This window comes from Gracilinanus agilis, chromosome 1 (genome assembly GCF_016433145.1).
Source record: "Gracilinanus agilis isolate LMUSP501 chromosome 1, AgileGrace, whole genome shotgun sequence".
Taxonomy (NCBI): domain Eukaryota; kingdom Metazoa; phylum Chordata; class Mammalia; order Didelphimorphia; family Didelphidae; genus Gracilinanus; species Gracilinanus agilis.
Genome location: NC_058130.1, coordinates 276,042,967 through 276,115,055, shown reverse-complemented (window position 1 = coordinate 276,115,055; position 72,089 = coordinate 276,042,967). Strand labels below are relative to the sequence as shown.

Sequence of the window (72,089 nt, the reverse complement as noted above, 5' to 3'; positions counted from 1 at the left end):
CTGCAGGAGGGGAAACATATAAGAAAAACAACTGCTTGAATGCATGGGATGAGGTGGACATGATTGGGGATGTAGACTCGAAACTACCACACCAATGCAACTATCAACCATTTGGAAATAGGTCTTGGTCAATGACACATGTTAAAACCAGTGGAAATGTGCATCGGTGATAGGTGGGGGTAGAGCGGGGGTTGAAAAGGAAAGTAGGAGCATGAATCATGTAACCATGTTAAAATGAATATTAACAAATGTTTAAAAAATTAAAAAATTATTAAACATTAATTTCAACTTAATGGAGAGCTAAATGTTTTATGACATTAACAAATAAAATGTAAATTTTTAAAAATAACATTGTGTTTATCTTTTTCATGAGATAAAAGGATAACCTTTTAAACTTTGACTTTGTGCATATTTTATAATGTAAATATACAGTATACTTTATATATATATATATATTTTTCTAGAGTTAGGCTAGTCATAGCACCCCTCAAGTCTCCAGAATGTTTTGGTAGATTTGTTCTGTAAGGGGAAATGGGAAGGTAACAAGCATTTTCCAAGTGCCTACTATATGTCAAAAATTTCTCTAAGCACTTTACATTTTTATTTTATCTTATTTGAAATGTCATTGGCATTGTCTATAGTCCTCTCACTTTTAGATACCAGTAAATAGTGAAATTAGCTTTTAGAAAGGGATATTTACTTTGAAAGTATAACAATATTAAAAGTAAAATTATTTTCCTCAATATTTTAGGAGGGTATAATTTCTATCTCATCTTGATTTCTGTGGAGAATGGATTCAAATTTAGTTCATTTCCCATATAGCATTGATTGCCCAAATGCTCATCCACATGTAGTATCACCATTGAATGAATTTTGCCTTTTTTTAGCTATCATTGGATGGCATCCTGAAGGTCAATTCTTGAAGTAACTCGTCATTCATTTGGACATCTAAGCTGAGCTGACTCTAAAATCTAGAAACTAGGAATCTGGGATACTGATGGGATCAAGATACCCTTGATCTCAAATGAAAAAAAAGTGAATGTTGAACTAGGTAATGAAGGCAGGTCTATATTCAGAGTGGATTTCATCTGGTAGAATGGGGAGTTACTGGAGATTATAAATCTAGGAGAGAAAGGAAAATGATGAGTTGAATCACCTGAGATTCCTTCTTAAAACATGCAGGATCAGACATGAGCTCTCTTATATCTACCCTCCATCCTCTCCAATCAAAAAGATGAAAGAAGGGGTGCCAAGGGGTCAGGGTTATAGAGTTGATTTCATTTTGCAAAATGACAGTTATTTGGAGATCAAGAAATTCAAAAGCCCTTGTTCAGGTAAATCACGTTAAGTAGAACTTATGTATATATGCATGTATATATAAACAAATCGACACATATTCACATACACATACACATAAACATATATTTGTGTGTATATATACATATATATACACACACACACACACACACATATATATATATATATATATATATATCTTGTTATTCAGTTGTCTCTGTCATGTCCAAACTCTTCATGACCCTATTTTGGTTTTTCTTAGCAAAGATATTGGAATGGTTTGCCATTTCTTTTTCTAGTTAATTTTACAGATGAGGAAACTAAGGCAAACAGGGTTAAATGACTTGCCCAGGATCACACAGTTAGGAAATGTCTTTAGTTTTAAACTCAGAACTTCTAGACTCCAAGCCCAGCACTCTATTGTGCCACCTGGAGTGGAGAGGGCTGGAGTCAGAAGACCTGAGTTCAAATTTGACCTCAGACACTTATTAGTTGTGTGATCCTAGGCAAGACCCTAGCCTTGTCTGACTTAGTTTCCTCATTTGTAAAATGAGTTGGGAAGCAAATGACAAATCACTACAGTATCTTTGTCAAGAAAACCCCAAATGAGGTCATAAAGAGTCAGACATGACTTAAAGACTAAACAACAATAATAAGTATCATGTTCTTTAAAGGAGTCTAGCAATTCTCAGAGGTAGATGGTAAGGTAGTAATAAATTCTGGGCATAGAGGATATTCTTTGCAATGGCAAGGAGAGTGCAGATAAGGTTTGATGTATGAAACAGTAATTTTAACATTATGCCATTTCATGAAAGTTATGCATCTATTTCTGACATATTCCTCAAAGGATAATAAATTTAGAGGTATGAGGGACATTAGTAGTCATTTAATTTATCCTCCATATTTGATAGATAAAGGAATTTGGCTCATAGTAGGTTTTTGAGTATTGAATGACTCATAGAATTTAATTTTCTTTTACAAGGTCAGAGAATTAGGATTTTAATCTTGCTTTACTCATGTGTATGTTTGTGTATGTGTGCGTGTGTGTTTTTTCCAGAGCCAGGGCTCTTTGCATCATACAATCCCTTATTCTTTTCTTGTTTCCAATAGAGTTTCAGTTTTTTATGATGTCCTTATTTTTTCACAAGCTGCAATGAGATTATTTTAGGTTGTAATCTTCTGAACACTGTTCTCACTATTGCACTTGATACACATATTTATTTCTAGATATACATCCCTATGTAGATGGGATATGTATTCTCTCTCTCTTTTTTTTAAACCCTTGTACTTTCGGTGTATTGTCTCATAGGTGGAAGAGTGGTAAGGGTGGGCAATGGGGGTCAAGCCCAGGGTCACACAGCTGGGAAGTGGCTGAGGCTGGGTTTGAACCTAGGACCTCCTGTCTCTAGGCCTGACTCTCACTCCACTGAGCTACCCAGCTGCCCCTATGTATTCTCTTTTGAATTTGTCCTTTTAAAATCTGAGCTTACCTGTGATATGTGCAATCAAAATTGCTTACTTATATATCTCCTCCTTTTCTTTACACTTAATATTTACAATTATATTATTAGAAATTCAGTTTTGTAAACCTTCCACCAATACCACCTTGAGCTATTTTTCCTGTTTTGGTCTTTGATTATGGGATCCCACATATCTTTTCTCTAAACTTCTTGAAATCTAGGTTCCTAAAATCGGGTCAATCCCTAACTCTGCTCCATTTTCCCTTCTTTCACTATAAAACATTTGAAAACAGATGTTGGTTTAAGAGAAAGGAGGGCAGAGCTGAGCGGTTTTAGACACCTGTGTTTATGCTAATAAACAACACTTAAATCATCAGCTCCCATATCCATATGTTTCTAAGAATCCTCCATAAATCTACTGGTGCTCTCATTTTCCTAGATCAAGAAATCTAGATTATGCAGCTGAGGCACAAATCAATTTTAAAGACTTTGTTCGGAATTAGAACTACAGTTAAAAATAATTTGGGATTGAGGGCAAGTTGCATGAAATAGTCCCTGGAGTGAACAGCACTATACATACTGTTTAGTGTGTTTATTTGTGGGTGGAGGGACACCTAGACATTAGTCCTGTAAAAGACAAGATGAGGCTGTGTGTGTGTGTGTGTGTGTGTGTGTGTGTTTGCGTGTGTGCGTGTGTGTGTGACAAGTAGGGATAAACACCATAAAGAAGCCATTATTGGGGAAAAAGGGTTTAATTAAGAAAGTAAGCAATATACAAAATATGAAACTAAATGAGTAAATACTGGCTCACTTTCTCTTTAAAGAAGAGCAAGATGGCACCAGACCAGAGAAGAAGAATTTTCTTCCTAGAGGTGTCACGCTTTTGAGAGAAAGGAATAAAAAAAAAGAAGGAAGAATACATAGTTTCTATGCTGTAAATCCAGAATCTTAAAAATAATTTTTAACTTTTGTCCCCACTACATTTGTGTGTCCTAGGCAAATCTCTGATAGTTCTACCTTAGTTATATCTCTATAACTATAATTAGCTAAATAGAAAGTATTTCAATATTCTAAACTTGTATTTTCTCACCAGAGATTTGTGAAAATATATTTCACTGTGTATGCTTCTAAATTCAGCACATTGTCCTGAAAGTTCAGACACATCCGTTCAGCTAAGTGACTTAAAGTTGAATTTAATGAGGTCTATATTTTGGTGTGAAGTAGAGTATTTGTTAGAATCTCTATGAAGATAATTAAATCATTAATTTCTCAACTTCTTTTAAACTTTGATTTTTTAAAAAAATTTCAAAAGTCCCCATATTGGCTATTAAGTCCTTATTAGATGAATATTTAATACCATGGTAAAAAATTGCAGAAGTAATACAGAATGTAATGCAGAAGTAATCTCTTCATGATCTTTTTACCAAACACCAAACTAAACTATAAACCCCTTAATTTTGACATTGTATCCTTTGTAAATGTTAAGAAACTCTGAATTAGCAGTATTTTTGTCTTAATATTTACATTTGACTTTCTATCTTTTTGAAGGAAGAGGTTTGTATCCCATAATGCAGAAAGCATGAAATACGAAAGGCAGTTTAATTTCTAGGTATGATGCCTATAATGTTCTATTATGGTGGGTGGGTAGGTGGAACAACTGTAAAGACATTTATGTAACATTAAGAATTGTATTAATGGGATATGGAATTTTTTTAAAATGTTTTTTAAACAATGAATCAACAACCAAGCATTCATTAAGAACATAATGATCCAGGCTCTAGGGATACATATATAAAAGTTAGATAGCTCCTACCCTCAAAGAATTTTCATTCTACTGAGAGAGATATGTTCTCCAATAAGATATGTTCTCCAATAGAATCAAAATATATAGAAAAATAAATGTCATTTGGTTTTTGAGGATACTAAGTAGAAGCATCATAAAAGGACTCTATTTTGAAGGAGATGCCATTTTAACTGAGCTTTGAGTTTTCAATTTGTGGAGATGATTCCATAGCATTTCACACATGGCGGGTATCTTGTGAAAAGTCAGCCAGCCATTAAGCATTTATTAACTAGCTATTATTTGCCATACAAAGAGGTAGGGGAGGGAGATAGAATGACAAGTGCAAAGACCAGGAAGTTAGTTTACCATAAGAAGGATTGATATGGCACCAACATAAACAGATTTGCCTGTAGCAAGGTTGTGAAGGGTTTTACATTGTAAACAAAGGAGTTTATAGATTATGATAATTACAATGGAAAACCATAGAAACTTCTACAGTAGAAGAGTGGCAATTTTATACATTAGGGAGAAGACTTTGTTAGATCGAGAAGGGTGGATTAGAAAGAAATGCAATTGTTTGTAGAGTGAATGAATTAGAAAACTGTAATAATGGACCAGACCAGAAATTATGAGAGCCTGAACTAGGGTGTTTCCTGTGAGTGGAGAGAAGGGGATTTATTTGAGAAATATTAAGGAGATCCTACAAGATTTTGCAACTAGGCAGTGGTTATGAGTGAAAGTGAAAAGGAAAAAATGATTCCTAGGTTGCCAATTTACATGAATGGAAAAAACAAGGGTGGCCCCACCACTGGAGTGAAAGCTATTGAATTTGGTTTTGAACACATGGAAGGAATTTGAGATGTCTAGAAGACCATCTGGAGTTCAGAAGAAAAATGAGGACTAAGTTAGATTGAGATGAGTTAGATTTGGGTGTCATCAGCATGGAGAAGACAGTTGAATCTTAGGGATCTCATGAGATCATTAAAAGAGGATATAGAGGAGGGCAATTAGGGGAAAATGGTGGAGTATAATATGAGATTGCCTTGCTTTCCAACTTCTCCACAAACAATCAGAAATACCTTAATAGAATCAGTGCTAAAAGCAGGAAAAACATAAAAGAATTGGGAGTGAAGCAGAGCAACAGAGGCAACTTGGGAGAGGGATCTCTGAAAAGCATACTAAAGCAAAAACGGAGGAATCAACAAACCACAAGCCATGGGAGCAACTCAGACAGCTTGTCTTTGTCTGCTTGACCTAGGAGTATATATGCCAGTGAAAGATACTATAGATTACAGTTTTGGCTCCAGAGGTCCCTTACTTACCCACAACTAGGGGTTGACCATTGGGCAGTGAGGGACTTCAGAAACCCAAGTGAGATCACTAGACAATGGCTCTATCCCAGGCCGCAGCTTTAGAAAAAGGAGAACTGAGAAGGGAGCACACAGTGGTGAGTGTGATGGATGAAGGGCTTGGAACTGTGTTGACTAGGGCCACCCACAGGATAATGAAGTCCCTGGCTCCTTTCCCAGTGGGAGAGGTGAGTTGCCTGCTTATAGAGGTAGAATTGCCAGCACTGTTTAATTGGAGCACCTGAGGTCAGTAACAGAGTGGGGTTTGAGTCAGAGGAGTAGGATTATAGCTTGCCCCAGATTATAAAAATTGTGAGAACTGAGTAGGTTCCAAGATAATAACAAACATGAAAAGTCCTCAAACCTGAGTTATCACTCCCACACCCTTGGAACAGAGTCTGACTCAAGCATAAAAATAGCAATTAAGCATTAAGAATTTGCTGCTAAAATTTTTAAAAAGTAAGTCAAAGAAAAAGAACCCCACTTTAGTTATTCTGAGGACAGAAAAAACCTGAATTCATATTTGGGGACAACAAAGTTAAAACTCCAACTTGTAAAATAGCAAAGAAAAACAGCAAATGATCACCAGACCAAGAAGAGTTTTTGGAAGAGATTTTAAAAGTTCCAAAAACCAGATGACAGGGCTTAGGAAAAAAACTGGAAAAATAAAGAAGGGCAATGTAAGAAAATCAAGAAAATTACAAAAAAAAGGTCACCCAATTGAAAAAAGATATCCAATAATTCACAGAAGAAAAGAATTCTTTGAGAATTAAAATTGGGCAAGGAGAAGATAATGACTTCCTAAGGCAACATTAAATAACAAAACAAAATCAAAATAATGAAGGGAATATAAAAATCTTATTATAAAAATAACTGGCCTGGAAAATCAGTCAAGGAGAGACAATATAGTGATTGTTGGACTCCTGGAAACTTAACAGGAAAAAAAGAGTTAAGACACCATACTCCAAAAAATCATTAAGGAAAATTGCCTGGAATTTCTACAAGCAGAGGGTGAAATAGAAATTAAAATAATTTCCAATCACCATTGCAGAGACCTCAAGATGAAAATACACAGGAATATCATTGCTAAATTCCATCAATCCCAAATTACGGAGAAAATACTTGAAGTAACAAGAAAAATAAGTTAAATACTATGGAGCTATAGTTAGAATAAAAAAGACCTAGAAGTTTCAATATTAAAAGAATGAAGGGCATAGAACACAATATTTTGAAGAGCAAAGGAGCTTGGTCTACAATAAATAATAACATATCCATCAAAGCTGAGCCTAGTTAGATAAGGGGGGAAATAGGTATTTAATGAAATAAATGAGTTTCAACTATTCTTGAGAAAAAATAAAACTCAGTAGAAAATATAATCTATAAAAATCATAAAAATATAAAAGAGCAATTATAAGGGACCTGAAAAGATCAAATTGTTTACTTTTTATATGGGAGAATGTTATCTATAATCCTTAAGAATGACATCATTACTTGGGTAGTTTGAAAAAAGCAAACAAGAAGAATTGAAGTCAAGTTGAATTTAATGGAGTGAAATAAAAATGACAATAAAATAGAGTGGAAAGAGATAAAATGGAAGAAGTATCCCATATAAAAGCAGCATAAGTGGAAGAACTGTTACAAAGAAGGCGAGGAAGGCATGGAGGACTGAAAGTACTAAAATCCTCATACTCAACAAATCTGGGTGAAAGAGAGAACAATATCTACAGCTAGAAGGTTAAAGTCTCTTTAATTGTATAGAGAAATAGGACAGTGAAGGAAGAGGATAAAGGAGGAACTGAGTCCCTTAATGGGACCAAGAGAAGTAAGTGTAGATTAAGAGAAAAGAGGGAAAGGGGATTAGAAAAGAGAGAGATTGTTAGAAGGGAGTACTTATCAAGAAATAGAAGGGCAGAGTGAGTGGTCTGGTAGGGTCTTTCAAGACAGGATAAAATGTGGATTTTTAGAAGAGAATTCATATCAAGAAATAAAAGAGAAAGAGGGATAAAGGGGAGATCTTTGGAAGAGTTATAGAATAAGAACTAGGATTTAAGGGGGGAAAGAAAAGGCAGGGACCCTTAGAAGAGTGGGTTAATTTACAACTAGGAGGGCAAAAAGAAGGGGATAAGGGAGAGATTCTAAGAAGAGTTGTAAATTGAAGAGTTAGTGGACAGAAGAAATTGAATCTCTAAGGTTTAACTCAAAGGGAAAGAAGATCACCATTATCCAATGCTATGCACCCACCAATGTGGCAGAGGAAGGGGAAAAAGAAGAGTTTTACAGCTCCCTACAGGCACTACTTGACGGTGCACCAAGAAGAGACCTGAAGATCGTCATGGGAGACTTGAATGCAAAGGTAGGAGAAGATAATACAGGAAAGGAACTCATCATGGGCAGGCATGGAGTTGGCACCTGTAACGAAAATGGAGAGCTCTTTACGGATTTCTGCGCCTTCAATGATCTTGTTATTGGGGGCACTATATTCCCACACAAGAAAATTCATAAGTCAACCTGGACTTCGCCTGATGGAAGGACGGAAAATCAGATAGATCACATCACAGTTTCCCGCAAGTGGAGAAGAAGCCTTCTAGATGTTAGAGCAAGATGTGGTGCAGATGTGGCCTCGGACCACCAACTCCTGGTGGCAACTTTTAGAACCAAGTTGAAATCATTCAACGACCTTTCAGGCAGATTATACCACAAGTTCAACGTGCAAGATCTAAAGACCAGAGAGAAGAAAGAAGCATTCAATTGCGAAATCAAGAACAGGTTCGCGGCCTTGACAGGACTCACGGGAGAGACAGTTGAAGACCACTGGACCAAACTCCAGCAGACCTGGAAGACCACCTGCGCAGAAGTCCTGAGAAAGAGAGAGAGAAAGCGCAAGGAATGGTTAACACAAGAGACTTGGGCCAAGATACAACAGAGAAGAGATTTGAAACAGAAGATCAGCCAGTGCCAAGATCAACAGGAGAAAGAAGAACTTCGAACACAGTACTGGGAAATTAACTGTCAGGTCAAGAAGAGCACAAGATATGACAAGAGGCGGTTCGTTTACGATATGACCGAAGAAGCCGAAACAGCAGCTGGACAGGGGAACATGAAGAGGCTATACGAAACAACAAGAATTCTATCAGGAAAGAATTACAACCCTAGCAAGCCAGTGAAGGATAAGACTGGCAAGACAATAACAAGCGATGCAAGGCAGAGAGCCCGATGGGCAGAACATTTCGAGGAGATCCTGAACTGACCACCTCCACCAACTGTTCCGGACATACCATCAGCCACCAAACTGCTTCAGGTGAACACGGGCCCACCTACCAAAGTTGAGATCATCAAAGCCATCAAGACCATGAAAAACGGCAAGGCTGCAGGTCCAGATGGCATCCCCCCTGAGGCACTCAAGGCAGACCCAGAAATGTCAGTGGAGATGCTACAGCCCCTCCTACAGAAGATCTGGGAACAGGAAAAAGTCCCGACAGACTGGAAGCGAGGCTACCTGGTGAAGCTACCCAAGAAAGGTGACCCATCCCAATGCAGCATTTGGCGAGGAATCATGCTTCTATCCGCTCCCAGCAAAATCCTGACCAGAGTAATCTTAGAAAGACTGAAGGAGGCCTTGGACAAGAAGCTGAGAATAGAACAAGCAGGGTTTCGTCAGCACAGATTGTGCACCGACCATATTGTCACCCTAAGAATCATTATCGAACAGTCCATTGAGTGGCAGTCCCCCCTCTACATGACTTTCGTGGATTTCGAGAAGGCATTTGACAGCGTAGGCAGGAACATCATCTGGAGATTGATGCAGCATTACGGGATTCCCCCAAAGCTCATCAACATTATCCAGCAGTTATACGAAGACTTTACCTGCTGGGTCATCCATAATGGGAAACTGACGGCTCCCTTCACAATGAAGACCGGAGTGAAGCAAGGCTGCATGCTTTCGCCCCTTATCTTCTTGATGGTCATAGATTGGACCATGAGAAGAATTACCAAGGACAACAATACGGGCATTCAATGGACTCACACCAAACAGCTTGAGGACCTTGACTTCGCGGATGACATCTGTCTCCTTTCTCACAAGCAGCAGGATGCGCAAGCCAAACTTGCAGGACTCTCTGAAGAAGCGGAGAAGACAGGTCTGAAGATCAACAAGAAGACCAGGTGATTACAGTCAACAGCAGACAGGATCTGCCAATCCAACTACAGGGAGAAAACATCAAGGAGACGGACCACTTCACCTATTTGGGTAGCATCGTCAGTAAGGACGGCGGAGCAGATGAGGACATCAGAAGCCGAATCAACAAAGCCAGACAGGCATTTAACACTCTGCCGTCTGTCTGGATCTCCAAAGCACTGTCCCTCGTCACTAAGCTCCGAATCTTCAATACCAATGTAAAGGCCGTCCTCCTATATGGATCAGAAAGCTGGAGAGTGACGAGCGCTAACACCAATAAACTCCAGGTCTTTGTTAACAGATGTCCACGCTACATCTTGAACATCAGATGGCCTGAAAAGATCTCCAATGCTAGTCTCTGGGAAAGAACAATCCAGTATCCCATTAGTCAGGACATAAAGAAACGTAAGTGGAGATGGATAGGACATACGCTACGAAAACCGGAAGACAACGTAGCCAGACAAGCATTGAGCTGGAACCCTTCAGGGAGGAGGAAAGTCAGAAGACCAAAACAGACCTGGCGAAGATCTGCCGAAAATGAAACAAAAACGGTCGGAATGACATGGGCCCAGCTGGGGGAAGTTGCCCAGAACAGAGTCCATTGGCGTGAGATGGTTGCGGCCCTATGCTCCTAGGGAGTCAATGGGAATAACTAAGGCAGTGATTCCCAAAGGTGCTGCAGCGATCCAGGGGAGCGGTGATAGCCACAGGTGCGTTTATCTTTCCTATTAATTGCTATTAAAATTAAAAAAAATAATTTCCAGGGGGGCTAAGTAATATTTTTTTTTTCTGGAAAGGGGGCAGTAGGCCAAAAAAGTTTGGGAACCACTGCTCTAAGGAATGATATGGCAAAAGAAGAAAAGATGCACAGTAAGCAAAAAATAGAATTGATGGAAATACACACCTAGTTACAATTACTTTGAATTGGAATAGAATTAATTCATCTGTTTGAATGGAATTCTGGGGAGGGAGGCTCATTCCCCCCCTGAATCACTCTAATGAGCAGACAGGAGATTTGATACTGGCAGAGCTCATTTGACTTTATTCAGGGGTGTGGTGGGGGAAGAGAGGACATAGAGTGAGGGAGCACTGATTGGAGAGAGAGACACTAGACCACTGCCTGGAGAGACCTCTCAGAAACAGTGGATATTAATGTTCAAATTTACTCAGAATTTATAGGGATCCAACACAATGCTATCTCCTCTTTCCCACCATCTGAGTGTGACATAGTGCTTTTGTATGTTATATTTCTTTTCTCTTTAAGTTTTCCCAATACTTCCAAGCCTATGGGAACATTCCCGAAGTTTGTAATTTCTCAGTTGAGTCAAAATTTAGGTCTGTCCAAGGTTTTTCAGGTTGCAACATTTAGGACATGTAGTCAAAATTATAATTTGTAAGTTTTGAGATTTCTCTCAGGAATTAGGACACCCAAACCTCTTCCCACAGAAAAGACGAAGGAGGAGTCTTTTAGTCACATTTGAAAAGAGTATATTAAAGGCCTATATTTATGTATTAATATATATGAAGCTGCTTGAGAAGGGGGATTTCTCTATTCTTCATAAGGAGAAGTTGATATCTTCCTAGGGAAGGGCACCTAACTTTTACTAAATTTTCTATAGGAAGTTACCAATCTATAATTACTAATACTAATCAATGTATACTGGGCAAAAATGCACAATTTCATCCCATAAATGTCCATAAAATGAAAATGAATCAAAATCCAAAATCTAACCATATGCTGTTTACAAGAAACGCACTTAAAAATTAGAGATGCAGATAAAATAAAAATAAAGGCCTGAACCAGAATATAATGTCTCAGCTGATACAAAAAAAAAGTGGAGGTAATAGTTATGATCTCTGGCAAAGCTAAAGCTAAAATAAATATAATCAAAAGAGATAAACAGGAAAACTATATTCTTTTCAAAGATACCATAGATAATGTTATCAATATCAAACCTCTGTGCAACAAATGTTATAGCATCCAAATTTTTAAAGAAAAAGCTTTACAAATGGAAATAGATAACAAAACAATAATAGTGGGGCACTTCAATTTTCCTTTCTCAGAACTTGGTAAATCTAAACAAAAATAAATAAGAATTAAATAAAGGAGATGAATAAAATCTTAGATAAGTTAAATTGAACAGGAATGTGTGTGAGTTAAATAATTAGGGGATCTCCAACCCAGTCCAATACTGGAAAATTAATCTAATAGGGCATCAAAAAGTCAAGTGTCTTAATTTGCCAGCATGGCAGATGAGATTCCTGGCCTGTGGTAGTCCAGGGATATAACCTGTAGTGACTGAAGTAAAACTCTGGCAATTAGAAAATCTTAGGAGAAGGGTGATGACTGAGTTAAAAAAGGTATCACATGAAGTGGGGTGGTACTCTGTCATTTTTGGGCTTGTGAAAGGAGTTCTTTTGCTGGAGGGCTGAAAAGCAGTGCAGCAGGGGACCAACCTCTAGAGACCATACAGGGTTGAGTAAGAAATTTGTCTCTTGGGCTCAAGTCCCTTTCTGAACTCAAGCCTACTCCTCATTCTGAACTCAAGCTGGGCCATGGAGAATCTAGGATCTGATAAAGCAGAAGTGATGCCACTAGAGACTTTGAGTTAGTTAGGCTGGTAGCATTTTCTTCTTTCTCTTTTACTTTCTCTTTACTAATAAATACTTTTAAATTTAGTATAAAATATTTTTATGACACAAATATGGTTTTGATATGGCTAGGAAAACCAAAAAAAGAGAAAGAAAATTAGAGATTAATTTTCTTAAAGAACGTTAATGCAAAAATCTTAAATAAAACACTAGCAATAAGACTATAGCAATATATCACAAGGATTATTCACTACGACTAGGTAAGATTTATAACAGAAATGCTCAGCTGGTTTGATATTAGGAAAACTATCAGCATATTTGTTCATATCAATAATCAAAGGAATAGAAATCCCATGATTATCTCAATAGATGCAAAAAATCCAAAACAACCTTTGACCACATGCAAAACCCATTCCTATTAAAAAAAAAACACTACAGAGCATAGGAATAAAAGGGCCTTTCCTTAAAATAATGAGTATCCATCTTAAACTATCAGCAAGTATCATCTGCAATGGCAATGAATCAGAAGCCTTCCTAATAGGATCAGGAAGGCCAATTATCACCACTATTATTTAAGATTGTATTAGAAATATTAGCTTTAGCAATAAGAGAAGAAAAAGAAATTGAAGGAGTTAAAATAGGCAATAAGGAAACTAAATTATAGCTCTTTGTGGATGATATGATGATATGCTTAGAAAATCCTAGAGAATTAATTTAAAAACTAGTTGAAATAATTAGTAACTTTAGCAAATTTGTAGGATACAAAATAAGTCCACATAAATCATCAGTATTTCTGTATATTCCAACAAAGCCCAGCAGCAAGAGTGAGGAAGAGAAATTCCATTTAAAATCACTCTAGACAATATAAAATACTTGGAAATCTATTTGCCAACGCAAACACAGGAATTATATGAACATAATTACAAAACACTTTTCAAACAAATAAAGTTAGATCTAAACAATTTGAAAAGCATTAATTGCTCATGAGTAGGCTGAGATAATAGAATAGAAATGATAATCCTACCTGAATTAATTTACTCATTCAGAGCAATACTAATAAAAATTTATAGAACTAGAAAAAAATAGCAAAATTATTCTGTAAGAACAATAGGGTAAGAATATTAAGGGAACTAATGAAAAAAAAAAGTGAAGGGTGTTGGCCTAATAGTACTAAGTCTTAAACTGTACTATAAAGCAGTAATCATCAAAACAATTTGGTACTGGCAAGGAATAAAAGTTGAGCTCAAAATGGATATGTGATCCTTTTATAAGGAATTTCGTATTTACTCTCTGTCTCATTAGGAAGAGAAGTCTTAGATCACAGAAAGGTTTTTAATTTGTATGCTGTCTCCTTAAGAGGCAGCAACAGATAGCTCTCGCCTTTTGTCTCTTTAAGAGGCAGTAGCAGACAGGTTGGACTTCCATCTCTTTAAAAGAAAATTGGACTTCCATCTCTTTAAAAGAAAACTATAAAAAAGAGAAAGAGTCATTTAAGGCTCTCCATTTTCTGTGTCTTCCCAGGGAGCAGGGTGTATGGGTTTTTCGGTGTCAGGGTGCTGCTCTCTGTCAGGAATATCTGGCAGTTGCCTGTTGAGAACTGGAATTTATATACGAAGTTAAGAAAGAGTCTATTTCCGAGGGGTGGCTTCTTCTCAGCACTTTGAGGGAGAAATGTCTAACTCTAAGGCCTTTTCTCCACAGCATATTTGAGAACAGCTGTAGAATTGTGTGTGTCAGGCAGTTTCAACTGGCAGTTAATAGATTACTGATAAATGTTCATCAATTAGTTAAGGTAGATAGTGAAATTAATATTAGTTAGAGAGAGTAATTTTATTTTAGGCCTGCTCTGTCAGGCAAGAAGATTTCTTAAATATAGGGTTTTTAGAGAATTTAGTATAGGATTTAGATTTTATACCATCCTATTTTCCTACCTCCTACTCCTATCCAAACTTCTCCTCTGTAATAAATATAGCTGCTGGTTTACCAAAAAGATCTCCACAACTTTTATCAACCTCCTGTACAATGTTTATTACCTATAACAGCTTGGTGAGCAACAAGGATTTTGTATAACCTACAACTTCTGATTCTAATAAGTAATAGGGGAGAAGTAGAAACCATGCTAAAAACCATGGTTCAAATAGTACAAGAAGAGGCAAAAACCACTATATATATATATATATATATATATATATATATATATATATATATATATATATATATATATATATATCACTGATTGCCTCTATAGCAACAAAAGAGAGAGGGAAAAGATCAATGAATGAGGCTTGCAACTTAAAAAAATAAAAAAAGAACAACTTAAAAATTCCCATTTAAAAATTAAATTGAAAATCCTAAAAATTAAAGGAGAGATTAATAAAATTTAAAGTAAAAGAACTATTTAACTAATGAATAAAACCAGGAGCTTGTACTTTGAAAAAATAAAGTACTTGTTAATCTAATTTTAAAAAAAAGAAAGAAGAGAATCAAATTAAGAGTCTCAAAGATAAAAAGGGTGACCTTACCTCTAATGAAGGAGAAATTAAGGTAATTATTAAGAGCTATTTTTCCCAATTATATGGCAATAANATATATATATATATATATACACACACATACATATATATACATACATATAATGTTGTTTTAAAAAGGTAGAGGAAACAAGTAGAAATTTCCTACCCAGACTTTTTATATATTTCATAGGAAGCCAAAAAGAGCTCCTGTATCCTTGATATTTTAACTCTTTATTTAATTTACTTTCTTATCAGAAGGAGCTAGAATTCCTGGTGATATTTTAGACCCAAAAAGTTTTTTGTCAGATTTTTTTAGGCTCTGCCCCACATTTGGATGGAGGCAGTAATAGATTTTGTTAAAAACATCTCAGCCAAGGTTGAATGATTATATACCTGTTGAACTTGTGACAAGTATATATTTTTAAACCTCACAGCAAGTGGTTATAATAATGGGTTTGTTTGCTATTGTCTTTAAATGTATTATTGACATTTTGGTACTTTATTTGAATTACATTATGAATCTGCTATTTTATAAAAATCATTTATACTCACAGTAGTCCATGGCAAAAGTTTAACAGGAAATGGATCTCATTTTTGGGTGAAAAACTTTTCACTGATTCTAAGCTATATAGTTTTTTTTTTAAACATTCTTTTATTATTTTTCCCCTTCTATGTGCAATATAGTATTTGAGTTTTTTTTATTTTTTTCTCATTTCTTGTACTTAAAGTACATATAATCAATATTAATCTTTTTTATTTTACAGTAATATGTTTAATATATAAATAACTGTTATAATATTAATGCATACCCACAAAGCTTTAGTCTATGGAAACCTGCCACGAATTGGTAAATATTATGGGACTGTGATTAATGATTCTGTCTGATTCCAGGAGAAGGGAACAAAAGAGCCACAAGGTCAAGAAGACCACCTAATCCCAATGGGATTGGTGAGAAATGGCACAGTCTCTAGCAGCACATGGCCAAAAAAGACCATATTAATTCAGGTAGGATTATTGAACTTCTATGCCAATACTAAAGGACTTGAACTTAGTGTGAGGTCTGGGGTTGCAGCTTTTCTGACATATGTTAGAGGCCAGACTTACCTGAGCTTCATCCTAGTCAAGTACCAAAGGTTGGCCATCATCCTGACTCACCCTATCCCTGAGAAGTACAGACAAATCAAACCAGGGAAAGACACCTTCCTTTCACACAAAAAATTTGGTCCTTTTCTTTCTCTTATAAGTGTGGCAACTTTCTGTAGTCATGGCTACTGATTGGGTAATTGTACAATTGCTTAAATAACTTTAATTGGGTCTTGATTCAAGGACCTTTTATAAGTTTATTCTTCCTTACATTTTTGCATATAAGACTTTGACATTTTACATTTCATTCACAAATTATTTTTTTCTCTTTTATTTGGATTTTTTTTTCTCTTTTTAAATTTCTTTTGCCAATTGATTCACACAACCCCAAAACTCAGCCATGTATCCTTAGTTGATCTTGGTGTGGCCTTAACCCTCTTCAGGGGAAAATGTGTTATTAATTCTCCTCAGGGGGGTATGTATGTTTTATAATCAGAATGTATGTATTATAATCTATAATGTAAAGTTTGAATTCTTTTGAGAATAATTCAGGATAAGAAATTTGCTATCTCCCCAGAATCCAGACAACGAACCTGTATGGAGAAGGCACCATGAATATGCCTGGAGAACTTACACTGCCTCAAGAAGATCCAGAATGAACTTCGGGGTGCAGTTGATTGAACTATGGGAAGTTGAATGCATTTTGTTTGAATGTACATTCTTATGCCAAAGGGGACTGCCCCTAATTGGCTTTTTGTTAATGCACCTATCATAGGATCATAGTTTTTGTCTTCTTTTTTTTATTCCCAAATTTCTGTAATTTATAAGTTAGTTATGTTTACAAGAGTCTTCAGGGAGACCAGTCTTCCTTGGCTCTCAGGGGGGAATGTGGTATTGGAAATTTTGGAGTCCTTGAACCAATTTTGAGGTCCCTGATCTGAACTTCCTGTGGACATTTAGGGCTCTTTCAAACTACATTTCCCATGAGCTTACAGGCTTCCTGTCTTGCATTATTACACAACGTAGACAGGAGGATAAATGGTGAGTGACAGGATTGGCACTTCCTCTTTGGTGAATTGGAACAGATCCAGGATGGGGAGAGGATGTAACAGGGTGCATCTTTTAAACTTACTCTTAACATAGCATGTGACTTTATTTTTCTAATGGCTACCAATAAATCTTTTAATACCATAATATTTTTAAATCTATCCTTTTATATCCATTTTATTTCTTAGAGCCCATAGAGTGGGCTCTAAGTGCCCATTCTGGTACATATGCCATACATTTGCCATCATTGGTCTAGAGCAGTGATGGGAAACATTTTAAAACTTTTTAGGGACCCTGTATTATGCCCTACCCACCACCCCAGACTGTGTGCCATGCCCTGCCTCCTACTGTGTGCTATGCCCCATTCCCTGACTGCATGTAGTGCCCCCCCCATGGAGGGAGGCTCAAGTGCCCCACCCCCTGTATTTGGGAGAAGGGCCAGGCTTCCAGATGGCCAAGCCTGCACATGTTTGTATTCCAACTTTGGCATGTAAGCCATAGGTTCACCATCAAGAGTCTAGAATATTGGCCCTGAGGTTAAGAGATATCAAATTCATTGGTTTTGTGAGATTAGCCACCAGCACTTGAGCCTGAGGACAAACAACCTAAAACAGACACAAACACCCCAGGCTCCTTTCTTGAAGCTGGTATAAAATAAAGGCAGGAGAAGAATCTTTCTGCCCAATTCAATTTTTGTTGTCTGTGCTGTGGATAAATATTTGCCCCCTAGAAATAGCAGAAAAGAGTCCTCCTAAAGGGGTGACTGTATCCAGCCTTTCCAGGTATGTGGCCAGTTAAAAGAGGTTATTACTCCCACTTATGTGGCAGGAGATAAAGAATGTGTACATAAGAGGTGATCTGTGCCTGCTACAAACCCCCTTAAACTAATAAACACAAGGAACAAGACTTTGAAATGCTGCTTTTCCCTTCTCCTCGCCTGGGCTGTCCTCCATCCACCCCAGTCCTGACCTCCATATCTACAACACACTTATAGTAAGTGAAAATTATGGAGAAATGCTTCTTTGATACACATGAAGTTGGGAAAAAATAAATACTATTGCTGTAATACAGTCCCTTTTGGAAGAAGTTATTTTTGAAAAATTGATTTGACTCGTCATTTTTACTTGGGAAATGTTAGTCACTTCCTAAATAATCAACAAACACTGATAAAGGTAAAAAGAATACTTGAGATCAATGGAAAATTAAACAATAAAACTCAGGATGCAAAACTGTGGAAATCACTGGGCAGAATTTTTTTTTATTTGCTTGCAATTCAGCAGTTTTCTTTCTCAGTTCTAGGGGGTTTGGAAAATGCTAACAGACTACCAGTCTGTACTTCATTGGTAAGAAGAATGAAGATTCTGCATATGAAAACTGCCACAATATTAACATCCTCTTAATTTTATGACACTTCATTCGTTATGAAATTGGCAATATGACTCAAAAAGTTTTATTTTAATTCAGATAAATAGTATGTTGAAATGCAGATCCTAAAACTAGGTAGATACTTTAGGTATCTTCAAACAATTTGTTTGGATGATTCCTCAGGAATACTTTAGAGATGCAGTATGACCAACTTCAAACAAAAAATAATTCATAAAACATTCCATGACAACCCTGGGGCTTAGAATCAAGGCAAGAATTGATTCATATTAAGTTGTTATAATCCTAGTGAAGTAGGTGGTCTATTGCCAATCCCTGACTAGATAAATGGCACATATTTCACGCTACATGTTTACAAATATTTTGCTTTTCTTCTAAAGTAGCATAAGAGAAGTCTTGCATTTTAATCATTTAGGCATGAACTGAGGACTATCTGAGAGAAGCAAAGCAACAACAGATACTACCAGAAATTAATTTGGGAAGGAGTTACCATACATAGACTGGTAATTTCCAGGAGATGGGCCACTACTGGAGACTTTAAACTTAAATTGGCAAAAGAACTGAGTGGAGCAGATGCTAGGCAGCTTTTGAACATCTGTTTGCCTTAGGCAACTGTAAGCCTTGGTGAGAATGCTTCCCATTTAAGCAGCAGGTAAAGGGACCCAAATCACTCAGCCTCTTTGACCTGGTTTCCTCATAAGTAAAACAAAAATTATAATACAAAATTGCTTTACAAGGACATTGTGAGGATCCAAAGAGATGATGTATATAAGGTGTTTTGTAAGTTTGAAGCACTCTGTAAGAGTTAGTGTTATTATTTTCATTACTAATGGGGGTACAGGCAATGAAAATGAGTTTGAGTTTTAAGGCTGATTCTTAGGACAATGGTCCCAGGCAGACTCAATCCATACCCAAGTTTTACCTATTGACATAGCAACCAGTATATCCTTAGACTCAGCAATACACTTCATTGCTGGGTCTGTTTCTGAGGGAGATCAGAGAATAAGAAAAGGAAAAAAAAAACATATGTTCCAAAATACTTATAGCAACTCTCTTTGTATTTGCACAGAATTGGAAATTGAAAGTGTGCCCATCAATTGAAGAATGATTAAACAAATTTTGGTATATCATTTTGTAGAATACTATTCTATCATAAAAAGGAATGAGTAATCTAATTTAAAAAACTTGGAAATAGTATATCTAAAACCAGCAACAAGCATCATATGCAATAGGGATAAATTAGAAGGCTTCCCAATAAGATTATGTGTGAAACAAGGATTCCCATTATCAACTCTATTATTTAATATTGTACTAGAAACACTAGCAGCAGCAATTAGAGAAGAAAAAGAAATGGAAGGTATTAAAATAGACAATGAGGAGACCAAACTATCATTCTTTGCAGATGATATGATGGTATACTTAAAAAATCCTAGAGAATCAACTAAGAAGCTGGTAGAAATAATCAACAACTTTAGCAAAGTTGCAGGATACAAAATAAATGCACATAAATCATTAGCATTTCTATATATTTCCAACACATTGCAACAGCAAGAGGTAGAAAGAGAAACACCATTTAAAATCACCCTAGACCAGTGATGGGCAAGCCACAGCCTATGGGCCAGATGTGTGTGTGGGGCCCTGAAATATTCTATCAGGCCCCACGACATTATTCCTAATCTGTAGAATACAATGAGTAGGACACAATACAATGAAACTTCTAAAGAGTTGCCTTAGAAACAGACTGACAGATGAGCATTTCCTTTCCTTAGGCCCACTCTATAAAAAGTTTGTCCATCACTGCCCTAGACAATATAAAATACTTAGGAGGCTATCTACCAAAACAAATACAGAAATTATATGAACACAACTACAAAACACTTTCCAAACAATTAAGACTAGGTCTAAACAATTGGAAAAACATTGAGTGCTCATGGGTAGGATGAGCTAACATAATAAAAATGACCATTCTACCCAAATTAATTTAATTTTTTAGTGCCATACCTATCAAACTACCAAAAATTTTTTTATACTGAATTAGAAAAAACTATAGCAAAGTTCATTTGGAAGAACAAAAGATCAAGAATATAAAGGGAAATATGAAAAAAAATGTGAAGGAAGGTGGTCTAGCAGTACCAGATATAAAACTATATTATAAAAGAGTGGTCATCAAAACAATATGGTACTGACTAAGAGACAGAAAGGAGGGTCAGTGGAATAGACTTGGGATAAGTGATGTCAGCAAGACAGTGTATGATAAACCTAAAGAGCCCAACTTTGGGGACAAAAATCCACTATTTGACAAAAACTGCTAGGAAAATTGGAAAACAATATGGGAGAGATTAGGTTTAGATCAACATCTCATACCCTACACCAAGATAAATTCAGAATGGGTGAACTATATGTAAATTAGGCAAACACAGAATAGTATACTTGTCAGATCTTTGGGAAAGGAAAGATTTTAAAATCAAGCAAGAGTTAGAAAAAATTACAAAATATAAGATAAATAATTTCGATTACATTAAATTAAAAAGTTTTTGTACAAACAAAAACAATGCAACCAAAATCAGAAGGGAAACAACAAACTGGGAAAAAATCTTTATAACAAAAAACTCTGACAAAGGTCTAATTATTCAAATATACAAGGAGCTAAATCAATTGTAAAAAAAATCAAGCCATCCCCCAATCAATAAATGGGCAAGGGACATGAATAGGCAATTTTCAGATAAAGAAATTGAAAGTATCAATAAGCACATGAGAAAGTTTTCTAAATCTCTAATAATTAGAGAAATGAAAATCGAAACACCTCTGAGGCATCACCTCACACCTAGCAGATTGGCTAAAATGATATCAGTGAAGAATAATAAATGTTGGAGCGGATGTGGAAAAATTGGGACATTAATGCATTGCTGGTGGAGTTGTGAACTGATCAACCATTCTGGATGTCAATTTGGAACTATGCCCAAAGAGAGTTAAAAGACTGCCTACCCTTTGATCCAGCTGGGTTTGTACCCCAAAGACATCATAGGGAAAAAGGTATGTACAAAAATATTTATAGCCATGCTCTTTGTGGTAGCAAAAAATTGGAAAACAAGGATATGCCCATCAATTGGGGAATGGATGAACAAATTGTGGTATCTGTTGGTGATGGAATACTACTATGCTGTAAGGAATGATAAACTGAAGGATTTCTATATGAACTGGAAGAATCTCCAGGAACTGATGCAAAGTGAAAGGAGCAGAACCAGGAGAACATTGTACATAGAGAATATTGTACACACTGTGGTAAAATTGAAAGTAATGGACTTCTGTACTGGCAGCAATGCAATGACCCGGGACAATTCTGAGGGATTTATGGAAAAGAACACTACCCACATTCAGAGGAATAACTGCAGGAGTGGAAACAACAAAGAAAAACAACTTCTTGAACACATGGGTTGATGTAGATATGATTTGGGAAGTAAACTCTAAAAGACCATCCTAGTAGAACTATCAATAATATGGAAATAGGTCTTGATTGATGACACATAAAAAACCAGTGGAAATGCACAGGGGCTACAGGGAGTGGGGGTGGGGGTGGGGAGAGTAAGAACATGAATCATGTAACCATGGAAAATATTTTTCTAAAAAATAAAAAGTTTTAGTAATATATATATATATCATATGTATGACTAGTGAAATAAGTAGAACCACAGTAACACTAGACAGAAAGAAAGAAAGAAAGAAAGAAAGAAAGAAAGAAAGAAAGAAAGAAAGAAAGAAAGAAAGAAAGAAAGAAAGAAAGAAAGGAAAGGAAAGGAAAGGAAAGGAAAGGAAAGGAAAGGAAAGGAAAGGAAAGGAAATAGTAAAGGAAAGGAAGAAAAGAAGAGAATGAAATATCCACATGGAATCATACACAATCAAGAAAACTTTGAGAATTTAATGTGGGATTTATAATGTAGATATAATGAAAAGTAAGTTCAATACATAAACAATTTCAGATTTCATTTATGTATAATTTCCTTTTTCTTTCTATATGAAAATGATTGTTTTATTTGGTTTGTAAAATTTGAAATAAAAATAAAATTTGGAAAAATTATAAAGGTTTAATTATAATTTGGTTTTCACTATTGTCCCTTGGATAAAATTAGTAATTGTTGATTGCATTATAAATTGATACATCAAATGACCTATCAAAAATATAAAATTGATTCTAATAGTATTTTGAAATCATCCGTCTGTTGTTTTTAGGATGCTTTGACATGATTGTCAAATTGAATTGTTGTCCTTTGTTTACAGAAAGGTATTATTTCAATTTCTAACACCAGAGAGGTTAGTAAACTTATCTCTACTGTGCAAAAAATTGAATTAATCACAAATTTTAACTTAAAATTTAAGTTTTTGATGCCAATCTGATCATAGTTTGTTTTTTTTTTAATCCTGTAAAACTGTTAAGAGGAAAGACATTCCCCTCCTAATTTGAGCAGATTGCCTCAACTATTATCTGCCTCCCCCCACCCCCATACTAATCTTCAATGTCTCCTTACCTTCTTGTTCTTTTCTTGGTGCCTACAATTATGCCCAAATCTCTTCAGTCCTAAAAACAACAATTACAACAACCCTCACTAGTTTTACCATTCCCTGGTATCTTAAAACTCTCTTCTCTTTTTCAACCAAATTCCTTGAAAATATAATCTATATTCTTTACCCAAATTTCCTTTCCACTCACTCTTTTAAACCCTTTGCAATGAACTTCACAATTTCATTTGACACCAATGACCTTTCTATCCCTGGATATTTTTCTCTTCTCTGGCTATTCATAACATTGCTCTCTTCTGATTCTTTTCTAAACTCTCTAATCATTCTTTTTTGTTCTTTTTGGTTGATTCATCATCCATATCATGATTACTTAAATGTATTCTAAGTATTTATCCTGAGCCATCCTTTATTTCACCCTTCCTTCTCTCTAAGTTAACTCATTAACTTCCATGGGCTTGATTTCCACATTCTCTGCAGACAACTCAATGTACCAGTACTTAATATGCCCTTAAATATGGAAAACTGAAGAGTAGCCACTGGATTGAAAATTATCATTTTATGTCCCAGTCCTAAAGAAGGGCAATTCCAAAGAATGCTTAAATTACCAAACAATTACACTCATCAAACATGCCGGCAAGGTTCTTCAACTTAGGTTTCAGCAATATGTGAACCAACAACTACCATAAGTGCAAAACAGATTTTTAAAAAAGAGGAACTAACAATCAAATTGCCAACATTTTCTGGATTATGGAAAAAGTTCCAGAAAAAATATATTCTTTTCTTCATTTACTACACTAAAGCCTTTGACTATGTGGATCAAAACAAAAAATGGCAAGTTCTCTAAGAGGAGAGTACCAATTCAATATTACTTGCCTCATGAGCAACCTGTATGTAAAGAAATGCACATAAAAATATCTCTGAGATACTACATTACAGCTAGCAGAATGGTCTATATGAGAGTAAAGGAAAATAATAAATGTTGGAGTGGATGTGGCAAAATTATGAAACTAATGCATTACTGGTGGAGTTGTGAATTCATCCAGCCATTCAAGAAGGCAATTTGGAATTATATTCAAAGGGCTTTAAAAGATTGCATTCAGCTATACCACTACTTGTTTGTACCCCAAAGAGATAAAAATCTTTTTACAAAAATATTTATTGCTGCACTTTTTGTTGTGGCAAAAAATTGTAAAATAAGAGGGTGTCCCTCAATTGGGGAATAGCTCAACAAATTTTGGTATATGGTGGTGAAGGAATACTTTGTGCTATAAGAAATGACAAATTTCTATATGAACTGGAAAGATCTCCAAAAACTGATGCGGAGTGGAATAAGCAGAACCAGGAGAATACAGTACACAGAAACTGAAACACTGTGGTACAATCAAATGTAATAGACTCTACTACGAATAGTGATGCAGTGATCAAGAACAATCCCATGGAACTTATGAGAAAGAATGCAATCCATATCTAGAGAAAGAACTATGTAAGTAGAAACACAGAAGACAAACATATGATTTATCACTTGGTTATATGGGTATATGATTTGGGATTGTGGTTTTTAAAAGATTAATCTATTACAAATATGAATAATATGGAAATAGATTTTGAGTACTAACTTTTATAAACCACTGGGAATTGCTTGACAGCTCTAGGAAGGGGGAGGAGAGAATATGAATCATATAACCCTGGAAAAATATTCTAAATAAAATAATGTGAAAAAATTTTAAATAGCAAATAAATAAACAAATGAATTGAAAAAAATTCTTCCTACCTAAATCACCCATGTTATATTATTTCTCTAAAACAGTTTCTTTCCTTATGATCTGCAAAACATTTTCTAGGATATTCTCCTCTATTTTATTAAATAATGTTTTTTTTCAAAGCATACTTTGAGGTGATACGCACTTTCCGTTCTCTCTTCTAACCCACATAGAAATTAAATCATAGTTTCTGCAAAAACAAATCATAATATAAATAGGTGAAATCCCAGCAGCCTGAGTTAAGGAATATGTTTAATGACCTATACCTCTCTACTCATTGGCTCCCCTTCTAAGGGCTTTGGCTCATTTTCTTTCTCTGGTGCTCTATGTATGATCAGTCTCCTTCTTGCCCCATAGCTTTTAGTCCTCTAGTTTCATGGGACTTTTCAAAGCTTTCAGATCATAGTGGCTCCCACAGTCATAGGCTTGATTCAAGAATCCTTACTGCCTAAATGGCAGCACACTAGACCTGAACTAATGGCTATATATTCCTAATGTTCACCACTCTTCTATCCTCAGGTCTTTTTTTTTCTTTGACCCAGCAACCTCTGATAACAGATTCCATGTGTATAAGTGAGAGATGGGGAGTGCCTAGGACATTTTCCCCCAAAATTAACTCCTTTGGGCTTTAGTTTCACAGAAGTTTGAGGAAAATGCTAACTTTTAGCACATCTCCCTTACACCAAGATGTCAAACTTTCACTGAATTTGAAAAAAAAAGTAGTTTCCCCAAATGGGCAAGCAATTTCTTAATCCTAAGGTTTTCAATAATGCCACACACTCACACATACACACATACATATATAAAATACATGTATGCATGAACATTAGTAAAATTCTATTATTTCCTCATGTTAATCTCTTAGTAAAAAAAACACACACACAAGCTTAACTTACTGCTCTAGAAAGGCAGAGTAAAAGGAATCTGTTTTTTATTTGAAAGATTAACTTCAAAGAGTTAAAAAAAAATCCCCTTGTGAAATTCCATAATATACCACTGTATAAGATTTTTGCTTATGAGTCTATGTTCAACTTTTAATTTGATACTTTAGTAGAAATGATTTCTCATAAATGTGGATATTCCTCCTACTTTTGTAGATTAAACCCATCTATAGGTTTAATTAAAAGCAACACTTGCCTATGTCCTCCCATAATAGATTTTCCCAGTGATTTGGAAACATTTTCTCTGGGTCTTTTAACATTCTGTGTTAACATTAGCGTCTGAGGGCTATCTCTTTGTGATACCATACTGTCTACATGATCAATTAATCTTCTTTTACAGTGACATTTCTTTTTCTTGCATGTATAACACCATTGACAATATGCTGCAGTTCACTTAGTACCTCTATGTATAGTTTGCTCTTCAGACCATATACCATTTTTATTGTATGGAGACTGTATTATTCTATGATCTGCAGTCATATAAAATTACTAGAAGAGTATTAGTATTGAAAAGATGACCCCAAATCTGGAATTATTGAAAGTGTCACACAATTCCCATAAAAATAAGACAGATGATGTATAGTCATATAGTTTGTCAAGTATTGTCTCATTTGAATCTCAAGAAAACTGATATTAAGAGAGATTCACTGATTTTCTCATGATCATACAACTATTCAATGTCAGAGGCAGAATTTCAACCAAAGTAATCTTGATCCTGCAATATAACCATGGTTCCATAGCCTATTTTAATATTAATTTTAATATATTTAGTATTATTGGTACTCAGTGGTCTGTCCATCCAACTGTATGTCATAAGCTAGACAATATGTATCCTTAATAAATTTCTCTTCTATTCATTGTTACTAATTGCTATATATGTATTTCACTGAAAAAGAGTGATATTTTGGAACTTAATGGAGTTAGCACCATATTATTGGTAAATAAGAAAGTTGCAAGAATATCTTAATTGTTTTTTTTTAATTTCAATTTCTAATTATCTCATTTCCCCAGCTCCATTGAGAAGACATGTATACATGTATAATGGGCCTGATACCCATTATACATGTGAAGCCATGTAAAACATATCACTATTAGCACATGCTCTTTCTACCTTCCCTCCCACCTTCTCTCTCTCTCTCTCTCTCTCTCTCTCTCTCTCTCTCTCTCTCTCTCTCATGGGTAGGAGCATGTGAAGAGAAAAAAATGCTGAAAAATTGAGGAGGGTGAGTCAGCTAAGGGGGTTTAGGGAGGTTTGGGGGAGAGGGAAAGAACATGAAATATGTAACTAGCAGAAAATATTCAAATTAAAAATGTTTTTAAAATTAAAAATTTGAGGAGGGGAGGTTATGTATTTTATTCATCATTTTATCACTTGTGTAATGTAAAATACATTCTCTTGTCAATTCAATTAGCCAGACCACTTTTCCCCTGAATATTCCTGTGAACAAAAGTTTTTAGTTTGCATTTGCAGAGAAACCCAAAATGGATCCATATAAAATGAATCATTTTCGTAAGAATTAACATTCTAGTCACAGACAAGAAAGTCAAGGAAAACAACCAATCATTTTTCAAGTATTATTCCTTTAACTCATCTACTTTTAACATTATCTATGCCTGTAAATCATGTCCCAATGTGCACTTGGACCATGTTCTAAAGACCTAATGGTATCTGCCTTTTATTATATGTGTTAATTTGTAATTTCATCTAAAATCCTCCTCCAATAATATTTGATATTGGTGAATAAAGACACAATCTCTGGATCATCCTACCAAGGTAGAAAAGACAAGTATAGGTACAGTAGTAGTTTGTGTACCTAGAATAAACCCAGGCAGAACTTCATCATAAGAAAATGGGTCACAAAGAGATATATTTTGTGGTTGATTTTTAAGCTACAAGACTATCCCTTAAGTAGTAGGGGAATTGTAATGGGTATGAATGGAATAAATAATCATATGAATACAATGATTAATTCTTCATGAATTGAAGAAATTTTATATGTAAATTTATTTCCTATTTTTTCTAATAAAATGTTCTCTGCATTAGCTATAAGAGATTAGTTTCAAATGGTACATATAGAGGAATTCAGTTCCTTGGAACCATAACTTAATTGTAAGTAACTGCTCTCAATTTATTCTTTCTTTCTCTTCCTTTCCCTCCAAACCCCGCTTCCTTCCCTTCCTCACTTTTTACTCTCAATTTCTCTTTCTTGATTGAATCACAAGGAAATAATATGACAAATTCTAAGGCCTTGTTCTATCTTTAGTCATCATGCTATTTTTGTTATTCCATGCTTCCCTTGACTATCATCTCATCCTTCATCTAAAATACTGGAGTTATATGAAGACATTGATAAGAAAATAAAGCTCATTCAGCTGATCATATCTGCTCTCATAAAATTGCTGGGAAAACAAAGCAATAAAACAGCTGATAACTGATGATGAAAGAAGTATAACAGGAAATTGTGAAGCAATGAATTCAATAAGAATATAACTATTAAGCCACTAATGGATTGTTCCAAATAAATGTTTCCATACTAATGAATTATCCTTATCCTGCAAATAGAAATACCTAAGTACTTTACAATTCTAGACTTGGTTATTGGTTCTTAATGAAACAGTGATATTAATACTGCAATACATTATTCATACTGCTATCCTGATAATAAGGCTTTCCTCTTTTTTTTTAAATTTCCGTACAGCAGAAGTAGGTATGGAGGAATAGACTATGGCCTTTCTTTTAAAAGCAACATAATGAATAACGAAAGAGCTGGGAGTACAATAACAACAAATATGATTATATATTAATTAATCTTCATTCTTGAAATGGTATTTTTGCTCTCTTTAGAGAACAATATTGAGTTTTTTCATTTCTACTCAATTAATATTAACTATTTTGTTTTAATATAACAGCATTAATACACACCAGCAGGGTCTAGCCTTGAAGCAGGCAAAGTAAACTGATGCTAATTTTGTGTAATGTGGAGTACTGACTTAAATCTGTGATCTTTTCCGCCTTACTCTGGTGCTAATTAGGTATGTGATCTTGGCCACTTAACCTCTCTTAGCCTCAGTGTTCTCATTTGTGAAAAAGAGAAAGTTGGACTAGATATTTTCTTTGGTCATTTTCATCTCTATGAAACTATAATCATCTGAGTACAACTAGCAATGCCAACTTTTTTCTTAGATATTTCCTTAAATTACAATATTAGAGAATGACCTTCAAAATTTTCTGTTCTTTAAATATTCTCTAATAAAATACTAGTGCACGTGAATGAATATGGGCAATTAGGTGCACAATGGATATAGTGCCAGCCGTATATCAGGAAGACTCATCTCCCTGAGTTCAAATCTGACCTCAGACAGTTATTAATTGTATGTTTCCAAGAAAGTCACTTTGCTCTATTTGTCTTAGTTCCTCATCTGTAAATTTAACTAGAGATGGAAATGGTAAACCACTCCAGTATCTTTGCCAAGAAAACCCTAAATGGGGTCACAAAGAGTCAGACATGACTGAAATGACTGAACAAGAACAACAATAGGTGAGTTTATGCTTCAATTTGCTATGAACAATCACCATAACAGGGTCATATAAAAAGTTGTGGGAGAAAGAAAAAGAAAGGAATAAGCATTTATATAGTGCCTACTATGTGCTAAGCATTGAAAAAATATTTTCTAATTTGATACTCACAACAACTTTGGTTGGTTAGTAGAGCAAACTGAGGCAAATAGAGATTAAATTTCTTGCCAATATAACTTGGGCCATGCAGCTCATGTCTGAAGCCAGATCTAAACTTGGGTCTTTCTGACTTCAGGCACAGTATGTTCTATGATATAACAGCAGCTGCCCCATAATTTCCTGAGGATGAAATATAACAGACTGGGGAAAAATTGAATATAAGGGGAAAGGAATGGAGTAAAAATGAAGATAACAAGACAAAACATTATTGACTACTACATGCAAGACCTAGGTATACAAAAATAAAAATAAAATAATTCTGCCCTTAAGGGCTGTAGATAATGAGATAATGAGAATACGCTTTATTTACTTAATAGCTGTGCTCAGGACCAGCCTTGTGTATTAACTCTGATTTCTTATTAGCAATATAGAATTAGATTCATCTACAGATTCACTAGTTTATCTATTGAAAGGAAAATGATGTATAAACTAAATTATCCACAAAGACTACTTAAAAAGGATTTCCTCCTAAAAGAATACTAAATTATTTTTCATTAATCTGTTGGTGGAATATCTAGGGGACTTAGAAAGATGTGTATATATGGAATACATGTTTTCATAATTCTATACACATATATGTATATTAATGCACATACATAAAGACAGATTAGACAGACAGATAGATGGATAGATAGAAAAGTAGAAAGTTATACATTTTGTCTTGTTCAAGGAAAAAAGGAAGACTGTATCAGTAGATTATAAATTGAGGGGCAGATTATAAGGTATAAGAAGACTGGAAAGGGAGGAAAAGGCAAATTATGAATGTCTAAATGTCAAATAAGATTTTTAAAAACATTTATTAATATCTATTTTTTAGAAAAGTTAACATGGTTACATAATTCATGCTCTTACTTTCCCCTTCACCCCCCCCCCCATTTCCCCCCCAACCCCCAATGGCTGATGCGTATTTCCACTGGTTTTAACATGTTTCATTGATCAAGACCTATTTCCAAATTGTTGATGTATAGTAATTGATGTGGTAGTTTTAAGGCTACAATCTCAATCATGTCAGCCTCAAGCCATGTGTTCAAGCAGTTGTTTTTCTTCTGTATCCACTCCTGTAGTTCTTCCTCTGAATGTGGGTAACATTCTTTTCCATAAGTCCCTCAGAATTGTCCTGGCTTTTTGCATTGCTGCTAGTACAGAAGTTCATTACATTCTAATTTACCACAATGTATTGGTCTCTGTGTACAATGTCCTTCTGGCTCTGCTCCTTTCACTCTGCATCAGTTCCTGGAGGTCTTTCCAGTTCACATGGAATTTCTCTAGTTTATTATTCCTTTTAGCACAATAGTATTCCATCACCAGCATATACCAAAATTTTTTCAGCCATTCCCCAAATCAAGGACATAAACTCATTTTCCAGTTTTTTGCCACCACAAAAAGCGCAGCTATAAATATTTTTTTACAAGTCTGTTTATCTATGACCTCTTTGGGGTACAAATCCAACAATGGTATGGCTTTTATAACTCTTTGAGCATAGTTCCAAATTGCCAACCAGAATGGTTGGATCAGTTCACAACTCCACCAGCAATGTATTAATGTCCCAATTTTGCCACATCCCCTCCAGCATTCACTACTCTCCCCTTCTTTCATTTTAGCCCATCTGTTAGCTGTGAGGTGATACCTCAGAGTTGTTTTGATTTGCTTTTCTCTAATTATTAGAGATTTATAAAACTTTCTCATGTGCTTATTGATACTTTTTATTTCTTTAAATGAAAATTGTCTATTCATGTCTCTTGCCCATTTATCAATTGGGGAATGGCTTGATTTTGATACAACTGATTTAACTCCTTGTATATTTGAGTAATTAGACCCCTGTCAGAATTTTTGTTATAAAGATTTTTCCCCAATTTATTGACTCCCTTCTGATTTTGGCTACATTGTTTTGTTCATAGAAAAGCTTTTTAGTTTGATATAATCAAAATCATTTATTTTACATTTTGTAATTTTCTCTAACTCTTGCTTGCTTTTAAAATCTTTCCTTTCCCAGAGATCTGACAAGTAAACTATTCTATGGTCACTTAACTTATTTATAGTTTCCCTCTTTATATTCAAGTCATTCACCCATTCTGAATTTATCTTGGTGTAGGGTGTAAGATGTTGATCTAAACCTAATCTCTCCCATACTGTTTTCCAAATTTCCCAGCAGTTTTTGTCAAATAGTGGATTTTTGTCAAAAATTTGGGATCTTTGGGTTGATCACACACTGTCTTGCTGATGTCACTTACCCCAAGTCTATTCTACTGATGCGCCCTTCTATCTTTTAGCAAGTACCATACTATTTTGATGACCTCTGCTTTATAGTACAATTTAATATCTTGTACTGCTAGGCCCCCTTCCTTCATATTTTTTAAATTATTTCCCTTGATATTCTTGATCTTTTGTTCTTCCAAATGAACTTTGTTATACTTTTTTCTAATTCAGTATAAAAAAAGTTTTTTGGTAGTTTGATAGGTATGGCGCTAAATAGGTAAATTAATTTGTGTAAAATGTTCATTTTTATTATGTTAGCTCGTCCTATCCATGAGCAATCAATATTTTCCAATTGTTTAGATCTAGTTTTAATTGTTTGGAAAGTGTTTTGCAGTTGTTTTCATATAATTCCTGTGTTTGTTTTGGTAGATAGATTCCTAAGTATTTTATATTGTCTAAGGTGAGTTTAAATAGTGTTTCTCTTTCTATGTCTTGCTGCTCTAATGTGTTGGAAATGTATAGAAATGCTGGTGATTTATGTGCATTTATTTTGTATCCTGCAACTTTGCTAAAGTTGTTGATTATTTCTACAAGCTTCTTAGTTAATTCTCTAGGATTTTTTAAGTAGACCATCATATCATCTGCAAAGAGTGATAGCTTGGTCTCCTCATTGCCTATTTTGATGCCTTCAATTTCTTTTTCTTCTCTAATTGCTACTGCTAGTGTTTCTAGTACAATGTTAAGTAATAGAGGAGATAATGGGCATTCTTGTTTCACTCCTGATTTTATTGGAAATGCTTCTAATTTATCCCCATTGCATATGATGTTTGTTGATGATTTTAGGTATATACTGTTTATTATTTTTAAGAAAGGTCCTTGTATTCCTGTAGTTTCCAGGGTTTTCAATAGGAATGGATGCTGTATTTTGTCAAAGGCTTTTTCTGAATCTATTGTGATAAACGTGATTTTTCTTTGTTAGATTGTTGATATGGTCAATCATGTGGATGGTTTTCCTAATGTTGAACCATCCTTGCATTCCTGGTATAAATCTCACCTGATCATGGTGGATGATCTTCTTAATTACTTGCTGGAGTCTCTTTGCTAGTATTCTATTTAAGATTTTTGCATCTATATTCATTAGGGAGATTGGTCTGTAGTTTCCTTTCTCTGTTTTTGATCTGTCTGGCTTTGGAATCAGTACCATATTTCTGTCATGAAAGGAATTTTGTAGGACTCCTCCTTTGCTTATCATATCAAATAATTTGTATAGTATTGGGATTAGTTGCTCTTTGAATGTCTGATAGAATTCACTTGTGAATCCATCAGGCCCTGGCGATATTTTTCTTAGGGAGTTTTTTTGATGGCTTGTTCAATTTCTTTTTCTGATATAGGATTATTAAGTATTCTATTTCTTCTGCTGTTAATCTAGGCAGTTTATATTTTCATAAATATTCATCCATATCTCCTAAATTGTTATATTTATTGCCATATAATTGGGCGAAATAGTTTTTAATGATTGCTTTAATTTCCTCTTCATTAGAGGTGAGGTCTCCCTTTTCATCTTTGATACTGTCAATTTGGTTTTCTTCTTTCCTTTTTTTTTATTAGATTGACCAGTACTTTGTCTATTTCATCTGTTTCTTCAAAGTACCAGCTTCTAGTCTTATTTATTAATTCAGTAGTTCTTTTACTTTTGATTTTTTTAATTTCTCCCTTGATTTTTAATATTTCTAATTTAGTTTTCATCTGGGGATTTTTGATTTGCCTGTTTTCTAATTTTTTGAGTTGCATGCCCAGTTCATTAATCTTTGCCCTCCCTAATTTGTTAATATATGTACTCAAGGATACAAATTTCCCTGAGTACTGCCTTGGCTGCATCCCACAGAGTTTGGTAGGATGTCTCATCATTGTCATTCTCTTCAATAAAATTGTTGATTATTTCTATGATTTCTTCTTTGACAAATTGGTTTTGGAGAATCATATTATTTAATTTCTAATTAGTTTTTGATTTGCCTGTGCAGGTGCCCTTACTAATTATTATTTTTATTGCATTATGATCTGAGAAGGTTATATTTATTATTTCCGCTCTTTTGCATTTATTTGCAATGATTGTATGCCCTATTACATGGTCAATCTTTGTGAATGTACTAAGTGCAGCTGAAAAGAAGGTGTATTCCTTTTTGTCCCTATTTATTTTTCTCCACATATCAATTAGATCTAATTTTTCTAGGACTTCATTCACCTCTCTTACCTCTTTCTTATTTATTTTTCGGTTTGATTTATCTATATCTGAAAGAGGAATATTTAGATCTCCCACTAGTATGGTTTTACTATCTATTTCCTTCTTGAGCTCTGTCAGTTTCTCCTTTAAGAATTTGGATGCTATACCACTTGGTGCATACACATTGAGCAGTGTTATTTCCTCATTGTTTATACTGCCTTTAATCAGGATGTAATGACCTTCCCTGTCTTTTTCAATCATATCTATTTTTACTTTAGCTTTGTCAGAAATCACAATAGCCACTCCTGCCTTCTTTTTCTCATTTGACACCCAAAAGATTTTGTTCAAGCCCTGAACCTTAAACTTGTGTATGTCCACCCGCCTCATATGTTTTTCTTGTAGACAACATATGGTGGGATTTTGGTTTCTAATCTACTCTGCTATTTGCTTCCATTTTATGTGATTGTTCGTCCCATTCACATTCAGAGTTATAATTATCAGCTGTGCATTTGCTGACATTTTTGTATTCTCCCCTATTCCTACCCCTTCTTCTTAAACTATTTCCTTTTAAACCAGTGGTTTGCTATTAAGCCGTTATCCCTTATCCCCTCCCTTAATTGACTTCCTTTTCTACCCCCTCCCTTGTTATTCCCCTCTTTTTGTTTTTGAAGGCCTAATAAATTCTCTCCCCCTTCTTCTCCCCTCCCTTTTTTGACCTACCCACTCCCCTGCTCCCCTTGGTGTATGCCTTCTGACTTTCTCATTAGGGTTACATAAGAGTTTTATATCCTAATGGATAGTATAGCTACTCTTCCCTCTCTGGGTTGATTACACTGAAAGTAAGGTTTAAAAATTACCTCTTGATGCTCTCTTCCTCTCCTTCTTATAGTAGTATTTGTCCCCTCCCCATCCCATGTCCTCTTTGTGTGTAGTAGAATATTCTATTTTTCTTATTCTCTCAAGTTTCTCCTGGTGTCCCCCTCCATTCACCCTCCTCTTTCCCACTCCCTATATCTTCTTAGACTATTCAGTACTCCACCCTCTCCCCATAAATCATTCTTCTGACCACTATAATAGTGAATACTTAATAGTGAATAGAGTTCACTACAGAGAATTATACATAGCATTTCTCCACATAGGAATACAGATAATTAGATCTTACTGAGGCCCTTAAAAAGGCAAATTAAAAAAGTTATGGGTTTTCTTTCTTTCCCCTCTATTTCTTATTTACCTTTTCATGTTTCTCTTGATTTTTGTGGTTGGATATCAAAATTTCCATTTAGCCCTGATCTTTTCTGTGCAAATACTTGGAAATCTTCAATTTTGTTGAATGCCCATACTTTCCCCTGTAAGTATATAGTCAATTTTGATGGGTAGTTGATCCGTGGCTGATGGCCCAGCTCTCTTGCCTTTCTGAATATCGTATTCCAAGCCTTGCGGTCTTTTAGCGTGGAGGCTACCAGATTCTGTGTGATCCTGATTGGTGCTCTTTGATATTTGAATTGTCTCTTTCTGGCTTCTTGTAAGATTTTTTTCTTTTACTTGGAAGCACTTGAATTTGGCAATTATATTCCTGGGCATTTTCTTATCTGTATCTAATGTCGAGGGTGATCTATGAATCCTTTCAATGTCTATATTGCCCTCTTGTTGTAGGACTTCAGGGCAATTTTGCTGAATAATTTCTTTTAGTACGGAGTCCAGGTTTCTATTAATTTCTGGTTTTTCTGGAAGACCAATGATTCTCAAATTGTCTCTTCTAGACCGGTTTTCTTGGTCTGTCACTTTCTCATTGAGATATTTCATGTTTCCTTCTATTTTTTCAGTCTTTTGACTTAGTTTTATTTGTTCTTGTTGTCTTGAGAGATCATTAGCTTCTAATTGCTCAATTCTAGCCTTTAGGGACTGGTTTTCCTTTTCAGTCTGGTCATTTCTGGTCTTCAGTTGACATGCCCCACTTTCCAATTGCAAAATTCTGCCTTTTAAACTGTTATTTTCTTGCCTGATTTCCTTTTGAGCTATTTCCCATTTCTCTAGCCAAATCTTTTCCAACTTTCTTGTCATCTCAGTTTTGAACTCTTCCATAGCTTTTGACCAGTTTTCATTATTTTTGGAGGGTCCGTATTCTGGTTTGTTCTCCTCCTATGTTTGCTTGGTTGACTGGATTTTCTCTGTGTAAAGGTTGTTGAGTGTTAAAGATTTCTTTTTCTTGTTGTTAATCTTTCTCTTCTGAACTTCCTGATTCTGGGTATCCATTGTTAGCCCAGCCCGTTCTTAGGCTTATCCTCTCACTCAGGATCTGTCTGCAGTCTTTTGGGTCCTGAGGTCTGAGGTCTGGTTTTTCTCAGGGTCAAACCCCCTGGTGTACCCCCTTGCTTGATCCTCTGCAGGAGGTTCCTTTACAGGTCTCAGTGAGCTGCTTCCACAGTTGTATACCCGTCTGCACTGGTTCCCCACTCAGGATTTCAGAGCCTTAGCTCTTGCCTGTGTCCACCTCCATGCAAGCCTCCGCCCGCAACTGCGCTCTGTGTCCGGGCTCAAAATCCGTGTGCGTTCTTTAGCTTTTTGAGGTCCTAAATCTTGCTGCTCTCAGGAACAGGCCCTGGAGCTGCCAGTGACTCGATGGGCGCCCCAAACCTTCTCTATTTCTTTTGACCTGGCTTCAGTGCTGTAAGTGGTGTGTGTGTGTATGGGGGGTGGTTGTTCAGCCAGCGATTCAGTGAGAGCTGTTTCACCCCTTTATAGCATGGAAATGCCCCGATTCCACGTACCTTCCACACTGAGCCCTGGTGTGGGGTCCCTCCGTTTGACTGGGTTTGTTTTTATGTCTCTTTGAGAAGTACTGTATGTTTTGGTCAGGAGAGGTTAAGAGCTGCTTTTTACTCTGCCTCCATCTTAACCCAGACTCGGTTTATTCCTCTCCCTTGATTTTTAGTATTTCTTATTTAGTTTTCATCTGGGGATTTTTAATTTGATCACTTTCTAATTTTTAAGTTTCATGCCCAATTCATTAATATCTGCCCTCCCTAGTTAGTTAGTATATGCACACAAGAATATAAATTTCCCCCTGATTACTGCCTTGGCTGCATCCCACAGAGTTTGGTAGGATGTCTCATCATTGTCATTCTCTTCAATAAAATTGTTGATTGTTTATATGATTTCTTCTTTGACTAGCTGGTTTTAGAGAATCATATTATTTAATTTCCAATTATTTTTTGATTTTCCTGTCCAGGTGCCCTTACTAATTATTATTTTTATTTCATTATGATCTGAGAAGGTAACATTTATTATTTCTGCTCTTTTGCATTTGTTTGCAATGTTTCTATGCCCTATTAAATGGTCAATCTTTGTGAATGTACCATGTGCAGCTGAACAGAAGGTGTATTCCTTTTTGTTCCTATTTATTTTTCTCCACATATCTATTAAATCTAATTTTGTAGGACTTCATTCATCTCTCTTACCTCTTTCTTATTTATTTTTTGGTTTGATTTATCTAAATCTGAAAGAGGGATATTTAGATCTCCCACTAGTATGGTTTTACTATCTATTTCCTTCTTGAGATCTGAGAGTTTCTCCTTATGAATCTGGTTCCTATGTCATTTGGTGTATACATATTGAGCAATGTTATTTCCTCATTTTCTATACTGCCTTTAATCAGGATGTAATGACCTTCCCTGTCTTTTTTAATCATATCTATTTTTACTTTGGCTTTGTCAGAAATCATAATAGCCACTCCTGCCTTCTTTTTCTCATTTGAGGCCCAAAGGATTTTACTCAAGCCCTTTACCTTAAACCTGTGTATGTCCACTCACCTCATATGTGTTTCTTGTAGACAACATATGGTAGGATTTTGGTTTCTAATCCACTCTTCTATTTGCTTCCTTTTTATGGGCATGTTCATCCCATTCACATTCAGAGTTATAATTATCAGTTCTGTATTCATTGACATTTTGGTATCCTCTCCTAGTTCTACCTCTTCTTCTTACACTATTTTCTTTTAAACTAGTGGTTTGCTTTATGCCAGTAACCCTTGTCCCCTCCCTTGATTTACTTCCCTTTCTACCCCCTCCCTTATTGTTCCCCTATTTTTATTTTTAAGGCTTAATGAATTCCCTCCCCCTTCTTCTCTCCTCCCTTTTTTGACCTCCCCACTCCCCTGCTCCCCTTGGTTTATCCCTTCTGACTTTCTCAGTAGGTTTAAATAGAGTTTTATATCCCAATGAATAAAGCTACTCTTCCCTCTCAGGTTTAATTACATTGAGAGTAAGGTTTAAATATTACCTCTTAATGCTCTCTTCCTCTTCTTCTTATAATAGTATTTATCCCTTCCCCTTCCATGCCCTCTTTATATGTAATAGAATATCCTATTTTTCTTCTTCATTCAAGTTTCTCTTGGTGTCCTCTACTATTCACCTCCCTCTTTCCCACTCCCATATCATCTTAGACTATTTAGTATTCCAACCTCTCCCTATGAATAATTCTTCTAATTACTATAATAGTGAATACTAGAATAGTGACTAGAGTTCCTTACAGAGAATTATACATAACATTTCTTCAAATAGGAATACCAATAATTAGATCTTATTGAAGCCCTTAAAGAGGCAAATTAAAAAAAATAAGAATTTTCCTTCTTTTCCCTCTTTTTCTTATTTACCTTTTCATGTTTCTCTTGATTTTTGTGGTTGGATATCAAACTTTCCATTAGTCCTGCTCTTTTCTGTGCAAATACTTGGAAATCTTCTATCTTTTTTGAATGCCCAAACTTTCCCCTGGAAGTATATAGTTAGTTTTGATGGGTAGATGATCCTTGGTTGTAGACTCAGTTCTCTTGCCTTTCTGAATATCATATTGCAAGCCTTGCTGTCTTTTAGTGTGGAGGCTGCCAGATCCTGTGTGATCCTGATTGTTGCTCCTTGATATCTGAATTGTCTTTCTGGCTTTTTTGTAAATTTTTTTTCTTTTTTTTCTTTTACTTGGAAGCTTTATTATATTCCTGGGTGTTGTCTTTTCTCCATCTAGTGTAGAGGGTGATCTATGGATCCTTTTGATGTCTATATTGCCCTCTTATTGTAGAACTTCAGGGCTGAATAATTTCTTTTAGTATGGAGTCCAAATTTCTATTAATTTCTGCTTTTTCAGGAAGACCAATGATTCTCAGATCAAATAAGATTTTGATTTTAATCCTAAAGGAGATAGTGAGCAGCTGTAGTTTATTGTATGTATTTATGTATATATGTGTGCTGGGAAGAATGCAATTCTGTTGGGAAGTCCTATTATTTCTTAGAAAAGTTGATTTGATAGTTATTTTTCAGGTTAACTTTTCAATCCTCAGCAGTAGCTTAAGAAGAGACATCATTCATAAAACACAATTAATTGACTTTGGGGAATACCCAATTGCCTTTGACCTTAGGGAAAGAGAGTTTTAAAGTTGTGATTTTCTGTGTTTTCCATTTGAGCTGTCAGTAGTTTTAGGAAGAACATAGTAATGTCAAGATAGTTCACAATTCGGACCACAATATGTTATGGAGAGTTATTAATTCCAATTGTAAAATAAAGTCTTGTTTATAAAGCATTCTTTCTGCCTTCATAGAAGTTGCAAATTATATATGTATATATATATATACACACATACACACACACACACACACACACATATATATATATATATATATATATATATATATATATATATATTGCGTTGAACATAGGATTATAAAGGCATCATTTACTGATGATGATGCCAGGAATAGGGAACATTTAAAACTGTTACTAAGATCATGTGGCCCTGTTCACATTTAAGCAAATGTGAAAAATGCAAGTTAGGGATAATTTATAGTACTATGTGTCCTTTTCAATAACATTAACCACTTTATAACAGGAAAAGTCATACTGTGAGTTTTCATAAGGTACCCTTTTGAAAGATCAAATTATGATTGATGTTTATAGTCTTTTCACCTCCAAATGGCAGCTATTATGTGTCATCTCATAGCATAAATATTTTAGTTTTAACAAGTAAAAATAGGGTCACACTTACATCCATGTATAGGAGATTCCTATAGATTCCTCTCCTTTAAATGGTCAGTGAATTCATGTCAACAACTTTCTGAGTCCATACTCGGTTAAAAAAAAAGAAAGATATTATAATTAATCTCCCCTTCCAGAGATACCATATGAAAAATGTTGTCTAATCTTACGTAGAAGGTAGTAGAGATACCTGAAACAGGCCCTGACCATATAGTCCAAATTCTCCTTCAGGTTCCTATCCAAAGCTACAATAATTTTCCTGCCTGTAATTACAAAACATTAAACAAAAACACTCAGCAAGACTCATCAGGCTCCAAGAATTAGAAATCAGGGGATGAGATTTTTACTTAAAGTACCTTAGTTTCAACTTCAATGTTTACTTAGTTTATTCCTCCACAGACGTTGAATAGCAAGGTAACCTTGAGAACAGGAAATATAACTTTATGTGTCTTTAACTCTGCACATTATTTATCACATTGTTGTTTGTGATGAGATCAAGGGTAACTGTTGCCCAGCTTCCCAGGGTGGTACAGTGGTTAGAGCACTGAACTAGGTATTAGGTTAACTCATTCTCCTGAGTTTAAATCTGGCCTCAGGCATTTACCAACTATGTAACCCTGTTTTCCTACTATATGTAAGGTAGAGGTATACAAAAATAAAAATAAAATAGTTCTGCTCTTGAGGGGTTTAGGTAATGAGAATAAACTTTGTTTACTTTATAGTTGCTCATCTGTTAAATGAGCTAGAAAAGGAAATGGCAAACCACCCCAGTATCTTTGCCAAGAAAAACTCTAACTAGGGTGACAACGAGTTGTGAAATGACTCAAGAAAAATATCTCTTTAAGATGAGGCTTCTTTTTTTTATTCTGAGAACTTATTTTTTAAACATTTATTAATATTTATTTTTTTGAAAAGTTAACATAATTCATGCTCTTACTTTCTCCTTCACCCCCCCCCCACGTTCCCTCTCCCCACCATGGCAGATGTGTATTTCCACTGGTTTTAACACGTGTCATTGATCAAGACCTATTTCCAAATTGTTGATAGTTGCATTGGTGTGGGATTTCGAGTCTACATCCCCAATCATGTCCACCTCAACCCATAAGATGAGGCTTCTGATTGGTTATGGAGCATGAAATCAGCTCATACCCACATAATGAACCTTATTCTTCCTCCAAGTAGGAGTGTTGGAGCTATAAAACATTTTGGTCCTTGTGGAGTCCAGAAAGTGAAGGTCTATACTGATTTTGTGGTCAGTCATGAGACCTAAAGGTCTCCTATGAATTAGTCATTTTCTATCCTATAAAAGGCATATTATCAGGTCTCATTCCTCTGTCACCATGCTTTAGAGTTGCTATATTTTGAGGCAAAAATCCTCTCCTTGTTTCTATATCTTGTCCTTATGCATCTCAGTCTCATCCATCCCTGGTTATTATTATCCATTTCTCAATTCATCCATTGTGGCCTCTGGAATCTTTATTACCAAGGAATTTTTCTCATTCTAAGTATCTTTACTTCACATTCTTTGCATCTTTTGTTAATAGAAGAATGGATATCCATATGCCCTTTGATATACTGGATACAAAAAAGTAGGGATACTGCTTACAATCATCTTCAGGTTGTCCTTTTCATGGTATCCCATATTTCTCCCAACCAATCCATGCACTTATTATAGTAAGCTTCAATGTAGATCTTCCTTCTTTATCAAGGATTTTAGTACCTTGATCAGTCTCCCTCTCTACCTTAATATCTTCTTGCATATCTGAAGACTTCAATATGCATGCTGAAGTCTACTCAAACACTCTAACCTCTCAGTTTATCAACCTCATAAATTCCCATGCCATCCTTTGCTCTGCCTCACCCATACACAGAGATAGTCATACTTTTGGTTTGGCCTTCACCTGTAACTCCTCCAACTCCACAATCCACTGCAATGAATTTCCCATCTCTGAACACTACTTCCCATCTTTAATTTTTCCTCTCTGCCCTCTTAAATTTATTCTTGACTCTCCCCTTGAGACATCTATTCCCTAAACTCTTCCCTCTTCTCCCAGTGTACCATCCCTGTTTTCCCTCCATTTAATTTTAACCTAACGATTGATATATGCTCAATTAGCTACTCTTGAATCTCTTGTTCCTCTTTCTTTTCCTTTCTGCAATCATTCCTTAACAAATTCCAATTCTCATAATTTTTTTTCCATTTACCTCTCTCTTCATACTCATTTACTACTGAATGTACTCAGACTGACTTATATAACCATGCCAGTTGAGTTCAATACATATTTATCTTCTCTAATCTCAAATAAAATTTCACTGTTGCATGGAACTCTTTTATAGTCTTAATTGATTAATTCTCAGATTCACTATGATAGCTCTTCCAAATTTCCCTTCTCCTCCCAATTCCTTTATATCCTTCTTCCCTTTCCCTTTCAGCAGAATTTATTTCCTGTTTGACTGAGTATAAACTCATCTATCATAAGTTTACTCTTCTCCCTAACTGATTTTTTTCCAAAAAAACACTAGTAAGAGGCAGAACTGGAAATTGTGAACCCAAGTCCTCTCATTTCAAAGGAAATATTTTTCCAATCATCATCTTAATAAAGATAACTGTAATGTCTAAATATTTAGCCATTATCTCTCTCCTGAATTTCAGTTCTCTATTAACAACTGTCCTATAGGAAAGAGTATGCATTTGAGTGTTTGAAAACTGGCTCCATTGGGGAACATGTGTGCATAACATATTTTAAGCTTAATTGTAATCATTAAATCTTTATCATTTTTTAAAATGTAGACAAACAAGACAAGAAATTAAGTCCCATTTTGACAATTTACAAGGTATAACTACTTGGACTGAAAATTTTATAATCAGATCTCATGAACCAAAATGATCTGCTTCCATCACATACCTGCTTATAGGTATTTCAAATTCAATGTGCCAAAGCAGAATTGAATTTATCATATTTAACATTCACCTTTACTCCAAACTATTCTATTACTGTTGATGGTACTACCATTTTTCCATTCACTCACATTTGTCATCTCAGTGTTACTCTTAATGTTTCTTTCTTGATCTCCATATGTAGTTAACTGCCAAGTGTGTTTATACTAACTTTACAGCATATCATTTGTTTCCTTCCATATTTTCACATAGTCTCTATCATAGCTTAGGCTTTTGCTACCTTTTACCAAGACTATTGAAATTAAATCCTCATTGTTCTTCCTGTCTTCAATCTTTTAGTCTCCAACCCGATCTCTGTTCATCTATGAAACTGAGGTTTCTAAAATACAGATCCAACAACATTCACTATTTTCTCTCAAAAATTCTTTATTGGTCTCCCCTTTTCCCCCATAGAAGAAAATATGGGATTTTAATTCTGACATTTAAATTTTGTAACTATCTGACTCCCACCTGCTTTTGAACATTTACTTGTTTGATTGCTTTTTAAAAAAACTGGATTTTTTATTTCATCCTAACTTCTAGTGAGAAAATTCCCTCCACCCATAAACCCTAGAACCTGCTCTACCATATAGAGTCTTAAAGGATTGCCTGGAGGCACTTAGAGTTTATGTGATTTGCTTAAAAGTCACATAGCAAGTATTATAAGTTTTGAACCTATGTCTTTATAACTCTGACACTAGTTCTCTATTCATTACAATATTTATTTCTTATCATTCCCCTTGAATCCATTTAAATTCCAATCAAACTATCCTTTTAGCTGCTCTCATACCAACAGTCTAAAGCTCAGTGTCTATGCATTAATGCTATCCTACATCTGGTCTGTATTCCCTTTTCATGTTTACTCCCCAAAATCCTTAGGCCCTTTAAAAATCCAGCAGAAGTGCCACTTTCCCCCCCCTGGAAATAGATCTTACTTTTCAGTTATTAATAATCTTTCCCTTTTAAAATGTCTTTGTGTTGCCCTGTCTATACTTTGCATGGTTCTCAGGCAGATATAGAAAATAAGTTCATTGAGGAAAAGGACGATTTCATATTTGTTTCTGTAATAAGTGGGTAAACAGGCTGATAATAGGGGAGTTGGTGGTGCCAGTGAGTCACCTGGGCCAGGGAGCCTGTAACCACGATAATTGATGATTTGAGACAGTCAGGAATGTGTATGCCTGAGCTGTGATGCCCAGTCAGTTTCCTTGCTGTCTGTAGGCTCCTTTAAGGTGGAGAGTGAGGAGCCCCTCCCTGCTGGGGTGAAGGCAGTAACCAACAGGAAGTGAAGCTGACACACTTCCTGAATAAAATGGATGCCTGGCCAAAACTTCCTTAGGAATCAGGAGGCTGCTATCTTCCCTCTCCACAGTCCCTTAGCCCTGGATGATGTTATAAATAACTATAGAAGCTCACAGTATCAGGCAAAGGGTTTATTTAAACACAAGGGGAAACTGGGGGAAGAGGGTTAGGGTCTGGAGAAGCTGTTACTAAGGTGACTGGACAGTGTTGGCAGAGGGCCTCAGAAGGTAAGATCAGGCTAAGGGAATCAGCTCCTCAGCCAGAGATACTTTCCACTGCCCTGATGTTAAGTGGTCCACCAGCTAGACAGATGAGGTTGATGATTTGGTTTAGGGATGTCCCTTCAGCTAGGCTGACTTAATCTAATTCCTGCCCACATTCCACAACCCAACCTCCCTTCCACCTCCCGGGGTCCCAAGGGGAGGTCAAGGGGTAGCTGGGTGTCTGGGTGAGGTCAAGGAAATCAGAACCCCCAGGTTGGTTCTCCAGGGGTATTTATAGTCCCAGCTCCAACAGCGAAGTTTTGAGACTTGGACTTGCTGGGCCAAAGTTCCATTCTCCTAACTGCCACGATTGCCTAAGGTAATTTTGCAAATGCAAGAGATCTTGCATAAATCCTGCCTTATAATTCTTAATTCACATGTAAAACATAGTTAAATAAAATGTTTGTTGTTAGACTTACTTTTATCCTTAAAGGTTTTGTGAATATAAATTCTCCCACCAAAATAACAAGTTTTCTACATAATTTTCCTACATTCGGCCTTTGATAAACCTCTTGAAAAGCAACTTTATTAGAGGGAGGATCACATAACATTGTGCATTGTCTTCATTTTCTCATCCTTCTTAGTTTTCATATCTATTTCACCCTGGTCAAAGAGTTAACAAGTGATTGCACAGTAATCAGTAAGAACATAATTCATTGATAAGAAATAATTACAATTAAAAAGACAGAAAACCAAATATTATATCTACACTGACTCTATTTTCCTAATGCAACAATAGCCAGAGCGTAATGTAATTCCTCATAAGTCACTTAACTCAGATATTCATTAGTATTTACTGAAAAAATAATAGTTTACATTTATGGAAAGCTTTTCTCCTTTACAAAGAAGTCTTTCCCCAATAATACTAGAAGGTAGGTAGAAGTATAAATAACATTAATGACTTGTGCTTTGATCCATACCTAAATTCAAAATTCTTTGGGTCTTCTTCCTTCTAGAACAGTTTTTAGTTCAAAGTTCTGTAGTATAACCTCAGTGTTGTTTTAAATGAGAAATTGATTTGTACTCTGGAATGTACTCATATCCTGAATGTGCAGGTTTCTTGAAGATATAGAAATGTGTACATTGTGCTCACTTTAAAAGAACTGGCAAAGTCAAAAGTTAAATGTACAGAAGATTATATAAATCAGATTAATAAGGTAAGTCATTGTAAGTCTCCTTATGCATGTGCTGAAAATTGTTCCTCTGTATTTGGAATGCTTGGACTTCATTTTAAATTTGAAAAATGATCTTCAAAGATATCATCTGACCATAGTTAAATTACCTTGGGGACATGGGTACTGTACCATGGACAGCAATCATTAAGCTGGTATGTATTTAGGAAAAATGAAAGAATTCAAAGATGAAATTAACTGCTTGGAAAGAATCATTCAACAACAGATTCTTATAAAAGTCAGAGGTATATTTTAATGAATTTCCCTTGAGCAGTCAGTACTGGCCTGTAAAATACACTAATATCTTTCTTAAAGCTCTTTACTCCTCTGAGGAACCCATTTATAGGTATGGGATATTTTATTGATATTTCCTACAAGTTAAATTGAATGACAAATTGAACGCTTGTCAACAAATTGCAGAATGTATCACTAATAGAGTTAGAATTTGAGAATGGACAGGTCACAGATTCAAATATAAATTAATTCATTATAATTAAGAGTTTGGGGCTTTATTCCCTAAAACTTTGAAGTAGGGACTATAAACCTCTGGTAGTATGCAGCATTACCTGAAAGGGTATCCAATCAGTGGGTTCTTATTAATCTTATCCTACTCTGCCTTTGAAATAAAAAAATTTAAATTAAAGTATAATTTTAAATAATAATTAATTAAATAATATAATTTAAGTTAAATTAAAATAATATTTTATCTCAAATACAACTACAGTAGTCTCTTCACCCACTATCACACAATATTCTCTCATTCTGATTGTTCTTCATCTGGCTTCTCATGGTTGTGAAAGCTATGAAATAGATATCAAAATTCCTGATCTTGGTGTCAACTCTTAAAGGGGAGCCATGACTTAAAATCCCACTGGAGCACTTAGGAAACTTTTACCCCTTATACCTACAGTTTGCCATAAGGCTTCTTCATTACTACAGCAAAAGGCCCTGGCAGCTGGGGAAGGAGAGAAAGGGTTCAATAGGATCTTTTAAATTTTTAACTGGATAGAATGAACCACACAAGATGACAGACATGGATGGTTTGCAATCTTCATTCAGATACTACATTGTTTTTCCCCAAAACCCATACCCCTTCTAGATTTTCTGATTTTTCTCCAGAGCTCAACCATTCTTCTATTTTATTAGGTTCCAGATTCCTTACACTTTACATATGATTCAACTCAAAGTTACTTAGTCATATCTTTTTTAACCTCCATACAACATTTGATTGACACAAATGAACCTCTCTTTCTTCATATTTATTTTCTCTTCTTAAAGGTGCTGAAAACTATGTCACACATATATAATTTCTTTTAAAAAATCTAGAATCAATTTCTAACATCTTTATAAATCTTTGAAATTAAGCTTCACTGGGATTTGAACCCATGTATTAAAAATAGAAAAATGCATTCATTATTACTGGCTTAAAAGTATAATTGATAGATATAAGCAAAATAAAAATTTATTAGACAAATTTCAACAAAATATTTCCATAAATATTTGCTGGAGAAGGAAAAGGCAAACCATTCCAGAATCTCTGCTAAGAAATTTGAAATGGGATTGCAGAGATGAATATAATTTATAAGTAAATTTTCATATATTGGGCACTGCATTCTCAATTTTACTATTTTACTGATGGGTTAATTCAATCAAAAATGTTTTTAGATAACTTCCTTGAAAAATTAGTTATTCAGATCAAAATGCTTCCTCTTGCTCCTCCATCTCAAACATTGTCTTTTCCTATTGTTTAAGAGATAATCCACATATCTCACTTCTTCATTTAGTTCTTCTCATAGGCCTCAGAAGGATAATATCACCCTTTTAGCTGAATGTTTCTCTTTGTACCTGTGGGAAAAAAGTGAGGATATCACAACTTCTTGCATCGACTTTGTAATAATTTAATTCTTCAAAAGTTAGAAGAACCAACTTAGTTAAATTCTATTCTACATTTGGGGATTTCTGTTCTAGATGCAACCTCGTGAAGTCAAATATATAATGTGTAGAATATTATACATATATAAATATCAATTTATCAACATGTATTAAAACCATACCATGTGCCAGGCAGTAGGCTAATTTTTGGATACACAAAACCAAGCAAGAGACAGTCTGTGTCCTCAAGGTGCTTAAAATCTAATGGAAATGATGATATGAAAGCATATATGTATATATAAACAAATTATAGACAAGATAATAGGAAAAAATAAGCAAAGGAAAGGCACTGAATTTAAGAGGGGATGGAGAATGCTACTTATAGAAGACAGGATCTTAGTTGGAACTAAAAGAAGCTAGGTGAATCATAGGAGTTGGATCAGAAGATGTAGAGCATTCTGGGGCTAGGGACAAGTGGAGAAAATTCCTGGATCCTACAGATTGTCTTGTTCTACCAACTGAGAGAAGTGTCTAGTTTGTGGAACATCCATGAAGCCAGTGTCATTGCACTGAATTCATGGATGTAAGGGAGATATGCTCACAAAGAAAATCCTCCTTTAACTCATTTTACAGACAAGGAAATTGAGGCAAACAGGGTTAAGTGACTTGCCCAGGATCATACAGTTAAGTTAGTATCTGAGGGCTGATTTTAACTCATGTCTTTCTCACTCCAGACACTGCATTCCACACTATGACACTTAGCTGACCTGTATAAGGAAATAACAGTGTCTTAAGTCCATATTATTGGAAGATTGGTTCAGAGAACCAGTTGAGGTTTTTTGTTGAGGGAAAATAAAGACAACAAATTTTTTTTGAGCTTTCTCAAGAGGAAACAGAAGAGATAGATTTTTGCTTATAATGGATGGGAAAATGACAACTGAAACAGCGAGAGAAAAGCCGCTTGATTATCCTTTTGTATCCTTTCTCTTCAAATCTTTGCAACTTTTCAAATCCTGATGAACTTTATACTAGAAATACCAGCTAAAATGTCTAACTGGAAGTATATCATAAGTATAAACAAGGATATCAAAAGGGGGTACCAAATTACCTTTGATGAATTCAACTAACCTGGCCCTGATTAATGATATCCTTATTACTGAGACCCTTAACATGTTATTGTTGAGTCATTGTCAGTTATATATTAAGAAGTCATGCTGAAGCAGCCTCTCCCAGCCGCCCACTGGCCTGCCGGAATGGGGCCCCTGTCTCTTTCCCTCCTGCCCTGTCTGTCAAACCCCAGCTGGGCAAAGCAGTCTCCAGTGGGGATGTGGACAAGGGGCCATGTAAGCCCAACAGCCTGAGCCTGACCCTCAGAGAAGAGGGCAATGAGGTCATAGGAGCCAGCCACACTGAGAGCTAAGGCAGAGCCCTTGAGGTATCCAGAGCATCCATGTGGTTTAAGAGCAGATTCCAGCAATTCATGAATGATTGGGCCTCAGCCAACTATTGCTATAAACCTACCTGTTATGACCATGCAGCTATTATACACATGCACTCCTCATTGCTCCTGCTATCATGGGCAGCGCCCTCCTCCATAGACTATAAGATGTCTGTTGGGAAAAGAACACAGCATGGATTTATGGAATGGGCTTATGTGCCCTCTTCTTAGTTTCCACATTATTTCATATGTTTTGTGGAAAAAGAGTCACATGAGGATAATGGAGCATTATTTTCATATGTGCGGTATGTTGTGAGGAAGATTAGATTAGCTAGTGATTAGGTATTAAGTACATAGCAGGAAGGAGCTGGAGCTGGGAATTCCAGGTTGGAATGAAGGAGCAGGAAGAAGGGACTTGTGCTCTGAGTGAGGACTCCATTAGTGGTGGGCAAAAACCGTTGCCAGCCTGGGAGACCTCAGAGCACAGGACACCCTGCTTCCTGTTTTTCCCCTGGGATCCTGAGTGGTGGCATCTACTAAAGTGAGAATATCATCAGTCCTGTGCCAGGGAAGAGGTGAAGTTTGAGATCTGGTGGACAGTGCTTCAAGCAAAACCCTCACTACTTGGTACATGAGACAACTTTGACGTCTGGCATCCAGAGATCATCAGTGGATTGCAGTGAGAATCTCAAAGCCACAAAACCCCTAGCTGTACTCAAGCCTGGGAGGTTCCAGGTCTGAGGCAGTTGCCCAGAGACTCCATTTATAGCTTTTTGGGCCCTGTTAGTTTAGATCACTAAAGATAAGAATAGAATAACTCCTCCCATTGCCCTGTGGTTTTATCCTTTAGATTTTAAGTATAGAAATCCCTTTCCCACCTTTTAGTCAAAGATAATTAAAGTTGTTGAGTCCCTTTTACCTTCTCAGCCTGTTTCTAGACTCTGGCCTAGGGAAGCTGAGTGACAGTTAAGATCAACTGCCATTCCTGTGGGAATCTAGTAAATTCTGGTCTTTCCATCCTGATCTAGTCTCTCATAAATCCCAGAGCATGTTCCCACAAACCACTTAGTTTATTTATAATATCCCTGGTGATCCCATTACCTTACATATATTTTCCACAGGTAGAATGGCGATTGTTTTCTTCATTGCAGTCTCTTATGCACCATGGTTAAATCTCTGTGAGCTTGGACCCCTCGCATCTCATATACATTAGTTTATCTGGCTCATGGCATCTGGAGGACCCATTTATGTATTTCTCTACCATGAACAGTATAAAGTGGTCAAGCTACCATCATTGAATAACACTGATGGCCTATAAGAATTTGCCTGGAGAGGCTTAATGTATTGCTTGCAAGTTGTGTTCTTCAAAAGTGAGGACATCATTCCATTCACCCATGCCTTTTGGCACCTTTTTGTGGCCACAGTGATAGCAGTACATTACTATGCCATTTGGAAATACCTTTATCAAAGTCCTACACACTTTATCTGACATGTATGATGTGATGTACAGAAATAGTCAGCCATTTTCTATAGGTACAAAAAAGTAGTTTTCCACTTTAGAACTCAGAACCTGGAAAAGCAGCCCTGAGCATGTGCCAATCTGACAGTTGGGACAGGGGTATAAATTTAAGTGCAGAGACCTCTCAGGGTCTACTACTTCTTCTTGGGCTGGGAAGCAGGGAGGTGTCTGCTATCTGGGCCCTGGGAGGTGGGATTTGGTATAGGCAGGCAGGCAGGGTTAACCTATATGATTAGCCATATCAATCACCTTTGCATTAGCAAAGCCATTGAACTTTTATTCTATTTCAAGGTTATTTATCAAATCAACAAGGTTTACAACAGCCTCTTGCCCAGGAGACCTTTAGTCCCTGGGTTCAACATCTAACAGATTTCCATATTAAGTCTCAGAGTCAGAGGGAGACCCTCAAGGTTCCTTTGAGCTCTGCTCCTAGGACATCTTTATATCTACACTATTATATAAGCATATCATAATTTAGGCAAGATTAATCAGGGTTTACCTACTTCCCTCTCTCCTACTCCCAGTTTACCTTCCCATCAAGTTACCCAATAAACCTAGTTAATCTTCAAACCTTTAGTATTCATTTAAGAGTTCAGCAACTTACTTTTGAAGTCAACATCTTTGATATACATAGTCAGATTGTGGTAACAGCTTAGCTGAAAACATCCAGATCAGGCTAGTGCTTAACTATTAGTCTTTACTAAGGTTTCAGGAAGTCAATACTACTTCCTAGTTACTTCTAAGCCAACTGACAGCCAGGAGCTGTTTCTAGGACTTTGTGGTTAAGCTAGAGAATTCTAACCCTTCAAGGAAGCTTTGCCAAGCTGGTGTGGGAAGCAAATCTCTACTCCCATACCTACTTGTAAACTGAGCTTCTCTTGAATTGCCCTGAATAAGATCTTGACTTTTTAATGGTCATAACAATGATCAAACCTATGTTAGGTCTCCAAACCAGTATTACTTCAGTTGTGGAACTGGGGGTGGAGGAGAGTAGACTACTACAGAGGGAAAAAAACTGCACTGACTTTGCTAGATTTTTTAAAGAAATCATGCCAGATTAACTACATTTCTTCCTCTCTTCCTTATTCTCTTTTTTCTTTCATTCCTTCTCTCCCTCCCTCCCTCCCTCCCTCCCTCCCTCCTTCCTTCCTTCCTTCCTTCCTTCCTTCCTTCCTTCCTTCCTTCCTTCCTTCCTTCCTTCCTTTCTTCCTTTCTTCCTTCCTCCCTCCCTCCCTCATAGAATCACTAAGCTAGCAGATGATTGGAATGCTATATCTCTACCTTACCTAGATTTAATGAAGTATTTGAATCAATCTTTTTTAACATAGGGAAATACAATCTGGGATGGTTTTTGGACTTGTATATTATTTTTCAAATTGCTCTTAATATTTTCTAAATTTTAAAAAGTTATTGCTTTCCAAATTCAGCTTCTCACTTAAGGATAATATATACACATATATTAATTAAATAATTTGCTTCTCATTTGGCTTAAGTATCTCTGTCTTCTCCTTCACCTAGCAGTGATGCCAATATAAAAAATAAAAGAGGGCTAGTAAAATGTACATTAAGTTCCCTACAGGCCTCATCTAGATTTAGAATACCACATATTGTTATCTTTATATTTTGTTTTTATTTATCTTGTTAAGTATTTCCAAATTGTCATAAAATAGTTTGAGCACATTCAGTACTATGATCAGCTGCATGCAGCTTGTGCATCTTGTTGTTAACCTCTTTCTATTCAACAGCAATACAACCAATTCTGGATTCAGCACAGTCTGCATGACCAGGATATCCAATGGAGTACCCAAGGGATCTGTACTGGGTCATGTACTGTTTCATATTTTATCTATGACTCGAATTAAGCAAAGGACAATACACTTATCAATTTTACAAATGAAACAAACCTAGGAGAGATAATTAATACATAATAGTTAGGAACCAAAATCTGCCTAGTTAGATACTTGACCTGAATCTAATAGGAAAAAAATTTTAAAAGGATAAAAGTAGTTTTCAAACTGGATCTAAAACAATGTCACCAGTAAGATTGAGGGCATGGGTATATAAACAGAGAGCAGTTGTTCTTGTAAAATAGTTTTGATTGAAATAGTCAAATTAGCCTAGTTCATTTAAAGTAAGTAATGCCTTAAAAAGGTAAGAACATGACTAAATTAAGTAATCAAAGATTTTAAATGAAGTATAAAAAGTTCCTGAAGGAACTGGAGTGATGCTCTTTGGAAGACTGTTTGGATTTCCTGATGAAAATTCATCTCCTGTAGATAATCTCTAAAATAAAACACCTGAAACAGGGGGAGCTTTCAGTTAGGAAAGAACATTCCATCAAATCCCCTGAAGAAGAATCCCTTCAGGTCTGGAGCAAAGGACAGGAATGTAGAGAGGGCTTGACTTTTGACTCATGCTAGGTTTTGTAATGGCCCATGCAAAACCTTGTGAGCTTGGAAGTATTCAGAGAATTTTGGATTATTTAACTTCTCACCAACATCCTTGCATTTCCTCCTTGTTGGCAGCAGTGACTGAGTTGAGGGCCAAAAAAAAACTCCCCCAAAATATTACTGCATATTATGAGGGGAGACTGTTTTGTGAATAAGGGGACCAATAAACAACACACATCATGCTTCCCATAAAGAACTTACTGAGCATTTCACAAACAGAAACATGTTTCTATTAAACAGAAGATGTGAATTTGCCACATATACTCTCTATGTTTGATTATACTTTTCCTAAACTTTGTATGTACTTGTGGTTGTGTGCCATAGGTTTTGGGAGAAATATTTGTGACAACTCTTCTTACTATATTATTTTAAAAAGAGATGGTAGTATTTAAAAGACTGTCATATGGAACAAAGATTAGACATTTTTGTTTGAAATCAAAGGGAAAAAACAGAATAATATAGCTAGCACTTATATAGTGTTTTGAGATTTGTATGTAGAAATATTATTTCCTTTGATCCTCACAACTTTGGGATGTACATATCATTATTATTTCTGTTTAACAGATGAGGAAACTGAGGCAGGATGAAGTTAACTGACTTGCCTAAGGTAATGCATCTAGTAAGTGTCTACGGCTAGATTTGAACTGAACTCTTCTTATTCCCGATTCAGTTATCTATCCACTTTGTCACCTTGATTAAAGAGGGGAAAAATCCTAGAAATACAATAGTATGCTGGACCACTACAGGTGGTGATTTCTCCTGCTTCTTCAAGCATGGATAGATATCAACTTGGAATGTATATGATTATGGGTATTCCCTCCATGTTTTAGTTGGACCATATGTTACTAAGTACCATTCCCACTCAATTATCCTGGGATTCTCTGCCTCCCAACTAGCTGTGTGACTTTGGGAAGATACCTTTTTTTCTCTGTTCTCTTTTATACAATGATGGTATTCAAATCTCTGTTTCCTTTTAGTTTTATAATTATTTATTGAAGTTTATTCATAACTTTAGCATTTGCTTTTTTATTCATTAAGTATTTTTGGTATCCCTGGACTATCTAACCAACTTAAAGGCAGTTCTATCAAGGTGTCAGTAGCCTTAGACCATAGAAAATGTAAGAAACTGGTCCTCTAAATATGAAAGCTCTTGATTGGATGAGATCATTCTGAAATTTGCACATCCAAATCACCCTTTATTTACAAACAACTCCACTAGGTGCTGGCAGATTACAGTTCTGTAGCCTGCCGTGGAATTGAGGGAACTGTTTATAGGACTAGAGTGTTTCACCCGAATAGAACAAATAAGCTGAGATTCCATGATTCTGTGATTTAAAATTCTGAGGCTCAACTAAAGACCAGGGCTTGTTCATAGTAAAATTTCATCAACTTCCACCTGTTTTCTTAAATAGTGAAATCTGAATTTTTGGAAAACTGTCTGAGGTGACTGAAGATTTCTTCCCAAATATATTTATTTTCCCTCTTCAACAAATTAATAAACTGAGGAACTCTGTAGCAATTCCAAAAATCAGAGCAGTCTTGATTCTAACACTTCCAGATGGTAAAATGCAAAAGGAGTCAATGTTAAATTCAAAATGTAGTAAAGGGTAATGAAGCATTTGTTGTTCTCTGAATAATGTGTCACCCTTAGAATCCTATAATAAGAACATTGGAAAATGGTCTTCTATACTCATCACAAAAGAAAAAAACAATGTGAAATAATATTTTCAACACTGGTCTCTTTCATAATAATTTAGTTTAGGATTAATGAATATGATAATGTAAACTTTATGTGATGTTCATAAGGAACAATTAATTTTAATTGTCAATCCCCCTGGTTTCAAATAAAGTGTGGCACACATTGTGTAAATGACACAGAAATAATCCATTACAGAATCTAAACTTAATGATTTAATGGACTAATTTACATTAGGGATATCTTAAATAAGTATCATTTTAAAAGCCTGTAATTTAATATTTTGGGCATGTTTTGAATGCAATTTTTAAATTTAAAGCATAATTTCTACTTCTTAAGTCAACCTTTCTGTCTGCATTGGTTGCTTTCAATGTTATTTGTATGATTCAATTTCAAAAAAACCCTCAACTCATATATGTTTGCAAAATATTGGATTCTACTTTCCTGAACTATTTTAAGAAAAATCTGGAAGAACCATAGGAGCATGGATATAAATATTTTTGTACAAGTCTTTTTCCTTATTATCTCTTTGGAGTATAAATCCAGCAGTGGTGTGGCTGGATCAAAAGGCAGACAGTCTTTTAAAGCCCTTCATTTGGGTATAGTTCCAAATTGCCATCCAGAATGGTTGGATCAATTCACAATTCCACAAGCAGTGCATTAGTGTCCCAATTTTGCCATATCTCCTCCAACATTTACTACTTTCCTTTGCTGTCATTCTAGTCAAAATTCTAGGTGTGAGGTGGTACCTCATAGTTGTTTTCATTTCCATTTCTCTAATTATAAGAGATTTAGAACTCTTTTTCATGTGCTTATTGATAGTTTTGATTTCTTTTATCTAAAAATTGCCTATTCATGTCCTTTGTCCATTTATCAGTTGGGGAATGGCTTGATTTTTTATACAATTGATTTAGCTCCTTGTGTATTTGAGTAATTAGATCTTTGTCAGAGCATTTGTTTAGGAAGTTTTAAAGGTGATCATACTCAGGTGGCACTTAAAAGAATCCTTGTGATAATGAACCAGAAATGCTATACTGATTCAGTTGTTTAAAAATTAGGGAATCGTGAAATGTTGGAATTCAAAATGAATTCTCTGGCCATTAATTTCAATAATACACATTTCAAAATTATTGTATAATATGCAAAAGAAGTAGCTAAGACACCTTTATTTGGAGACGTCTAGTGATATGCAGCTTGTTGATATGGTCAATTATGTGGATGGTTTTCCTAATGTTGAACCTTGCATTCCTGGTATAAATCCCACCTGATCATAATGTAACCCTCATGATCACTTGCTGGCGTCTTTTTGCTAGTATTCTGTTTAAGATTTTTGCATCGTTGTTCATTAAGGAGATTGGTCTATAGTTTTCTTTCTCAGTTTTTGGTCTGCATGGCTTTAGAATCAGTATCATATTAGTGTCATAAAAGGAACTTGGTAGAATTCCTTCTTTGCTTATTTTGTCAAATAGTTTGTGTAGTATTGGGATTAGTTGTTCTTTAAATGTTTTATAGAATTCACTTGTGGATCCATTTGTCCCTGGGAATTTTTTCTTAAGGAGTTCTTTGATGGCTGGTTCAATTTCTATTTTTCATATGGAGTTATTTAAGTATTCTATTTATTCTTCTGTAAATATAGGCAGTTTATATTTTTGTAAAATTTTATCCATATCACCTAGATTGCTGTATTTGTTGCCATATAATTGGGCAAAATAGTTCTTAATAATTATCTTAAATTCTTCTTCATTAAGGTGAAGTTGCCCTTTTCATCTATGATACTGTTAATTTGGTTTTCTTCTTTCCTTTTTTAAATTAGATTAGTACTTTATCTCTTTTATTTGTTTTTTAAAGTACCAGCTCCTAGACTTATTTATTAATTCAATAGTTCTCTTTAACTTTTATTAATTTCTCCTTCAATTTTTGTGATTTCCAATTAGTTTTTATCTCGGGATTTTTAATTTTTTCTTTTTTTTAATTTGTCTTCCCAATTCATTGACCTCTTCCCTCTCCGATTTGTTGATATATGCACTAAGATACATACATTTTCCCCAGAATACTGCTTTGGCTGCATCCCTTAGGTTTTGATATGATGCCTCCTCATTGTCATTCTCCTTCAATGAAATTATTGTTTATATGATTTGTTCTTTAAACAACCAATTTTGGAAAATCATATTCCAAAAATAATTTCCAATTAATTTTTGATTTACCTCTTCAGGTATCCTTACTAATTATTATTTTTATTGTATTATGATCTGAAAAGGTTGCATTTATTATTTCTTCTCTTTTGCATTTTTCTTGATGTTATTATGCCCTAGTACATGGTCAATCTTTGTGAATGAACTATGTGCTGCTGAAAAGAAGGTGTATTCCTTTTTGTCCATATTTATTTTTCTACATATGTCAATTAATTGTAATTTTTCCAAGATTTCATTCACATCAATTGACTCTTTCTTATTTATTTTTTATTCTATTTATCTAGATATGATAGAGAAAAGTTCAGGTCTCCCACTAGTATAGTTTTACTATCTATTTCTTCCTTATACTCTGATAGTTTCTCCTGTAAAAATTTTGTTGCTATATCATTTGCTGCATACATGTTGAGTACTGATATTTCCTCATTGTCTATACTGCTTTTTATCAGGATGTAATTACCTTCATTATATCTTTTAATAAGATCTGTTTTTACGTTGGACTTGTCAGATATGATGTTTGTGACTCCTGCCTTTTTTCTCAGTTTCTGACTAATAAATGTTGCTCCAACCTCTTACCTTTACCATGTGTGTATCTACCTGCCTGATGTGTGTTTCTTATAGACAACATATGGTAGGATTTTGGTTTCTAATCCACTCTGCTATTTATTTCCATTTTATGGGCGAGTTCATTCCATTCACATTCGGTTATGATTATTATCTGTGTTTTCCCTGCCATTTTGATTTCTTCTTTCACTATTTCCTTCTACATCAGTATTTTGCTTTTAATCAGTCTCCCTGATACCCAACCTTATTTTACTTACCTTCCCATGTCCTCCCTTATTATTTTCCTCTTATTTTTTTTAGGATCTATTAAATTCCATCTCCCCTCTCTTTACCTCCCTTTTATTACTCCCTGACCCATTTCCCATCTTGGTTTTTTCCCTTTCAGTTTCCCTTTAGAGTAAAATAGAATTTGATACCTCAATGGATCTAGACACTCTTCCTTCTCAGAATTGATTCCACTGAGAGTAAGTTTTAAGTATTACCTATTGGCACTCTCCTTGTCTCCTAATAGTATTCTCCCCTTCCCTTCCACTGTGCCTCTTTATGTAGTATAATTTATACAATTTTTCTTCTTCTTTCAATTTTCTCTCAGTGCCATCTTCTAGCCCCACCATTTTTATATATCATCTAAAACCACTTACTAGCACAAACTCTACTTATGAATAATTCTTCTTTCAACAATGATAGAGTGAAAACAGTTTTTGAGGGTTACAAATATCATTTTTTCATATAGGAATATAAACAATATGACCTTACTGAAGCCCTTAAAATTTTTCCCTCTCTTTCTTGTTTACCTTTTCATGTTTCTCTTGCATTTTGTATTTAGACATCAAATTTCCTGTTTATTTCTATTCTTTTCTTTATAAATACTTAGAAATCTTCTATTTTGTTAAATACCCATAATTTCCACTGGAAGTATATAGTGAGTTTTGATGGGGAGGTGATCCTTGATTGTAGACTTAATTCTCTCACCTTTCTGAATATCATATTCCAACCCTTGTGGTCCTTTAGTGTGGAATCTTCCAGATCCTTTGTAATTCTGACTGGGACTCTTTGATGTCTGAATTGTCCCTTTCTGGCTTCTTGCAATATTTTCTCCTTAACTTGGAAGCTCTTGAATTTGGCAATCATATTCCTGGAGGTTGTCTTTTGAGGATTTAATGTAGAGGGTGATCTATGGATTCTTTCAATGTCTGTTTTGTCTTTTCATTCAAGAATATCAGGCCAATTTTCTTGTATAATTTCTTGTAATATGATGTCAAGGCTTCTGCTTTTTTTCCCCAGGTTTTCTGGTAGCCCAGTAATTCTCAAATTGTCTCTCCTGGACCTCTTTTTCAGGTCTGTCTTCCTCTCAATGTGGTATTTCTTGTTTCCTTCAATTTTTCAATCTTTTGACTTTGCTTTATTAATTCTTGCTCATCATTAATTTCTACTTGACCAATTCTAGTCTTTAAAGACCTGTTTTCAGCTATGATATTTTGACTTTTCTTTTCTGGTTAATTCTGATCTCCAATTTGCTTATTCTTTCATGTGATTTCTGTGCCTATTTTTCTAAGTGGGAGATTCTATCTTTGAAACTATTTTTTTTCCTTTTGAATTATTTGCATTTCTTTCTTCCACTTTTCTTCCCATTCCTCCTTCATCTTTCTTACTTGGTTTTTCAATTCAAATTTGAGTTCCTTGAGAGCTTGTGACCAATTTCCATTATTTTTTTGTAAAGTTTGGATGTGTTTGCTTGTTTGTCACTCTTTGCTATCACCTCTGTACTCTCTTCCTTTTCTCCATAGAAGTTGAAGTATCCAATGTCAGAAGCTTTCTCTATTGTATCATACTTTTTTTGGTATTTGTGGATTGTAGTTCTTGGTTATTGGTGCCCATTGCAGTTTTAGTTATATCTTCCCTTCTCAGCCAGATGTCTGATTGTGGAGGCCAGGCAGTTCTTGATGTAGCAAGCTACAGAGCAGTTTTTGCCCTGAGGCTATTTTTTAAATCTCCAGGGCTTCTGCTATGGACAGCCTATCTCTGTGCTATTTCCACTCCTGTGTTCCTTGGGTCCCAAGTCTCATCACCAAAGCTTTGTACTCTCAGGGGTAAGATTGTGGTACCCTCAGACAGTTCTGTAGAATTTAGAGTTTTCCCTGGTCTTTGCTTTGACTCTGGCACGGTAGGTGGTGTTGGGGAAGGGTGATCAGTTCACACTTTGGTAGGTCTAATTTTACTCCCTTATAGCATGGAAATGCCCAAACCATGCCTACCTTCAAGGCTGCACATTAGGGTAGAGCCCCTTTCCTTGTCTGATATTGATTTTTGTCCTTTTGAGACTCTTTCTTGGGATGGGTGTCATGAAGTTCCTTCTACACTGCAGCCATCTTAGCCCAGAAGTCCCCTCATTACTTTTCAAGGCAACCTTTTCCACATTTGGATGGCTTTTATAGGGAAGGTATTATTATTTTCTCACTTATAAGAAATCTCTGTGTAACTTTTATTCATGGCTCCTACTTCTATTTTGGGGACCTAGAATAATGAATTCAATACTTCATTCCAAATAACAACTTTTTAAATATTGGAAGACAGCTATCTTGTCCACCTTCCTCTCTCTCCCACTCCTATTGTTATATGATACTTTATCATAACAGTTAACTCTTTTTTAGTTTCTCTCTGTTTATATCCTCTATAAAGGGAGTATTGAACATAATATTCCTCTTATGGTCTGATCATGGCAGAATAGAGAGGGACTCACACAAGTCTTGGTTCCTATTGAGCTTGTTGGCAAGTTATAGTTTTTGCAATTAATTATTTTTGGATATTGAGTATAGATTAATATTATCTATCTTGTAAAGGAGATTTCTCTATATCAACTTTTTAAAGTTTTTCATGTTTAATATTTTAAGTTTTTCTATGAGGCTTTACTACTATATTTACTATAATATTAACATTATTTATATTCTGTTGTAACTTTAAAAATTATTCTGCATTTCTCAGTTACATTTTAATATGATTAGGACACACTGAAGGATATTAAGGGCAATGTGTTTTCCACTTCTGCTCTAATCCATCCCTTGCATCTTCCTCTATGTCAGATCTGAGGTAAGGGACTTTTTGGAAGTAATATCATTACTACCCACACCCCTGGATCTTTTATAATTGGTGACTTTTATAATTTGATTAAATGGTTCAATAAGGTTAGGTATGAACTATTGAAATTTCAGGAAACTTTAGACTGTTATACACTATTACTGTGCAACTTTGACTAATATTAATGAATTAATCATATCTGTTCTATCAAGAAGAATCAACTAGTGTTTATTTACAAGAATTAATTAAACCTTTCCTTGTTATATGCTCAAATAAACAAATACCTGCATACAAATTTAGAACCCATTCATGTCTACTCAAATTATTCTATTCAGATCTCTCCTATTCAAAATGAAAAGGGTCACATATGATACTAATTCACTGCTCACTGCTCATGGACTTAGAAACTGCATTTTACACATAACCACAAAGTGACCTGAGGAACAGGAGTTGTGTATTCTGCTAGAATTGAATTGTACCAAAGGTACTTTGTAGGTACAGGTACTTTGAGCTCTAATGAATGAAGATTAGCTATAGATATGTTGGAAACTGTCCCAATAATTGTAAATTGCAGGGAAGATAGGATATTTTTCATAGGATAGGATGCAGGGAAGATAGGATGGAATGCATCATTCCATCCTCTTATTGATTGGCCACATATCACTTACAACCTCATGTCCCTCTTGCATTCATTATTCTTGTTCTTAAAGATAAAAGCTAACATAGTTCTACCTCTGAATTGCTAAATATGAAAACATTTTCAGAAGCCAATATCATTCTGACAAAGTCCTTCTTCCCTATGTCTATAGCCTCTAATAGTGAATTGTGTGACTATGTTTCAGTTACTGAATATCTATCTGCTCTGAGGCTATACTTAAAGGATGTCCCTCTTCAGAATTTTAATGTCTTCCTCCTCGTAGAAGAATTATGTCCAGTAAGAGACAATTGAGTACAGAATGTTTGGTCTTCTTGGGACACTTGTTTGGGGCTTTCTTATACTCACTGTGCCTAAATGACAGAACCTATCATTGCACTCTCCTGCAATAATGGTTCAGCAACTCTATCATTGCTAAAGAACAGACTAGTCAAGTTTGTCGCTTCAAAATATGGTTTTTTTTAATATTTATGTGACTTTCTTCTAATGAGGAAACAAGGAATATCCCTCACTTCATTAGAAGCCCAGATCAGTAAAATTATGTTAATCCACTGCTAGATGACATTTGATAAACTCCTACCTTAGCTATTTTCCCATACAACACTCATATCATCTTTTTTTTTTTTAAATTTTAAACCCTTAACTTTTGTGTATTGATTTATAGGCGGAAGAGTGGTAAGGGTAGGCAATGGGGGTCAAGTGACTTGCCCAGGGTCACACAGCTGGGAAGTGTCTGAGACTGGATTTGAACCTAGGACCTCCCATCTCTAGGCCTGGCTCTCAATCCACTGAGCTACCCAGCTGCCCCCATTCATATAAGCCAGCAAACAATTCCATTTAGTGACTTACCCTTTCTAGTCCTTAATGCTCTTCTTATTTGCTAACCAATAGAATAGTTACCACTGACCAGTCTTTTAAAGTTGGTTCAATTCCAGGATCATTAACCAAAAAATGAAAAGGATTATGGCTTTAAGGAATCTTCTCATTTTTCCTTTGCCCTCTGGTTTCTATGACCCCAGGAAACTTTCTTTTATTATTTCTAAAAATATGGCATAGAGACATTTTGTTTCTTTGCCAATTTTCTGGACAACTAGTAATTCCGAAGTTCCTTTTTGAAGCTCTATATTTAGAGAAATTTCATTTTTGATTATTAAAAGTAGAAACCTCAGGAACCACGTGATTTTCATATTTCACATTGGAATTCCAGTTGCAAGAGAGGGGGTCAAGCCACAGCTCAGAATTCCAGGGAGGCCCCCTGAGATCTCTGGGTGAGGAGGCAGTTTAAGGCAGTTAAAGGGCAGTTGATTCTTGGGGATCAAAGTGAGCAGGTCATTCTGTTTGCTGATCCCAGATCTTGGGGCTTTTGTGAGCATTAGGCTTGAATCTATACAAAGCCAAAGTCAGTTCTCTGCTGCCAACCTTGCTTTAGCTTGACTAGACCTTCAAGCAACATCACAACTATTACTATTTAGTTATTTAGATACTAGAAAAGATTAATTATAAGCTTTGAGGGCAAACTAGCTATAAAGGATACCTCTCCCTTCTGGGGGGAAGGGCTGCTTGAACCTAACAGTTTAGGGCTTCCCAAACCTTATTTTATCCTTGTTAAATCTCCCTTCCTTCCCTTCCCCACATATCATTAAACCCTTCATCATTTGGGAGCTGTGCCGGGCTATTATTTAGGGAAATACTTACATCTCCTCAAGCTGAGCTCCTCCTGCTGTGTGGCCCCAAAGCCTGACCCTTACTCTGTCCCTGAAAGCTTCAAGACATCAAGTTTCTCCTATTTTCCCCTACTCAAACCTGTGGGGAAATAATTTAGAGAAAGTTAACATCTCTAGGAGTGTTGTCCTTCATAGTTTCCTGACTGGACCCAGAAGATAATAGATCAACCTCTATTTGTAACTGATTTCCTGACTGCTTGGTAGGAGGGGGTGGAAGCAAGGAGCACTCTCAAGATCTTACCCCTCCCTGCTGACAAGCCTGCTTGAGAACCTGTGTGTGTGTCATCTCCATAAACCAAAGATAAGCAAGACCTGATTATTCTATAATCACTGGCATTTGCAGCTTCCCACAAATATACCTGTTTAACCAATATAACACCCATCACCAATTTTGTTGTATTTTGATGTTTTCCTAACATTTTAGTTGTATCACTGGATATTTCAATTGTATACCCTCCATTTTGCATAGGTTCCCCAGTGCTTTATTAAGACTTTACAACTTCTTTTCTAGTTAAATGATTTTCTTTTGGAGTATTTCATTAGTGGCCTTGATGATTTTACTCCTTATCTCTTCCTTTGATTCTTTAACCTTTCCATTACTTTCACCATTTCAAGATTTTGTGGCTAGTGTTTTATTTTTACATATTGCTGAACTCTTCTTTTCTTCTGAATATTTCTCCTGACATTCTTCTAATTCAAAGCTTCAGATCATTATATTAGGAGCTTATCTTAAGTAAAATTGTCCACTTATTCATTTCCTCAGCCTCTTTGCTCCTTTTCTATTTGTCTTTCCTGTTCCTTCTTTTACAGTTTTTAAAAATTACGTATATTACCAAGCAAATTGAAATGCAACCTTTCAAACATCTACTGGAAATCCATAGTAGACGCCCTTAAGCATAGATTTTGGAAATCTATTTTTCCTTTTTATTCCTTTTCTTTTTTTCTAGTTCTAACAAAATGCTAATTTTGTTCCACTTTTCATTTTCATTACAGTGCTTTTTCTCTGAAGTGTGGAGTCATTCTATGCCATTTTTCCCTTCATTACCATCTTTGACATAAGAATAAGATTGTACTGTTTAATAGCCAATATATTTTGAGAAATATCACCCTTAATTGACCTTTTCAGTATTCTGTGTGCTTATTGGCTAGATATGCCACTTTTCTTCCCTGACTCTGAACCAGTTAGGGAAAGAGTAGATTGCCAATCATATTACAAAATACTTAAAAGGTCAGAGCAGTACCTATTCCTGTATTTTATAAAATATATGAAGCATTTAAATTTCGGATATCTCATTTTCATGATTCAGGTGATAAAGAGGCAACCTAGACCTGCATTAATCTCATCTCATGAATTAATTATTTTAATGAGATTAGAAAATAGCACAAAAATGATAGCACCATCCATGCTATTTTAAGAGATACATGATGGTTTTAGGAAATACATGAATGTATATATATGTGTATGTGTATAAGTCTGACTTAATTTCCTTAGTAAAGCATTTTATGAATTCCAGTTTAGTGCTGAATGAGGTTTGTCAATCACTTAGCAGATTTTGTGAACCTTTTATCTGGACATTCAACCATTTGCTGTTTTTAAGGCTCTCTTTGTACTTCAGAGATAATGAACTGGAAAAGGATTATCTGCATTTAAAATCACTGGAAGTAATTTCTGATATATTGCTGCTGAGTAGAAAAGTATTACTTCCTGCTCTATAAAATCAGCCTTTTTATATTTTAGTCTCTTTTTCTTTCTCTCTTTCCTACTCATCTGGTTTTGAGACATAAACTCTTTTGGAAATCAAACTTGAAAATCTGTAGATGCTAATATCATTTGATAATAACCAAATCCTATGATGGCCCATTAATGTTTTGTATTGTTTTAATTTCTCTTTTACTACACATAATGACCTGAGAAGTGTATTTATCTTATCTAATTCTATTAAACTCTGTAAAGAACCAGGCTTTTGAAAAAGTGATATGGGATTAATGTGTCAGTAATCGTCATAACCAGTTGACCTGAGAAATGGTTGGATTGACATAGCGTTAACAGATAAGCCTCTAGCTAAAGAATCTTTTAGCTGAAAAGATTAATTCTGAGCTTATACCTCAAAAACCCTTGACTATATCAGAGTGAAAATAAGTTAGGAGAATATAGATTTCTCTGTGCATTCACATATTACTTTTTATTCAGACCAACATCATTTTGATGAGCTCAAGCCCACTGGGTCTTTTATAGTGGAGAAGGGTTGGACCAGTGGTACTTAACTTTGCTGTAACATAATTTAGCCTTCTACTGAACTTCTTAGTCCAAGAGAATTTGAGTCGTGCTTTTTTGAATCTATTCAAGTAAGTCATCATTATAGGGATGAAATTAATAGAATACAGGGCAACTTCATCAAGAAGTCATATTAGGGGCAGCTAGGTACCTCAATGGATTGAGAGCCAAACTTGGAGATGAGGAGTCCTAGGTTCAAATCTAGCCTCAGACATTTCCTAGCTGTGTGATGTAAGGAAGGTCACTTAAACCCCATTGCTTGGCCCTTATATCCCTTTTGCTTTAAAACTAATACATAACATTGATTCTAAGACAGAAGGTAAAGGTTTTTTTTAAAAAGAAGTCATACTGGTATGTATATAACCTGGGCAATGCTAAAGTTGAAAATATTGTAGTTACAGGATGAGAGATTCAGTGCTATAGGGGATCTTAAAGGTCATTTAATTTAATTCTTTTATTTTGTGGATAAGGAAACTTCAGAGAGGTTAAGGGATTTTTCTAGAGTCACACAGGTAAGAGGCAGTAGACCTGTGGTTTAAACATGGATTCTTTAACTCTAAATCCAGTGACTTATTCACTGAATAATCTTATCTCCCTATAAATGTCTTATGCATTATAATATATATGTATATAAATATGTATTAGTACGGGTATGTGTTCTGTTGCATTCACATCTTCTTTTATGGTGAGAAGATATTTCTCACTAAAAGACTATTTTAGGTGATCAGGAATGATATCCTAGACCACATATTAGGACTTCCTTTTTTCAACATGATTGGAGCATTTCAAATGCCATTCCTGGATGGCAGCAATTACTTATCTGTAGTCATATGCCAGCAAAGTTATCACTAATTAAGCTTATCCCAAATCACTCAGCCTCAGAGGTCATTAACTTTTACACTCTTTAGAAAAAAAAGAGGATATTGAAATTAATTCTGTGACTTTTTTTTTTACAGAAAGGAGTCTGAGAATTGGTGGCTCCAGAAGATGTTCAATGTACCATATGGTAAGACATAAGTAGAGCTGGAACCAAACATGAATAATGAAATAAAATCAGTAAAAAACACACTTCCCAGGAAACTGTGATTTTTCCCTATTGTTAATTCAATTATAATCAAATTAATCATAGTCCCTCATCTATTCAACAAATATCTGCTGAGCACTTAATACTTTCCTTGGTTCTTTGGCCAGTATATGGTTAATATACTCTCTCAAGGAGCTAACAATCTGGTAGATGAGATAGAACAAAGAAATTCATATCTATGTAGAAAGGAGAGACATGATCAGGATGATGACAAAATCAGATTAAGAAAGTTTAATTTGGCAGCACTATAAATGAAGAATTAGAATGTTAGAATTTAGAGGACTAGTTGGAGCCTTTTGTAATGCTACAGAACTATGATAAAAGTCTGAACTGGAGTGGTGACAATGGAATAGAAAGTAAGAGATAGTAATTTAAACACACATGCAGATCTTTAAATTTGTAAAAATATTTCTATACATTTTCTTTCATCTTTATGTCATGATAATGGAAAACAGAGGGAAGTAAGATATTAAGAAAATATAATCTTCAAATCTTGGTGAAAATATTTATGTGTCAAAGTAAAAGGAAATAGAACACAAGGATGACCCGAAGGTATAACCTAAGTGTTTAGGAGAGGTTAAAGAAGATATAGAGATAAAGAGAAATTATCTTGCATGGCAATATGGTGAGTTCAATTTAAGGTAGATGATGTCAAATACGAAGTTAAAAAAAATCACATGGTATACTTGTCTCCTGGTGATCTGACCCACATTCTTTTGTATGTTCCCTTGTAGGAATTCATTTCTGAAGTTTCTGCTTCCTTTTTATATCAAATAAAGGGATCATAATTTATAAAAACTAAATACAAATCTGCCAGTCACATCTTTTTAGTCATCCTCTCAAAGTAGAAGTTATTTAACTTATTTGTTTCTATCAAGATGACTTACCTAAGCAAACAAATCCTACCTATAAAATAATTGAGCACAGCTGAGCCATGATCTTATGCAATAATTTCTATTAAATTTCAATGATCACTGCATTGAAAATTAATGCCTTATTTCTGGTTTAATTTATGGTACATTTCATTACTATACAGATCAAATGACATGAAAATATAAAAGGTAGTTTGCCCTAGATCATGCTTAATAACTTGGTACAAATGTTTTGTTAAAAATAAACCATATAGACTTCCAGGTTAAGATGGTGGCAGAGTAAAAAGCAGCTCTTAACCTCTCCCGACCAAAACACAGAGGACTCCTCAAGGGGATGTAAAAACAAGTCCAGACGAATGCAGGGACCCCACAACAGGGTACAGCATGGAAGGTACATCGAATTGGGGCATTTCCATGCTATAAAGGGGTGAAACAGCTCTCACTAAATCACTGGCTGAACAACCCCCCCCCAATCCCTCCACACACACCACATAGAATGCCAAAGCCAGCACAAAAGAAATAGAGCAAGTTTGGGGCACCCATTCAGTCATTGGCAGCTCCAGGGCCTGTTCCTGAGAGTAGCAAGATTTAGGACCCCAAAAAGCTAAAGAACGTGCACGGACTTTGAGCGTGGACACAGAGTGCAGTCTCGGGTGGAGGCTCGGGTGGAGGCGGAAACAGGCTTGAGCTAAGGCTCTGAAATCCTGAGTGGGGAACAAGTGCAGACGGGTATACGACTGTGGAAGCAGCTCACTGAGACTTGTAAAGGAACCTCCAGCAGAGGAGAAAGCAAAGGGGTCCACCAGGGGGCTTGACCTTGAGAAAAACCAGAACTCAGACCTCAGGACCCAAAAGACTGCAGACAGACCCTGAGCGCGAGGATAAAGCTAAGAAGCTGCTGGGATAACGATGGATACCCAGAATCAGGAAGTTCAGAAGAGAAAGATTAACAGCAAGAAAAAGAAATCTTTAACACTCGACAACATTTACACAGACAAAATCCAAGAAACCAAGCAAACAGAGGAGGAGAACAAACAAGCATCCGGACCCTTAAAAATAAGGAAAACTGGTCACAAGCGCTTGAAGAGTTCAAGACTGAGATGACGAGAAAGTTGGAAAAGATTTGGTTAGAGAAATGGGAAATAGCTCAAAAGGAAATGAGGCAAGAAAATAACCGTTTAAAAGGCAGAATTTTGCAATTGGAAAGTGAGGCTCAGAAATCAAATGAACTGATAATCAAATTAAACACAAGAAATGACCAGATTGAAAAGGAAAACCAAAATATTATAGCTGAAAACCAGTCCCTAAAGGCTAGAATTGAGCAATTAGAAGCTAATGATCTCTCAAGACAACAAGAACAAATAAAACTAAGTCAAAAGACTGAAAAAATAGAAGGAAACATGAAATGTCTCAATGAGAAAGTGACAGACCAAGAAAACTGGTCTAGAAGAGACAATTTGAGAATAATTGGTCTTCCAGAAAAACCAGAAATTAATAGAAACCTGGACTCCATACTAAAAGAAATTATTCAGCAAAATTGCCCTGAAGTCCTACAACAAGAGGGCAATATAGACATTGAAAGGATCCATAGATCACCCTCTATACTCGACCCCGAAAAGTCAACAACCCAGGAATATAATAGGAAAATTAAAGAGTTTCCAAATAAAAGAAAAAAATCTTACAAGAAGCCAGAAAGAGACAAATCAAATATCAAGGAGCACCAGTCAGGATCACACAGGATCTGGCAGCCTCCACGCTAAAAGACCACAAGGCTTGGAATGCGATCAGAAAGGCAAGAGAGCTGGGCCTGCAACCATGAATCAACTACCCATCAAAATTGACTATATACTTCCAGGGGAAAGTATGGGCATTCAACAAAATTGAAGATTTCCAAGTATTTGCACAGAAAAGACCAGGGATAAATGGAAAGTTTGATATCCAACCACAAAAATCGAGAGAAACATCAAAAGGTAAATAAGAAACAAAGGGGAAAGGAAGAAAACTCATAATTATTAAATTTGACTTTTTAAGGGCCTCAGTAAGATCTAATTATCTGTATTCCTACGTGGAGAAATGCTATGTATAATTATCTGTAGTGAACTCTATTCACTATTATAGTATTCACTATTATAGTAATCAGAAGAATAATTCACAGGGAGAGGGTGGAATAGTAAATGGTCTAAGATGACATGGGGGGTGTGGGAAAGAGGGGGGTGAATAGTAGGGGACACTAAGAGAAACTGGAGTGAATAAGAAAAATAGGATATTCTATTACACACAAAGAGGGCATGGGAAGGAGAGGGGACAAATACTATTATAAGAAGGAGAGGAAGAGAGCATCAAGAGGTAATTTTTAAACCTTACTTTCAGTGTAATCAACCCAGAGAGGGAAGAGTAGCTATACTATCCATTGGGATATAAAACTCTTATCTAACCCTACTGAGAAAATCAGAAGGGATAAACCAAGGGGAGCAGGGGAGTGGGTAGGTCAAAAAAGGGAGGGGAGAAGAAGGAGGAGGGAATTCATTAGGCCTTTAAAAACAAAAATAGGGGAATAATAAGGGAGGGGGTAGAAAGGGAAGTTAATCAAGGGAGGGGATAAGGGATAGTGCCTTAATAGCAAACCACTGGTTTAAAAGGAAATAGTTTAAGAAGAAGGGGTAGAAATAGGGGAGGATACGAAAATGTCAGCAAATGCACAACTTATAATTATAACTCTGAATGTGAATGGGATGAACTCGCTCATAAAACGGAAGCAAATAGCAGAGTAGATTAGAAACCAAAATCCTACCATATATTGTCTACAAGAAACACACATGAGCCGGGTGGACATACACAAGTTTAAGGTTCAGGGCTTGAACAAAACCTTTTGGTCGTCAAATGAGAAAAAGAAGGCAGGAGTGGCTATTATGATTTCTGACAAAGCCAAAGTAAAAATAGATATGATTTAAAAAGACAGGGAAGGTCATTACATCCTGATTAAAGGCAGTATAAACAATGAGGAAATAACACTGCTCAATATGTATGCTCCAAGTGGAATAGCATCCAAATTCAAAAACGGGAAACTGGCAGAGCTCAAGAAGGAAATAGATAGTAAAACCATAATAGTGGGAGATCTAAATATTCCTCTTTCAGATCTAGATAAATCAAACCAAAAAATAAATAAGAAAGAGGTAAGAGAGGTGAATGAAGTCCTAGAAAAATTAGATTTCATGGATATGTGGAGAAAAATAAATAGGGACAAAAAGGAATATACCTTCTTTTTAGCTGCACATGGTACATTCACAAAGATTGACCATGTTATAAGGCATAGAATCATTGCAAACAAATGCAAAAGAGCAGAAATAATAAATGTAACCTTCTCAGATCATAATGCAATAAAAATAATAATTAGTAAGGGCACCTTGACAGGCAAATAAAAACTAATTAGAAATTAAATAATATGATTCTCCAAAACTAATTTTTAAAAGAAGAAATCATAGAAAAAATCAACAATTTCACTGAAGAGAATGACAATGATGAGACATCCTACCAAACAAACTCTGTGGGATGCAGCCAAGGCAGTACTCAGGGGAAAATTTATATCCTTGAGTGCATATATTAACAAATTAAGGAGGGCAGAGATTAATGAATTGGGCATGCAACTCAAAAAATTAGAAAGTGAGCAAATTAAAAACCCCCAGATGAAAACTAAATTAGAAATACTAGAAATCAAGGGAGAAATTAATAAAATCGAAATTAAAAGAACAATTGAATTAATAAATAAGACTAGAAGCTGGTACTTTGAAAAAACAGATAAAATAGACAAAGTTCTGGTCAATCTAATAAAAAAAAAGGAAAGAAGAAAACCAAATTGACAGTATCAAAGATGAAAAGGGAGACCTCACCTCTAATGAAGAGGAAATTAAGACAATCATTAAAAACTATTTTGCCCAATTATATGGCAATAAATATAACAATTTAGGAGATATGGATGAATATTTACAAAAATAGAAACTGCCTAGATTAACAGCAGAAGGAATAGAATACCTAAATAATCCCATATCAGAAAAAGAAATTGAACAAGCCATCAAAGAACTCCCTAAGAAAAAATCGCCAGGGCCTGATGGATTCACAAGTGAATTCTATCAGACATTCAAAGAGCAACTAATCCCAATACTATACAAATTATTTCATATGATAAGCAAAGAAGGAGTCCTACCAAATTCCTTTTATGACACAAATATGGTACTGATTCCAAAGCCAGGGAGACCAAAAACAGAGAAAGAAAACTACAGACCAATCTCCCTAACGAACATAGAGGCAAAAATCTTAAATAGAATATTAGCAAAGAGAGTCCAGCAAGTAATTAAGAAGATCATCCACCATGATCAGGTGGGATTTATACCAGGAATGCAAGGATGGTTCAACATTAGGAAAACCATCCACATAATTGACCATATCAACAGTCTAACAAACAAAAATGACATGATTATCTCAATAGATGCTGAAAAAGCCTTTGACAAAATACAGCTTCGATTCCTATTGAAAACACTGGAAAGCATAGGAATAGAAGGACCCTTCCTAAAAATAATAAACAGTATATACCTAAAACCATCAACAAACATTATATGCAATGGGGATAAATTAGAAGCCTTCCCAATAAGATCAGGAGTGAAACAAGGATGCCCATTATCACCTCTATTATTCAACATAGTACTAGAAACACTAGCAATAGCAATTAGAGAAGAAAAATAAATAGAAGGTATCAAAATAGGCAATGAGGATACTAAGCTATCACTCTTTGCAGATGATATCATGGTATACTTAAAAAATCCTAGAGAATCAACTAAGAAGCTAATAGAAATAATCAACAACTTTAGCAAAGTGGTAGGATACAAAATGAATGCACATAAATCATCAGCATTTCTATACATTTCCAACACATCACA

General features: G+C 35.4%; 1 pseudogene; it reads left to right on the top strand.

The window, feature by feature from the left end:
• Positions 1-49,067: 49,067 nt before the first annotated feature.
• Positions 49,068-50,553, top strand: LOC123231324 (annotated as a pseudogene).
• Positions 50,554-72,089: the final 21,536 nt, after the last annotated feature.